Below are 72,089 nucleotides of genomic sequence, written 5' to 3' on the forward strand. Positions count from 1 at the left end.
AACTAGCCTATTACAAGGCATCTGACGGCCCAAAAGGACAAGTGTTTTTGCGATATAACATCAAAATGCTATGACTGGCGCCGACTCATGAATTCAGACTTTCAGTCTTGGCGGGTTGAAGCCTCCGGATCATCCTGCGCTTCTTCTTCTTCTTCTTCTTCTTCTTCAGCTCCTTGATTATCCATTGGCTGGAAGTCAGGTGTAGACCAGTTGATACCGGTCAAAGCTCTAAACACATCTTCATCGTCAATGAGGTTGGATGGATCAATATCAGGAGCGAAGGTGTGCTTACGCGTCGGTGGGATGAGATCCACCTCTTGATGAACTGGAGCCTTTATCTTCTTGTTCTCCGCATCATAAGCTGCTTGGTATTGGGATAGATTGGTCTCTTCAGCCAGCTTGCTTGCTAACGGACGCATTGCTCTTGCTATTTCTGCAAAGTCATCGGCGCTGAAGAGAGACCCGTCTTCTTTTACACTTGGGCAACCATTGGCCAAGTCTTCTGGGTCGAGATCTGCTTGCCACGCCTTGGCCTAGCTTAAGGCAGTCATGGCGCCGGCTCTGGCAGCTGCTCTTCTTAAATCATCGATCCTTTGGGGCAGCACCGATAACTTCTCGAATGTTTCCTTGATGAGGGTGGGCGGCTATTTCTTATGAATAGCAGCAGCACTGGTCCGTTGAGCACCAGTGTATAGCCGTTCTACAAGAGTATAGACAGCCTTAAGCTTGATGCGCATGTCTGAGCCCAACTTGACGCTTTGGGAGCCTGCATCAGTAAATTATTGATTAACCGGTAGATGATTATGATATGCCTGCTGGTATAAAGAAGTCATTTTTACTACTTACCAAAGATGGCTGATGTCATGCTATTGATCTGATGCTTTAAACCGGACAACTCGTCAGTCACCGGTTTAAGGGCTGCTTCAGCATCCTCTACTCTCTTTAATAAAGCCGCCTTCTCGGTCTCCCAGCCATTTCTATCAGTGCTGAAGTTTTGTTTCAACTGTTCCATATTTTCTAAGGTAGTCTTTAGCTCTGATTTGGCTTTTGAAGTCTCGGATTACTGAGTTTGAATATTGGCCCTCAGATCTTTGACCTGGGATTCTGTGTCATTTAGTTCAGCCCGTGACATGAACAAAGTGGAAAGCGTTATGGTCATGATTATTTTTAAAGTCCCAAGCAAAATACAAGTATTCTCCTTGGCACTTGGGGGCTAATGCCTATTGCTCTTTTTACGACCAATTTTTATAATGGCCCGGGCAAAATGATATGATCCGGCTTATAAAGGCTACATAATTGGATTTTATTCAGCCATGGTGATAAGTCCCGGCTTAACTTGATAGTTTAAGCCGGCCCTTGGGGGCTACTAGTGATGATGTTCATCTATTACTGACTATTTGAAAGTCTACAGTATATTCAATTCTATCATATTCTATAGACTTGGCGGCTGATAGAGATATATTTATGAGGAGGATTTTGTTGGATTACCTCATAGCGCTCCTTCATCAAGTTGACCAAGCCAGCTTCAAAATCACGGCTGGTATATAGACGGTTCAAATAACCGGAATGGATCTCTTGGGCGCCGAACTGGGAGTAGTTTTCTAAGTCTACCTTCCACTTGCCTTTATCAGCAGCAGAAAATTCTTTCTTGGCGCTGTGCTTGGATAAGGTAGTAGGATTACCTGGCGCTGTATAACCAATCCCGGTGATGATGACATCGTCAGCTTTCTCTTCAGTGGGCTTGATGGGACTTGGCGGCTTAGAGATGACCGGCTCAACGTCCATATGATCTATGGTGACGCCGTGCTTTTCTGGTGGTGGGTCATCAATGGTAGCCTCGGCGCTTGGATGAGAGGCCTTTGGCAATTGCTTTTTCGGCTCAGAAGGGTTGGAGTCTTCAGCCGGCTTGTTCAGTTTCGCCTTCTTGCTGGGCTTGGCCATGCCATTGAAAATAAGAAATACAAATATGTCAGTATATCAATCAAGCATGAAGTTTCGAATGACGGAATACACCCTTACCCAGGCACATTCTTGAAGGCTAGGATTTGAGTCCCCGTTGAGTCGCCGGAGGAGGAATGAGATGTTCCTTGATAGTTTGAATCGGACGGGTTAAGAGGTTGTCGAAAAAGACCCGCCTTTGGATAAGATAAATCAGAAATATTTGAAACCTCCGGTCGACGTTTGCGAGGTGCTGGGATGTTCGGTAATCCGGAGGATAAAACTCCACCACCGCTGTTCCGGGTTGTGCGGCGGGCTTCATGTTGCTGCTTCTTCAAAAGAAAGTTGGGATCCAAGTAAGCTAAAAGGTGAGAAAATCTTACTTTCCGGATTGCTTGTCGAGTTTTCTGTGTGGGTAGAGGTTCTGAGCCGGAGGAAAGAGTAATTAACTCTTCATCATCTGCACAACTAGCCTCTGCATCATCCTGATAATAGTCATTGTCAATAAGATGTACAAAAACCGAGCCAAGGGAATCAAGTTCTACCACCGACTCGTCATCATCATCTTAATCATCCAAATCGAATAATTCGGCTGGATTGGTCTTCTTCTTAGCAGGCTTTTTTGATAGCCTTGCTCTTCGTCCGGCAAGAACAGATCCGACAATCGAAGTGCCAATAAAATCATTGTTGTTGGTATATTAGAAATAGATCCGGCAACTCAAAAATAGATCCGGCAAGAAAACGGCAACGGAAAAAGAGGGGCGAATAAAACGACAAATTTTTGTGAAGTGGGGGAGAGGAAAACGAGAGGTAAATGGAAAATAATGTAAATTACGAGGAGATGAGATTTGTGATTAGGAACCTGGTATATGTTGAAGATCCTCCCCGGAAACGGCGCCAGAAATTGGCGTGTTGACGGGTGGCTATCTTGACTTGATTCTCCCCGGCAATAGCGCCAGAAATTCCTTTTGATGTCGCTTGAAGCTACGTCGGTATTTCCCCAAAGAGGAAGGGATGATGCAGCACAGCAGCGGTAGGTATTTTCCTCAGATATGAAACCAAGGTTATCGAACCAGTAGGAGAACCAAGCAACACAATGTAAACAGCCCCTGCACACAAATAACAACACCTCGCAACCCGATGTGTTAAAGGGGTTGTCAATCCCTTTCGGGTAACGGCACCAGAAATGACGTGTGGACGGGAGAAAGTTGTAATAGATTGAATAAATAGATCACAAATAAAATAAAACGAAGCAAGGTATTTTTGTATTTTTGGTTTAATAGATCTGAAAATAAATGCAAAGGAAAAATAGATCGCAAAGACAAATATATGGGAAAGAGACCTGGGGGCCGTAGATTTCACTAGTGGCTTCTCTCGAGAAAAATAGCAAACGGTGGGTAAAAAAATTACTGTTGTGCAATTGATAGAACATCAAATAATCATGACAATATCCAGGCAATGATCATTATATAGGCATCACGTCCAAGATTAGTAGACCGACTCCTGCCCGCATCTACTACTATTACTCCACACATCGACCGCTATCCAGCATGCATCTAGTGTATTAAGTTCATGGAGAAACGGAGTAATGCAATAAGAATGATGAAATGATGTAGACAAGATCTACCTATGTAGAGATAGACCCCATCGTTTTATCCTTAGTAGCAACGATACATACATGTCGTTTCCCCTTCTGTCACTGGGGTCAAGCACCGTAAGATCAAACCCACTACAAAGCACCTCTTCCCATTGCAAGATAAATATATCAAGTTGGCCAAACAAAACCCAAGTATCGGCGAAGAAATACGAGGCTATAAGAAATCATGCATATAAGAGATCAAAGAAACTCAAATAACTTTCATGGATATAAAAAGATATAATTGATCATAAACTCAAAGTTCATCAGATCCCAACAAACACACCGCAAATAGAGTTACATCATATGGAACTCCAAGAGACCATTGTATTGAGAATTCAGCGAGAGAGAGGAAGCCATCTAGCTACTAACTACGGACCCGTAGGTCTACAAAGAACTACTCACGCATCATCGGAGAGGCACCAATGGATGTGGTGAACCCCATCCGAGATGGTGTCTAGATTGGATCTAGTGGTTCTGGACTCTACGGCGGCTGGATCAATATTTCGTCGACTCCCCTAGGTTTTTGGGAATATCGGGGTATTTATAGAGTAAAGAGGTGGTCCGGGGGCACCCGAGGTGGGTACAACCCACCAGGGCGCGCCTGGGCCTCCTGCGCGCCCTGGTGGGTTGTGCCTCCCTCAGGGCACCCCCCAGGCGCAGCCAGGGCCCATTATGTTCCTTCTAGTCCATAAAAAATCTTCGTAAAGTTTCGTTGCATTTGGATTCCGTCTGATATTGATTTCCTGCGATGTAAAAAACATACAGAAAACAACAACTGGCACTTGGCACTATGTCAATAGGTTAGTACCAAAAAATGATATAAAATGATTATAAAACATCCAAGATTGATAATATAACAACATGAAACAATCAAAACTTATAGATATGTTGGAGACGTATCACTAATACGGTCTGGAAGATGATGTCTTTTACTGAGCCGGCTGGCGCGGTAACCCGGCAAGGGATTTTCCCCTTCTGGAGAAGTATCTTTGCAATAAAACCAAGTCTGGTTCCAGTCTTTGGGATGACTGGGAAGAGTGGCAGCTGGGAAGGTGGCTTCTTTCCGGCGTTGTATTGAAATGTTGCCTAGCTCTAGGCTGGGCCCGTCTGTGAACTCGTTCTGCCGGTTTAAGTAATAGAACTCTCTGAATAGTTCTACGGTGGGATCCTGTTGAAGGTACACCTTGTAGAATACTTGGAAGTTGCAGATGTTCGAAATAGAGTTGGGTCCGATATCTTGTGGATGGAGCTTGAAAAAATGCAGCACATCGCGGAAGAATTTTGAGCCGGGAGGGCTGAAGCTCTAGTTTATGTGATCAGTAAAAACAATTACTTCACCATCCTTGGGCTCAGGACGAGTTTCAATGCCTGGAACCCTCCAATGGATAACATATTTTTTGGCTAAGAGGCCAGTCTGAACATATTCGTTCAAGTCTTCCTTGGTGACCCGGGAAACGACCCAGTTGCAGGCGGTGACAGTCTTGACCATTTCTGAGGAAAAAGGCCTAAAAGAAAGAAATATTACCAGCTTAAGATCATCCTATTAAGCTGGAGAATTGATTCAAAGGTAAAATGCTATAAGCCGAAGAATGAACATTGAAGTACGTAGATATTCATATTGGCGGCTTAAAAGGGGACTAATGGTACCTACCGGGTTAAGGATTCTGCTGTGAAGCTGGACAGAGTTTAAAAGTCAAGTATATTATGTAGAACCAAATTATAAGCGAGCATGGTTAAACCAGAGAAGTATTGCTGGGTCATGCAAGTTATGAAGCGTATGATGGCAGTTTAAACAAGGCCTAGTGTTATATGGTGGATCACGGTTTATGGTATAGGCCGCCATAGCAGTTATGGTACTTCAAATATATCGATGAAATTTTTTGTGAAGCGTTGGACAAACAACTTTCTGTAAGCTGGAGTAATAATTTTGCATCTACCATAGTTCAGAAAAAGCAGCAAAATTCTAAACCTAAGGTGGTGGCAGTGGAAAAGTTGGGGTGCTCCGATGAGATCTTTGATGGAGAGATGCTATTCTGATGATAAAAATGAATGCTAAACTACTACCGCACAAGGTTCATGGCCTAATCAGGTTAAAAGCTGCTTGGGTTGAACGAAACAATGAAGAACGGTGAAGAACACTGATGAACAGAGGAAACCCTAATGCAGATCTGAGATAAAAAGAGAGGTGCACTTACAGGAGATGAGGAACAGCGGTGGCGCGCCGGAGTTCTCAGGTCTGGCCAGGTCGATGCAGCGGCATGAGTTGGTGCAGCAGTCGGAGGTCGCGGCGGCGGAGCTCAAGCAACATAGGAGACGCGCGAGGAAGACGAAGGCAAGGGGGGAAATGATAAAGTCCCCCGTCCCTATTTATAGGAGGGTGGATACAAGGCATGCGCGGGAATCGAGGAGGCCAAAATCATCATGTGGCTATATGGATGCCTCGATTTTCGAGATGGTCATTAAGATAAGGATTAGTTAAATATATTATCAACCTCGTGCGAAATTAATGCAAAATGATGTCATGGCGGTTTAAGAAGATTCTGTGAGCTGACGTCATGGCGGGTTACAACAAGGTTTATCAAATAGGTGATGCAAGATTTTGACAAGTCAGGTATTGAAGATTGATATGAACAAGCTCAAATCAACCCGAGGCCTAATGTTGGGGATATAACTATTGGGTATGAACCGCCCAGGTGAGGCCGGGTCATGCCATTAGCGACTTATCAATGAAGATGGCGGATCATAGCAAGCCCATTGACGGCCCAAGACCCAGAGGCGACTTGAGGCCCAAGGGGATGAACCACCACATGAATAACTTGTATTGTAAGGCAAGATTAGTTAGTTACCGAGCCGGACACGATGTGTATGAGCCGGCCGGGACTCTGTAAGCCGCCGGGCATCAACCTGTGTATATAAAGGGGTGACTCGGCGGCGAGTTGAGGGCAAGAAAGAAGAGATCGAGAACTAGGTCAAGCGTATTTGCTCCCCGGTAATCGAGACCCAAGCAATACAATCCCAAAACTGGAGTAAGCCTTTACCTCCACCGTGAGGGGCCGAACCAGTATAAACTCTTTGTGTCCTTTGTCCCGATTAACCCATTTAAGCTAACCTAGTTGCGATGGCTCCACGGTACTTACACTAGGACATCTACCATGGTAAGTCCACAACACATGGTAACACACGCTCGGAGTTGTATCCCGGTCTATTACAACTAGAACTGAATACTGGAGACACTAAATGGATATGATGGCTCTGAGACTACTTTCTCGCAGGGAGTTGAGGAAGGATCTCTGTGCGTTACTAAACTTACTTGTTACTTTATAATATGCTAAACTACACTCTTCTAATGCTGCAAGACGCTGCAAGATACTAGTCTTCAATAGGCTAGGATTTCCCTTCTATTTTGGCACTTCCACAGTTCAGTCGAAAGATATAGCCCCATTCCTTTAATACTGATGCATAGTTAGTATAGAGCTGATGTAAGTCTTGTGAGTACTTTCGATGAGTACTCACGGTTGCTTTAGTACCCCTTTTCTCCTCTACCCGATTGCTGCGATCAGATGACGAAGTTCAGGAGTCAGCTAATCTCGCTGCCGACTACTACTACCCCGACGGAGTCTACTACTACGTGGAGACCACCGACAACCAGGAGTAGTTAGGAGGCTCTCGGACAGGAGGCCCGTGCCTTTTCATTCCACATGTCTTTGTTTTTCTAGCCTTCTTAAGCAGACTTGATTACTTATGTCTGTACTTAGATATTGTTGCTTCCACTGACTCTTGTGTATTCGAGTTAATGTATTCGAGTTAATGTATTCGAGCCCTCGAGGCCCCTGGCTTGTAATATAAAGCTTTTATTATTTTAATTTGTGTCTAGAGTTGTGTTGTGATATCTTCCCGTGAGTCTCTGATCTTGATCGTGCACATTTGCGTGTATGATTAGTGCATGATTAAGCCGGGGGTGTCACACCTTCGTAATAGCACCATCGCTCGTACGCAATGGGCATCTTGTCACTAGTTTTTTTGTCCCTCCCCCGGCGCCAGCATCCGTCTGCCTCATCTCTGTGTCCTTAGGGCCATGGAAGCGCGGTGGATCTCGGCCCTTGCTAGCAGGAGGGCTCCATTTTTATATTTGTTTGAGTTTTGTTAGGGTTTGTGTTATATTAAAGAGATGAACCGGTGGCAGCTCTTTAAAAATGGAATAAGGTTCTACCTGCCTAGTCCACACCCCGACGGTGCTTCTGGTGTCGTCAGAGGGCATGTGGAGGTTTGTGTCCGCCGGATCTTGTGGGATTCAGTCGGCGTTTGTCTTTTGGTAGATCCATGTGGATCTAGTCTTCGTTCCTTTGTGTTCGTGTGTCTACAAGTTGGATCTTTCTATCTACGCTTGTCTTCATCGGTGGTGGCCTTGTTCATGTGTTATGGTCCTGTAGGGCCTTACCACGATGACTTCCTGACTGTATACTATAACAAAGTTTGTCCGCCTCTGGTGAGGGAGAGGCAATGATGGTGGCGCGCCTTGGGCTCATCCAGTGCTTGTAATCATCGCTAGGTGGTCTATGAACATGTATGTAATTTTTTACTTCTGATGTTCTTTGTACTACATTGACAGTTGATGAATAAATCAGAAGTTTTTCCCGCTAAAAAGAAGTAGCGGGTGCACTACACAACCCAAAAGGCATTCGTTAGTAGGCATACGTACCAAATGAACTTGTGAATGTTGTTTTCTTTTGGTCTTCAGGATGAACTGCTATTTGAGAGAATACAAAGTACCCATCAAGGTTAAAAAGTGACAATTCTTGGTAAATCTTTTAAGCATTTGATAATGAACGACAATGGATAATGTTCTTTATGAGGCTCTTTATTTAATTTTCTGTAATCAATACACATATGATATCACCAATAGTTCTAGTACGGATCAGTTCATCATCATCACTTGACTCGATAGTGAGTCTTCCTTTTGAGGAACACAATGAACTTAACTAACCCATTTAATATCAGAAATATGAAAGATAACACATGCGTTCAGTAGGTGTATTACCTCCTTTCTTACCACATCTTTTGCGGTAAGATTTAGTATTCATTCACTTTTGATCACAGGTTTAACTCCTTCTTCTATAAGTATCTGAGATGCATAGAAATCGAAGGGTTTGTACCTTTTATATCATTCATAGAATATCCGAAAGCCTTACGGTGTCCACTTAATATCATTGTAAGTTCTTTTTTCTTCTGTCCCTTAAAGGTTAGAATTTATAATGTCATGGAATCATTTTCTTCTAGTATTGGTTTGAGTACGGAAGGTGGGAGTTCTTCGTCTCCTTTTCACTCAGGCACTTCCTAAACTTCAGTAATAAGAAGATCTACACCATGGCCGGAATTGTATTTAAACATTGATAAAGTTCTTCCTTTCTTGATAGACCTTGATCCTGCTCTGTCAGGCTTCTTTCTAGTTGATCCTTCGCTGTCCCGAGATAAATTGCAGCTAATCATGCTATAGTATTTTTTCAATCTCCACATGTTCCTTGTGATAAGGCTGGTTCTTGAACATTCAGAAATGGAATTCCACCTCTTCTTGCCCGAATTCCAGAAACTATTTTCCAGTTGCAATCTATATTTGCTCCTGCTGTGTTCAAAAAGGGTGTCCCAAATATAGTTATGATAAGGCAAAAAATCTTCAGGTATTCCAATATGAGAAGATCAATAGGGTAAGAAAGGTACCGTGAAAGATATGAACATTATGAAGAATACCATAAGGTTTTCTAAAAGTTATAACGGCAAGTCTCGTAGTCATCTCGATGCGCTGACATTCTAAAAGACGTACATCGCCATGGATCTTTGCATAAAGAGTGTAAGGTATAAAGTTTATTGATGATCCAAGATCGCACAAACCATAATATGGCGTACCTCCAAACGAACATGACAACACTGATTTTCATGCATACTTACCTATGATGCATCCTTTAATGAGAGAAGTTACTTTTTTCCAATTGAATGGCATTGTTGCTTTACTTCTCATGTGTAACTAGTTATTTAACAACGTCCTATGAAATTTGTTGGTGCATTGGTTGATCTCTACCTTCTTCTTTTGCTTTCTCTCAAGACTCAGTCTTTCCAACTATGCTACTTGCTGAGGGAAGGGAAGTTTCAAACATAAGCAGGTTCACTTTCTACAAGCATATTGCAAGATTTATTAATGGATGACATAAGCAGGGATCTATCGTAGTCCTTTCGATAAGTAAGAGTGTCGAACCCAACGAGGAGCAGAAGGAAATGACAAGCGGTTTTCAGTAAGGTATTCTCTACAAGCACTAAAATTATCGGTAACAGATAGTTTTGTGATAAGGTAATTTGTAACGAGTAACAAGTAACAAAAGTAAACAAGGTGCAGCAATGTGGCCCAATCCTTTTTGTAGCAAAGGACAAGCCTGGACAAACTCTTATATAAAGGAAAACGCTCCTGAGGACACATGGGAATTATCGTCAAGCTAGTTTTCATCATGCTCATATGATTCACGTTCGTTACTTCGATAATTTGATATGTGGGTGGACCGGTGCTTGGGTGCTGCCCTTCCTTGGACAAGCATCCCACTTATGATTAACCCCTATTGCAAGCATCCGCAACTACAAAAGAAGTATTAAGGTAAACCTAACCATAGCATGAACCATATGGATCCAAATCAGCCCCTTACGAAGCAACGCATAAACTAGGGTTTAAGCTTCTGTCACTCTAGCAACCCATCATCTACTTATTACATCCCAATGCCTTCCTCTAGGCCCTTACAATGGTGAAGTGTCATGTAGTCGACGTTCACATAACACCACTAGAGGAAAGACAACATACATCTCATCAAAATATCGAACGAGTACCAAATTCACATGACTACTTATAGCAAGACTTCTCCCATGTCCTCAGGAACAAACGTAATCATATTCATGTTCATAATCAGAGGGGTATTAATATGCATAAAGGATCTGAACATATGATCTTCCACCAAATAAACCAACTAGCATCAACTACAAGGAGTAATCAACACTACTAGCAACCCACACGTACCAATCTGAGGTTTTGAGACAAAGATTGGATACAAGAGATGAACTAGGGTTTGAGATGAGATGGTGCTGGTGAAGATGTTGATGGAGATTGTCCCTCTCCCGATGAGAGGATCAATGGTGATGATTTCCCCCTCCCGGAGGGATGTTTCCCCGGCAGAACAGCTCCGCCGGAGCCCTAGATTGGTTTCGCCAGGTTCCGCCTCGAGACGGCGGCACTTCGTCCCAAAAACTTCCTTCTGATTTTTTCCAGGGCGAAAGACTTCATATAGCCGAAGATGGGCACCGGAGGCCTGCCAGGGGGCCCACGAGGCAGGGCGCGCGCCCCCACCGTCGTGGACGGTGGGTGGCCCCCCTCTGGTGCTTTCTTCGCCCAATATTTTTTATATATTGTAAAACTGACTTCTGTGGAGTTTCAGAACTTTTGGAGTTGTGCAGAATAGGTCTCTAATATTTGCTCCTTTTCCAGCCCAAAATTCCAGCTGCCGGCATTCTTCCTCTTCGTGTAAACCTTGTAAAATAAGAGAGAATAGGCATAAGTATTGTGACATAATGTGTAATAACAACCCATAATACAATAAATATCGATATAAAAGCATGATGCAAAATGGACGTATCAACTCCCCCAAGCTTAGACCTCACTTGTCCTCAAGCGGAAGCCGATAACGAAAAATATGCCCACATGTTTAGAGATAGAGGTGTCGATAAAATAAAATACGGACATGAGGGCATCATGATCATTCTTATAACAGCAACATATATATATTGTCATATAATTTCTTATGCTAAAGTAACAATCTATTCACAATGTCAAGTATGAATCAGAAACTTCATTGGAAACTAACAAACTATGATCTTGGTCATTGAAGCAATTGCAATTTATCATAACATCGGAAAGAGTCAATATAAGAGCTTTTCAGCAAGTCCACATACTCAACTATCATTTAGTCTTTCACAATTGCTAACACTCACGCAATACTTATGGGTATAGAGTTTTAATCGGACACACAGAAAGATAGGGGCTTATAGTGTTGCCTCCCAACCTTTTACCTCAAGGATAATGTCAACAATAATAGTTCATGATAACTTACATCCAATTGGATATATATATATATATATATATATATATATATATATATATATATATATATCAGGATCTTTCCAACACAATGTGCTTGCCAAAGGATAAAGTGTAAAAAAGGAAAGGTGAAGATCACCGCGACTCTTGCATAAGGTATAAAGAAAATAAAAGATAGGCCCTTCGCAGAGGGAAGCAGAGGTTGTTATGTGATTTTATGGTTGGATGCACAAAATCTTAATGCGAAAGAACGTCACTTTATATTGCCACTTGTGATAGGGACCTTTATTATGCGGTCCATCGCTTTTATTTCTTCCATATCACAAGATCGTATAAAGCTTATTTTCTCCACACTAATAAATCATACATATTTAGAGAGCAATTTTTATTGCATGCAACAATGACAACTTACTTGAAGGATCTTACTCAATCCATAGGTAGATATGGTGGACTCTCATGGCAAAACCGGGTTTAAGGATATTTGGAAGCACAAGTAGTATCTCTACTTGGTGCAAAGAATTTGGCTAGCATGAGGGGGAAAGGCAAGCTTACCATGTTGGATGATCCATGATAATATACATTATTTCGGATATAAGAAAACATAACCCATTACGTTGTCTTCCTTGTCCAACATCAACTTTTTAGCATGTCATATTTTAATGAGTGGTCACAATCATAAAAGATGTCCAAGATAGTATATTTATATGTGAAAACCTCTCTTTCTTTATTACTTCCTATTAATTGCAACGATGACCAAAACTATGTTTATCAACTCTCAACAACTTTTATTCATCATACTCTTTTATATGTGAAATCACTACTCTCCATAAGATCAATATGATATCTTTAATTCTTTTTATTCTTTCTTTTATTCCCTCAAGATCATAGCAAGATAATCAAGCCCTTGAATCAAAACTAATCTTTATTATATATAGCTCACGGACTCGATTACATAGAAGGATCATAAAGCATAACTCAAAACTAGATCATACTAAAACTTTATTCTACTAGATCAAGATTTTACCAAAAGGATCAAACTAAGAAAAACGGTAAAGATAGAAGTGTGATGGTGATACGATACCGGGGCACCTCCCCCAAGCTTGGCAGTTGCCAAGGGGAGTGCCCATACCCATGTGTTTATGTCTCCTTCTTCGGAGGTGGTGATGTGATATTCTTGGCGATGATGCCCCTCAGGATACGATTCTCTTCCTCGAGCTTATTGACTTGCTGCTTGAGGTCCATTATTTCCTTACAGAGCTTGCCCGTGACGGCTAAAGCTCCTTTCACCCATGGATGTTGCATAGCTGCGGGAGAACAAGTAACACTCTTTTTCATATTTTCATAAGAAAGAAATCTAACATTGGAAGGGATGACCGAGTTTGGAATAGCTGAGCTTTGTAGTTCCCCCATCGTGAATCCGGCTCGAAACGAGAAGTAACTTCTTGATCCTCTTCCATGGCATCTATCCTTTTCTAGTCGGCATCCATCTCTTCCTCCGTTGATGGCCCAAAGTGGTCAGGATCACTGTTTGCTCCTGGTCCCGGTGTTGGATGAGACACCCGACTCTCCCCAACTGACTCTTGAGAAGACATCTTGCTCTAATCTGCGGTAGAAATAGCTTGAAACAAAAATAGAGCATATTTGCGTGGTACGATGGTCAAACCCTTCGGGAGATTATATAATGAATTTTTACCGACCAAAAGAAGTATCGTGCAAGAAAACGGAGTCCGGAGAGCACACGAGGTGCCCACGAGGCAGGGGGCGCCCAGGGGGTAGGGCGCGCCCTCCACCCTCGTGGATGCCTCGTGTCCCTTTCGGACTATTTCTTATTTTCCTATTTTCTTAAATATTCCAAAACGGAGAAAAAAATGTTATTAGGACTGTTTTGGAGTCGGTTTACTTACCGTACCACATACCTATTCCTTTTTGGAGTCAGAAATGTTCTGGAAAGTGTCCCTTATGTATTCCTCCGGGGTTACGGTTTCAATAACATTGGTTTCAACATTTATGGGATTACCTGAGATATAATGTTTGATTCTTTGACCGTTCACCACCTTCGGATTTGTGCCTTCGAAGTTGTTAATTTTTATGGCACCGGAACGATAGACCTCATCGATAACGTAAGGACCTTCCCATTTAGAGAGGAGTTTTCCTGCAAAAAATCTTAAACGAGAGTTGTATAGCAAAACATAATCACCTACATTAAACTCACGCTTTTGTATCCTTTTGTTATGCCATCTTTAACTTTCTCTTTAAACAGTTTGGCATTCTCATAGGCCTGAGTTCTCCACTCATCAAGTGAGCTAATGTCAAATAGTCTCTTCTCACCGGCAAGTTTGAAATCATAATTGAGCTCTTTAATGGCCCAATATGCCTTATGTTCTAGTTCGAGAGGTAAGTGACATGCTTTTCCATAAACCATTTTATATGGAGACATACCCATAGGATTTTTATATGCAGTTCTATAGGCCCATAATGCATCATCAAGTTTTTTGGACCAATTCTTTCTAGATCTATTAACAGTCTTTTGCGAAATTAATTTAATCTCTCTATTACTCGGTTCTACTTGACCACTAGGCTGTGGATGGTATGGAGATGCAATTCTATGATTAACGTCATACTTAGCAAGCATTTTACGAAAAGCACCATGAATAAAATGTGAACCACCAACAGTCATTAAGTATCCAGGGACTCCAAACCTTGGAAATATAACTTCTTTAAGCATCTTAATAGAGGTGTTATGATCAGCACTACTAGTTGGAATAGCTTCTACCCACTTAGTAACGTAATCAACAACAACTAAAATATGTGTATACCCATTAGAGGAAGGAAACGGTCCCATATATCAAAGCCCCAAACATCAAATGGTTCAATAACAAGTGAATAGTTCATAGGCATTTCTTCACGTCTACTAATATTACCAATTCTTTGACATTCATCACAAGACAAGACAAACTTACGGGCATCCTTGAAAAGAGTAGGCCAATAAAAACCGGATTGCAATACCTTATGTGCAGTCCTATCTCCAGCGTGGTATCCTCCATAAGCCTCGGAGTGACACTTGCGTAGGATCTGTTCCTGTTCATGCTCAGGTACACAACGTCTAATGACACCATCTACTCCTTCTTTATAAAGGTGTGGGTCATCCCAGAAGTAATGTCTTAAATCATAGAAAAACTTTTTCTTTTGCTGGTATGTGAAGCTAGGTGGTATAAATTTAGCAACAATGTAATTAGCATATTCAGCATACCATGGAGCAGTACGAGAAGCATTTATGGCAACTAATTGTTCATCAGGAAAGCTATCATCAATAGGTAGTGGGTCATCAAGAACATTCTCTAACCTAGATAAGTTGTCTACAACGGGGTTCTCAGCTCCCTTTCTATCAATAATATGTAAGTCAAATCCTTGTAGCAAGAGGACCCATCTAACAAGTCTAGGTTTAGCATCTTTCTTTTCCATAAATACAACTGCTAAAAATTCTTTTTCAGTAGTAGCATAATTCCTCTGGGAACTGTCTAGAGTTTTACTAGTATATTGGATAACATTTAATTTCTTATCAACTCTTTGTCCTAGAACATCACCTGCAACATTATCACTAGCATCACACATAATTTCAAAGGGTAAATTCCAATCAGGTGGCTGAACAATAGGTGCAGAAATCAAAGCTTTCTTAAGTATTTCAAATGCTTCTACACAATCATCATCAAAGATAAAAGGAACATCTTTTTGTAAGAGATTAGTCAGAGGCCTAGAAATTTTTGAGAAGTCTTTAATGAACCTCATATAAAAACCGGCAAGACCAAGGAAACTTCTTATACCTTTAATGTCCTTAGGACACGACATCTTTTCAATAGCATTAACTTTAGCTTTATCAACTTCAATACCTCTTTCAGAAATTTTATGCCCCAAGACAATACCTTCATTAACCATAAAGTGGCACTTCTCCCAATTCAAGACAAGATTAGTTTCTTCACATCTCTGCAAAACTCGATCAAGGTTGATTAAGCAATCATCAAAAGAAGTTCCATATACGGAGAAATCATCCATGAAAACCTCAACAATCTTTTCACAGAAGTCAGAGAATATAGGAGTCACACATCTTTGAAAGGTAGCAGGTGCATTACATAAACCAAAAGGCATACGTCTATAAGCAAAGGTACCGAAAGGACAAGTAAACGTGGTCTTTTCTTGATCCTCTTTTGACACAGGTATTTGAGAGAAACCAGAATAACCGTCTAGAAAGCAAAAATGTGTATGTTTGGATAATCTTTCTAGCATTTGATCAATAAATGGTAAAGGGTAATGATCCTTTTTAGTAGCTTTATTTAGTTTGCGGAAATCAATTACCATTCTATAACCTGTAACAATTCTTTGTGGGATCAATTCATCTTTATCATTAGGAACAACAGTAATACCTCCCTTCTTAGGGACACAATGGACAAGACTTACCCACTGATTATCAGCAACGAGATAAATTATACCTGCCTCCAGAAGCTTTAGTATTTCATTTCTTACCACTTCTTTCATCTTAGGATTTAACTGTCGTTGGTGATCAACAACCGGTTTAGCGTCTTTCCCCAATTTTATTTTGTGCTGGCATAGAGTGGGAACTAATGGCCTTAAGATCATCAAGAGTATATCCAATAGCAGCACGGTGCTTCTTTAGAGTTTTCAATAATTTCTCTTCTTCTTGCTCTGAAAGGTTAGCACTAATAATAACAACATATATCTTCTTTTCATCAAGATAAGCATATTTAAGAGTATCAGGTAATGATTTAAGCTCAAACACGGGATCACCCTTGGGTGGAGGAGGATCCCCTAGAATTTCAACAGGCAAGTAGTGTTTCAAAATAGGTCCCTGTTTAAAGAATACTTCATCTATTTCCCTTCTTTCATTCATAAACATATCATTTTCATGGTCTAGCAAATATTGTTCTAAAGGATCATTAGGAGGCACGACAATAGAAGCAAGACCAATAATTTCATCTTTACTAGGCAACTCTTTATCATGGGGTTGTCTATGAAATTTAGCAAAATTGAAATCATGAGACATATCCCCTAAACCAATAGTAACAACATCATTTTTGCAATCTATCTTAGCATTAACAGTATTCAGGAAGGGTCTACCAAATATAATGGGACAAAAGTTATCTTGTGGGGAAGCAAGAACAAGAAAATCAGTAGGATATTTAATTTTTCCACACAAGATTTCAGCATCTCTAACAATCCCAACCGGTGAGATAGTATCTCTATTGGCAAGCTTAACAGTAACATTAATATCTTCTACCTCGGCAGGTGCAATATCATGCATAATTTCTTCATATAAGGTATAAGGTATTGCACTGACACTAGCACCCATATCACATAAGCCATGATAACAGTGATCTCCTATTCTAACCGAAACAACATGCATGCCAAAAATAGGTCTATGTTTATCATTAGAGGGTGTTTGTTTTCAGGGACTTATTGGTTTAGGGACTTAAAAAGTCCCTATAAGTCCCATCTAAACCAAACTGGAGGGACTTATAGGGACTTAAAGTGGGCATTTGAGACTTATGAAATAAGACTCTCTAGGAGAGTCTTATAGGGACTTATAGTTGTAATATGGTCTTATAGGGATTTATAAGTCCCAGGAACCAAACAGGTAGGGACTTTTTAGGGACTTGGGACTTATAAGTTGGGACTAAAAAAAGTCCTAGGACTTATGAACCAAACAGGGCCTTAGTATCAGGTTTAGCAATTCTAGCAGCTTCATCACAGAAGTAAATAACATGCCCATCAATATTATCAACCAAGAGATCTTTAACCATAGCAATATTAGGTTCAACTTTAATTTTCTCAGGGGGTGTAGGTGTTATAGTATTACTCTTACGAACCACGGTTGAAGCTTTAGCATGATCCTTTATTCTAACAGGGAAAGGTGGTTTCTCAATAAGGGGTAGAAACAATAGGATCAACATTATAAGTGATAGTCTTTTCTTCAACTTTAATAGGTTCAACTACTTTTACTTCAATGGGAGGATGATATTTAAACCACTTCTCCTTAGTAAGATCAACATGAGTAGCAAATGATTCACAGAAAGAAGCTACTATCTCAGAGTCAAGTCCATATTTAGTGCTAAATTCACGGAAAACATCAGTATCCATAAAAGATTTAACACAATCAAACTTAGGTGCTATACCTGACTCCTTACCTTCGTCGAGTTCCCAATCTTCAGAGCTGCGTTTAATTCTTTCCAATAAATCCCATCTGAATTCAATAGTCTTCATCATAAAAGAACCAGTACAGGAAGTATCGAGCATGCAGCGATTATTGAGAGAAAGCCGAGCATAAATTTTTTGAATAATAATTTCTCTTAAGAGCTCATGATTGGGGCATGAATATAACATTGACTTAAGCCTCCCCAAGCTTGAGTGATGCTTTCTCCTTCGCGGGGCCAAAAATTATATATATAATTACGATCACGATGAACCAGATGCATAGGATAAAACTTCTGATGAAATTCCAATTTCAATCGGTTGTAGTTCCATGATCCAATATCATCACATAGCCTAAACCATGTCAATGCCTTTCCCTTCAAAGATAAAGGGAAGACCTTCTTCTTGATAACATCCTCGGGCATACCTGCAAGATTAAATAATCCAAAAACTTCATCCACATAGATTAGGTGCAAATCGGGATGCAATGTTCCATCTCTTGTAAAACGATTAGCTAGCAGTTTCTCTATCATACCCGAAGGAATTTCAAAGTAGACATTTTCAGTAGGTTCAGTAGGTTGAGGAGCAACTCTTTGCTCTACTGGTCGGGGTGAAGATACCCCGAACAAGCCCCTCAAAGGATTACTTTCCATAGTAACAAGAGACAGTAAATTTCAGCACACTATATAAATTCTTCCTTGCCAAATTCCACTTACCAAAGGCGCTTCACTCCCCGGCAAAGGCGCCAGAAAAGAGTCTTGATGACCCACAAGTATAGGGGATCTATCTAGTCCTTTCGATAAGTAAGAGTGTCGAACCCAACGAGGAGCAGAAGGAAATGACAAGCGGTTTTCAGTAAGGTATTCTGTGCAAGCACTAAAATTATCGATAACAGATACTTTTATGATAAGGTAATTTGTAACGAGTAACAAGTAACAAAAGTAAACAAGGTGCAGCAAGGTGGCCCAATCCTTTTTGTTGCAAAGGACAAGCCTGGACAAACTCTTATATAAAGGAAAACGCTCTCGAGGACACATGGGAATTATCGTCAAGCTAGTTTTCATCATGCTCATATGATTCGCGTTCGTTACTTCAATAATTTGATATGTGGGTGGACTGGTGCTTGGGTGCCGCCCTTCCTTGGACAAGCATACCACTTATGATTAACCCCTATTGCAAGCATCCACAACTACAAAAGAAGTATTAAGGTAAACCTAACCATAGCATGAAACATATGGATCCAAATGAGCCCCTTACGAAGCAACGCATCAACTAGGGTTTAAGCTTCTGTCACTCTAGCAACCCATCATCTACTTATTACTTCCCAATGCCTTCTTCTAGGCCAAAACAATGGTGAAGTGTCATGTAGTCGACGTTCACATAACACCACTAGAGGAAAGACAACATACATCTCATCAAAATATTGAACGAATACCAAATTCACATGACTACTTATAGCAAGACTTCTCCCATGTCCTCAGGAACAAACGTAACTACTCACAAATCATATTCATGTTCATAATCAGAGGGGTATTAATATGCATAAAGGATCTGAACATATGATCTTCCACCAAATAAACCAACTAGCATCAACTACAAGGAGTAATCAACACTACTAGCAACCCACAGGTACCAATCTGAGGTTTTGAGACAAAGATTGGATACAAGAGATGAACTAGGGTTTGAAATGAGATGGTGCTGGTGAAGATGTTGATGGAGATTGACCCCCTCCTGATGAGAGGATCGATGGTGATGATTTCCCCCTCCCGGAGGGATGTTTCCCCGGCAGAACAGCTCCGCCGGAGCCCTAGATTGGTTTCGCCAGGTTCCGCCTTGAGACGGCGGCGCTTCGTCCCGAAAACTTCCTTCTGATTTTTTCCAGGGCGAAAGACTTCATATAGCCAAAGATGGGCACCGGAGGCCTGCCAGGGGGCCCACGAGGCAGGGGGCGCGCCCCCACCCTCGTGGATGGTGGGTGGCCCCCTCTGGTGCTTTCTTCGCCCAATATTTTTTATATATTCTAAAACTGACTTCCGTGGAGTTTCATGACTTTTGGAGTTGTGCAGAATAGGTCTCTAATATTGCTCCTTTTCCAGCCCAGAATTCCAGCTGTCGGCATTCTCCCTCTTTGTGTAAACCTTGTAAATAAGAGAGAATAGGCATAAGTATTTTGACATAATGTGTAATAACAACCCATAATGCAATAAATATCGATATAAAAGCATGATGCAAAATGGACGTATCAGTGCCCAGTGCCAGTTCCTATTTTTCGTTGTTTTTATGTTTCAGAAAATTAAAATACCAATAATCCTCGAAAAATTCTGAGAAGGAGACAAGTGTTATGCTAGAAGAAGACCAGGGGACAAGGCCCAGGGGCCGTAGATTGCTAGTGTAGGCACCCTAGGCTAGTTTTATATTTTAGGAAAATAAAATACCAATAGTCCTCAAAAAATTCTAAGGAGACAAGTGTTATGCTAGAAGAAGACCAGGGGAGAAGGCCCAACACCTAGGGAGGCCCAGGGGCCGTAGATGCCTAGTGTAGGCGTCCTCAGCCCTAGGGCGCCTAGGGGTGTATGACCCTTGGTGCTCCTCTCTGGTGCCTCGGCTGCTCGATGGCTTATGCCCCTTTTTTTTTACGGATTTTCTACATCGCCACCACTCCTTGTTCCGAGGCAATTTTAGTTTTTAGCCCTAATACGGTACTCTGCCAGGGGGGAATCTCCGTCTTTGACCTCTACATCAACACTTAATGCTCCCATGGTGATGTGGGAGTAGTGCACGGTGGAGGTTGAGGGTTTGTGCTAGTAGCTATGTGTCATGTACCTCCCTCTTTTTATGGTAGTATCTCTCTTTTTTGATCATATGAATTGCCACCATAAATGTAAACTAGGGCTTTGACGGTTAGTAATATTGTATGATGTACCTCTTGTGATGAGTATATTTATGGATTAGATCTTATTCATGTTATGTTCTAGAACTTTGGGAGTTAATGAGATTACACGATGTATCTAATATAATTTTTGGAAAGACCCGTGGCACATTGGGGTGACTCAATAGATAAAGTACGTTTACGTAGTATAATACGTGTGGCTACCCGTGGTGACATTGGTGCGGCTTAATATATTAAAATTAAACCATTCAAGGTTTGTGGAGTGGTCCTGGAACCGCGAGAAGAAGGGTAGAAGAGTATGTTTGACTTTGCGCCAGTATCTGCGAAAGAATGCAGATTCAAATTTGTGAGGACATGGTGTTGGTGAACGTAGTATTTCAAAATTTGCCTACGATCACGAAAGATCTATCTAGGAAAATCATTATAACGAGCGGGGAGAGTGTGTCCACGTACCCTCGTAGACCGAAAGCGGAAGCGTTTAGTAACGCGGTTGATGTAGTCGAACATCTTCGCGATCCAACCGAACAAGTACCGAACACACGGCACCTCCGCGATCTGCACACATTCAGCTCGGTGACGTCCCTCGAACTCTAGATCCAGCTGAGGCCGAGGAAGAGTTTCGTCAGCACGACGTCGTGGAGACGGTGATGATGAAGTTACCGACGCAGGGCTTCGCGTAAGCACTATGACAATATGACCGAGGTGGAAAACTGTGGAGGGGGGCACCGCACACGGCTAAGAAATCAACTTGTGTGTCTATGGGGTGCCCCCCTCCCACGTATATAAAGGAGGGGAGGAGGAGGATGGCCGGCCACAAGGGGCGCGCCCTAAGGGGGGGGATTCCTCCTCCTAGTAGGAGTAGGTTTCCCCCTTTCCTAGTACAAGTAGGAGAGAAAGGAAGGAGAGGAAGAAGAGAAGGAAAGGGGGACCGGCCCCCCTAGTCCAATTCGGTTTGGGCAAGGGGGGGGCGCCCCACCTTGGCCTGCCTCCTCTCTTCCACTACTAGGCCCATGAAGGCCCAATACTTCCCCCGACGAATACCCGTAACTCTCCGGTACTCCGAAAAATACCCGAACCACTCAGAACCTTTCCGATGTCCGAATATAGCCTTCCAATATATCGGTCTTTACGTCTCGACCATTTCGAGACTCCTAGTCATGTCCGTGATCTTATCCGGGACTCCGAACAAACTTCGGTCATCAAATCACATAACTCATAATAGAAATCATCATCAAACGTTAAGCGTGTGGACCCTACAGGTTCGAGAACTATGTAGACATGACCGAGGAACATCTCCGGTCAATAACCAATAGCGGAACCTGGATGCTCATATTGGCTCCTACATATTCTACAAAGATCTTTATCGGTCAAACCGCACAACAATATACGTTGTTCCCATTGTCATCAGTATGTTACTTGCCCGAGATTCGATCATCGGTATCACCATACCTAGTTCAATCTCGTTACCGGCAAGTCTCTTTACTCGTTCCATAATGCATCATCCCGCAACTAACTCATTAGTCACATTGCTTGCAAGGCTTATAGTGATGTGCATTACCGAGAGGGCCCAGAGATACCTCTCCGACAATCGGAGTGACAAATCCTAATCTCGATCTATGCCAACTCAACAAACACCATCGGAGACACCTGTAGAGCATCTTTATAATCACCCAGTTACGTTGTGACGTTTGATAGCACACTAAGTTTTCCTCCGGTATTCGGAAGTTGCACAATATCATAGTCATAGGAACATGTATAAGTCATGAAGAAAGCAATAGCAATAAAAAAACGATCATAGTGCTAAGCTAACGGATGGGTCTTGTCCATCACATCATTCTCTAATGATGTGATCTCGTTCATCAAATGACAACACATGTCTATGGCTAGGAAACTTAACCATCTTTGATTAACGAGCTAGTCTAGTAGAGGCATACCAGGGACACTCTGTTTGTCTATGTATTCACACATGTACTAAGTTTCCGGTTAATACAATTCTAGCATGAATAATAAACATTTATCATGATATAAGGAAATATAAATAACAACTTTATTATTGCCTCCAGGGCATATTCCCTTCAAGCTCCCACTTGCACTAGAGTCAATAATCTAGTGCACATTGCCATGTGATTTAACACCAATAGTTCACATCACCATGTGATTAACACCCATAGTTCACATCGGCATGTGACCAACACTCAAAGGGTTTACTAGAGTCAATAATCTAGTTCACATCGCTATGTGATTAACACCCAAGAACATTAAGGTGTGATCATGTTTTTCTTGTGAGATAAGTTTTAGCCTACGGGTCTGCAACATTCAGATCTGTATGTATTTTCCAAATTTCTATGTCTACAATACTGTGCATGGAGCTACTCTAGCTAATTGCTCCCACTTTCAATATGTATCTAGATCGAGACTTAGAGTCATCCAGATCAGTGTCAAAGCTTGCATCGACGTAACTCTTTACGACGAACTCTTTGTCACCTCCATAACCGACAAACATATCCTTATTCTACTAAGGATAATTTTGACCGCTATCCAGTGATCCACTCCTGGATCACTATTGTACCCTCTTGCCAAACTCATGGTGAGGTACACAATAGGTCTGGTACACAGCATAGCATACTTTATAGAACCTATGACTGAGGCATAGGGAATGACTTTTCATTCTCTTTCTATTTTCTGCCGTGGTCGGGTTTTGAGTCTTTACTCAACTTCACACCTTACAACTCAGGCAAGAACTCCTTCTTTGATTGATTCATTTTGAACTCCTTCAAAACTTATCAAGGTATGTACCCATCGAAAGTCTTATCAAGTGTCTTGATCTATCTTTATAGACCTTGATGCCCAATATGTAAGCAGCTTCACCGAGGCCTTCCTTTGAAAAACTCCTTTATGCTTTCCAGAAAATTCTACATTATTTCTGATCAACAATATGTCATTCACATATACTTATCAGAAATGTTGTAGTGCTCCCACTCACTTTCTTGTAAATACAGGCTTCACCGCAAGTCTGTATAAAACTATATGCTTTGATCAACTCATCAAAGCGTATATTCCAACTCCGAGATGCTTGCACCAGTCCATAGATGGATCGCTGGAGCTTGCACACTTTGTTAGCACCTTTAGGATTGACAAAACCTTCTTGTTGCATCATATACAACACTTCTTTAAGAAATCCATTAAGGAATGTAGTTTTTGACATCCATTTGCCCGATTTCATGAAATGTGGCAATTGCTAACATGATTTGGACAGACTTTAAGCATCGATACGAGTGAGAACATCTCATCGTAGTCAACATCTTGAACTTGTCAAAAACTCTTTTCGACAAGTCGAGCTTTGTAGATAGTAACGCTACTACCAGCATCCGTCTTCCTCTTGAAGATCCATTTATTCTCAATGGCTTGCCGATCATCGGGCAAGTCAACCAAAGTCCATACTTTGTTCTCATACACGGATCCTATCACAGATTTCATGGCCTCAAGCCATTTTGCGGAATCTGGGCTCATCATCGCTTCCTCATAGTTCGTACGTTCGTCATGGTCAAGTAACATGACCTCCAGAACAGGATTGTCGTACCACTCTGGTGCGGACCTTACTCTGGTTGACCTACGAGGTTCGGTAGTAACTTGATCTGAAGTTTGATGATCATCATCATTAGCTTCCTCACTAATTGGTGTAGGCATCACCGGAACTGATTTCTGTGATCAACTACTTTCCAACTCGAGAGAAGGTACAATTACCTCATCAAGTTCTACTTTCCTCCCACTCACTTTTTTCGAGAGAAACTCCTTCTCTAGAAAGGATCCATTCTTAGCAACGAATATCTTGCCTTCGGATCTGTGATAGAAGGTGTACCCAACAGTCTCCTTTGGGTATCCTATGAAGACACATTTCTCCGATTTGGGTTTGACCTTATCAGGTTGAAGCTTTTTCACATAAGCATCGCAACCCCAAACTTTAAGAAATGACAGCTTAGGTTTCTTTCCAAACCACAGTTCATATGGTGTCGTCTCAACGGATTTAGATGGTGCCCTATTTAACGTGAATGCAGCTGTCTCTAATGCATAACCCCAAAACGATAGAGACATCATAGATCGCACCATATCTAATAAAGTACAGTTATGATGTTCGGACACACCATTACGCTGTGGTGTTCCAGGTGGCGTGAGTTGCGAAACTATTCCACATCGTTTCAAATGAAGACCAAACTCGTAACTCAAATATTCGTCTCCGCGATCAGATCGTAGAAACTTTATTTTCTTATTACGATGATTTTCCACTTCACTCTGAAATTCTTTGAACTTTTCAAATGTTTCAGACTTATGTTTCATCAAGTAGATATACCCATATCTGCTCAAATCATCTGTGAAGGTCAGAAAAAAACGATACCCGCCGTGAGCCTCAACACTCATCGGATTGCATACATCAGTATATATTATTTCCAATAAGTCAGTGGTTCGCTCCATTGTTCCGGAGAACGGAGTCTTAGTCATCTTGCCCATGAGGCATGGTTCGCAAGCATCAAATGATTCATAATCAAGTGATTCCAAAATTCCATTCGCATGGAGTTTCTTCATGTGCTTTACACCAATATGACCTAAACGGCAGTGCCACAAATATGCCGCACTATCATTATCAACTTTGCATCCTTTGGCATCAATATTATGAATATGTGTATGACCATGATCGAGATTCAACAAACCATTCACATTGGGTGTGTGACCATTGAAGGTTTTATTCGTGTTAACAGAACAACAATTATTCTCTGACTTACATGAATAACCGTATCGCAATAAACATGATCCAATCATGTTCATGCTCAACGCAAACACCAAATAACATTTATTTTAGTTTCAACACTAATCCCGAAGGTAAAGGGAGTGTGCGATGGTGTTCTTATCAACCTTGGAATCACTTCCAACACACATCGTCACCTCGACCTCACTAGTCTCTGTTCATTTTGTAACTCCTGTTTCAAGTTACTAATCATAGCAACTGAACCAGTATCAAATACCCAGGGGCTACTATGAACACTAGTAAAGTACACATCAATAACATGTATATCATATATACTTTTGTTCACTTTGCCATCCTTCTTATCCGCCAAGTATTTGGGGCAGTTCTGCTTCCGGTGACCATTTCCTTTGAAGTAGAAGCACTCAGTTTCAGGCTTGGGTCTAGCTTTGGGATTTTTCATGGGAGTGGCAACTTGTTTGTCATTCTTCTTGAAGTTCCCTTTCTTTCCCTTGCCCTTTTACTTGAAACTAGTGGTCTTGTCAACCATCAACACTTGATGCTTTTCTTGATTTCTACCTTCGCCGATTTCAGCATCGCGAAGAGCTCGGGGAATCGTTTTCGTCATCCCTTGCATATTATAGTTCATCACGAAGTTCCAGTAACTTGGTGATAGTGACTAGAGAACTCTGTCAATCACTATCTTATCTAGAAGATTAACTCCCACTCGATTCAAGCGATTGTAGTACTCAGACATTCTGAGCACATGCTCGCTGGTTGAGCTATTCTCCTCCATCTTGTAGGCAAAGTATTTGTCAGATGTCTCATACCTCTCGACTCGGGCATGAGTCTGAAATACTAATTTCAACTCTTGGAACATCTCCTATGCTCTGTGGTGTTTCAAAAGATTTTTGAAGTCCCGGTTCTAAGCCGTAAAGCATGGTGCACTAAACTATCAAGTAGTCATCATACCGAGCTTGTAAAACATTCATAACGTCTGCATCTGCTCCTGCAATAGTTCTGTCACCTAGCGGTGCATCAAGGACATAATTCTTCTGTGGAGCAATGAGGATAATCCTCAGATCACAGACCTAGTCCGCATCATTGCTACTATCATCTTTCGACTTAGTTTTCTCTAGGAACATATCATAAATAAAACGGGGAAGCTACATCGCGAGCTATTGATCTACAACATAGTTATGCAAATACTATCAGGACTAAGTTCATGATAAATTAAGTTCAATTAATCATATTACTTAAGAACTCCCACTTAGATAGACATCCCTCTAGTCATCTAAATGATCACGTGATCCCTATCAACTAAACCATGTCTGATCATCACGTGAGATGGAGTAGTTTTCAATGGTGAACATCACTATGTTGATCATATCTAGTATATGATTCACGCTCGACCTTTCAGTCTCTGTATTCCGAGGCCATATCTGCATATGCTAGGCTCGTCAAGTTTAACCTGAGTATTATGCGTGTGCAAAACTGGCTTGCACCCGTTGTATGTGAACGTAGAGTTTATCACACCCGATCATCACGTGGTGTCTCAGCACGAAGAACTGTCGCAACGGTGCATACTCAGGGAGAACACTTATACCTTGAAATTTAGCGAGGGATCATCTTATAATGCTACCGATGTACTAAGCAAAATAAGATGCATAAAAGATAAACATCACATCCAATCAAAATATGTGACATGATATGGCCATCATCATCTTGTGCCTTTGATCTCCATCTCCAAAGTACCGTCATGATCTCTATCGTCACCGGCATGACACTATGATCTCCATCATCTTGATCTCTATCAATGTGTCGTCACATGGTCGTCTCGCCAACTATTACTTTTGCAACTATTGCTATCGTATAGCGATAAAGTAAAGCAATTATATGGCGCCTGCATCTTATGCAATAAAGAGACAACCATAAGGCTCCTGCCAGTTGCCGATAACTTCAACAAAACATGATCTTCTCATACAACAAATTATATCTCATCACGTCTTGACCATATCACATCACAACATGCCCTGCAAAAACAAGTTAGACGTCCTCTACTTTGTTGTTGCATGTTTTACATGGCTACTACGGGCTTAGCAAGAACCGTTCTTACCTATGCATCAAAACCACAACGATTTTTCGTCAAGCTTGCTGTTTTAACCTTCAACAAGGACCGGGCGTAGTCACACTCGATTCAACTAAAGTTGGAGAAACAGACACCCACTAGCCACCTGTGTGCGAAGCACATCGGTAGAACCAGTCTCGCGTAAGCGTACGCGTAATGTCATTCTGAGCCGCTTCATCCAACAATACCGCCGAATCAAAGTATGACATGCTGGTAAGCAGTATAACTATTATCGCCCACAACTCTTTGTGTTCTACTCGTGCATATAACATCTACGCATAGACCTGGCTCGGATGCCACTGTTGGGGAACGTAGTATTTCAAAATTTGTCTACGATCACGCAAGATCTATCTAGGAGAAGCATAGCAACGAGCGGGGAGAGTGTGTCCACGTACCCTCGTAGACCGAAAGCGGAAGCGTTTAGTAACGCAGTTGATGTAGTCGAACGTCTTCGCGATCCAACCGATCAAGTACCGAACGCACGACACCTCCGTGATCTGCACACATTCAGCTCGGTGACGTCCCTCGAACTCTAGATCCAGCTGAGGCCGAGGGAGAGTTTCATCAGCACGACGGCGTGGTGACGGTGATGATGAAGTTACCGACGCAGGGCTTCGCCTAAGCACTATGACAATATGACCAAGGTGGAAAACTGTGGAGGGGGGCACCGCACATGGCTAAGAAATCAACTTGTGTGTCTATGGGGTGCCCCCTCCCCCGTATATAAAGGAGGGGAGGAGGAGGAGGAGGGCCGGCCAAAAGGGGCGCGCCCTAAGGGGTGATTCCTACTCCTAGTAGGAGTAGGTTTCCCCCTTTCCTAGTCCAAGTAGGAGAGAAAGGAAGGAGAGGAAGAAGAGAAGGAAAGGGGGGCCAGCCCCCCTAGTCCAATTCGGTTTGGGCTAGGGGGCGCGCGCCCCACCTTGGTCTGCCTCCTCTCTTCCACTACTAGGCCCATGAAGGCCCAATATTTCCCCCGGCGAATACCCGTACTCTTCGGTACTCCAAAAAATACCCAAACCACTCAGAACCTTTCCGATGTCCGAATATAGCATTCCAATATATTGATCTTTACGCCTCGACCATTTCGAGACTCCTCGTCATGTCCGTGATCTCATCCGAGACTCCGAACAAACTTCGGTCATGAAATCACATAACTCATAATACAAATCATCATCGAACGTTAAGTGTGTGGACCCTATAGGTTCGAGAACTATGTAGACATGACCGAGACATGTCTCCGGTCAATAACCAATAGTGGAACCTGGATGCTCATATTGGCTCCTACATATTCTACGAAGATCTTTATCGGTCAAACCGCACAACAATATACGTTGTTCCCTTTGTCATCAGTATGTTACTTGCCCGAGATTCGATCATCGGCATCACCATACCTAGTTCAATCTCGTTACCGGCAAGTCTTTTTACTCGTTCCGTAATGCATCATCTTGCAACTAACTCATTAGTCACATTGCTTGCAAGGCTTATAGTGATGTGCATTACCGAGAGGGCCTAGAGATACCTCTCCGACAATCGGAGTGACAAATCCTAATCTCGATCTATGCCAACTCAACAAACACCATCGGAGACACCTGTAGAGCATTTTTATAATCACCCAGTTACGTTGTGATGTTTGGCACACTAAGTGTTCCTCCGGTATTCGGGAGTTGCATAATCTCATAGTCATAGGAACATGTATAAGCCATGAAGAAAGCAATAGCAATAAACTAAACGATCATAGTGCTAAGTTAACGGATGGGTCTTGTCCATCACATCATTCTCTAATGATGTGATCTCGTTCATCAAATGACAACACATGTCTATGGCTAGGAAACTTAACCATCTTTGATTAACGAGCTAGTCTAGTAGAGGCATACTAGGGACACTCTGTTTGTCTATGTATTCACACATGTACTAAGTTTCCGGTTAATACAATTCTAGCATGAATAATAAACATTTATTATGATATAAGGGAATATAAATAACAACTTTATTATTGCCTCTAGGGCATATTCCCTTCACATGGACTTGCATCAAGGTTCATGTAAAAGAAAGCGTTGTCTGTTTATTGTTCGGTGAAAGCTAGGACCAGGGTCTGGAGTTGAGGCAGAGGGCATAGAGTGAGAGTAGATCAAAATTGCATTGAACATTTTTTACATCCCCAACTAGATTTTGAAAGAGGTTTTTGAGGATCTTTTTTGTTCATGTAAGAAAATTTCAATGCCTTGGTCGAGGAGGATGGGAATTTTGTTGTTCGTAAAGCAATGAGTGGTAGAAGCATGAAATAATCATTTGTTTTCGTTGCCATCAATGGCGGTATGAACTTTGCCCCTTTGTTTCCATATGGCAATTTTCTGTTGGATTGTTCTTTGGAGTGTGTTTGTGGGCAATCCCTAAACGGCGCCTTAAGCACCAGTTTTAGTTTTAGGTATTTATGCAATCGAGTGCACACCCTCCCACCGCACTGGGCCAGCCCATTTTCTCTTTTTTCTTTCTATTTTTAAAACACAAAAAACTAACGAGGACGCGATTCGAACTGGCAATCTCGCAACTATAGGCGCGCTGCACTAACCATTCTGCCAACTCACCTGTTCATGTTTACTTAGAGGTTTTCCACCCTTTTCTTCTTTCTTTTTTCTTGGAAAAGTTTTTGTTTGATTTTTTTTCCTTTTTTCTTCGTTTCTTCTTTTCTGCTAAGTGTGCGAACTTTTTTAAAAAATTGTGAACTTTTTTCAAAATCTTGAATTTTATTTCAAAATAGATGTTTTTTATATCGATGAAATTTGTCAAATCCAATAATTTATTTTTTCAAATTCGATAAACTTTTTTTTCAAAATCAATGCACTATTTTCAATTTCAATGAACTTCTTCCAATACGATGAACTATCTGTCCAAAGATGAATTTGTTTTCTAATGATGAACTTTATTTAAAATTCGATGGTGTCTTTAAATGGATGATTTACTTTACAAATTGATGAACTTTTTTTCTAAAGTTTGCGAACTCTCTTTCAGAATTCATGAACACTTTTGAATTCATGATTTTTTTTTCATTTTCCCCATTTTTCCCGGATGTTTTTTTTAATTTTTGTTATTTTTTCAATGGTCAACCGTCGACCATTTGACTGCGATCGAGCGAACCAGACCATGTGGGACAACAAACCAGGCAATCTGGGCCGCCCAGTTCGCGGGCGCGTGGGCGCCGGTCTCTCTAGCCAAGGCTGAAGACGCCCTATAGGAGCACCCGTGTTTGAGGTGATGGTTCTAAGTTTGCTTTCCAAGTCCACCAGGGGACATAATTCTTCTAAAATACTCCTATCAAGAATATGTATTACTAATTTACAATTTGTTTGTGCCGATAAATAGGCCGTAGTGTTTTGGCCCATGTTTTGACTCCTGTTCAGTTTCTTTTTTCATTTTTCTACAAGGCAACCACCTGGGTCTGGGCTGAGGATGCAGGACAGGAACGAGGTCCAGGAAAAAGGCGGGAATACAACATTTGGAAGGAAATGGTGACAGGCGGCACATGATCTGAGGCGAAACGAGTAAGTGATTAGAGGTTAGTATTAGGGAAAAGCTCACCCAAGAGTGATTATGGAAGACTCTGTCCAGCCATTCGAGAGTGGGATTGACCTTCTTTTCAAAAAAAAAATCGAGAGTGGGATTAGCCCGTGACCCCCGAGCCGCTCCCGCGAGCGTCCTCGGGGGAAACCCTAGCGCGCCGCCCCTCGTCCTCCCTCGTCGATCTCTCCCCCCGCCGCCACCGCGCAGCGCCGCCGGGCAAAGTCCGGCCAGCATTGGTGGCGGCGGGGATCTTGCCCCTCTCCTTGCGGTTGGCGTCCGGCGCGGGACGACGCGGCGCGAGACGGCGCTGGGCTGGGCGGGGCCCAGCGGCGCGGAGGAGGGCATGCTGGGTGGCGGCGCTCCTGCCTGGCAGCGGTGCAGCTGCGGCTTGGGGCCCCTTCGACGCGCGGCGGCTGCGGCTTCTCTGGCGGTGGCGCGAGTTATCCCGGCGGCGGCTTGGCGGCGTGGTGCGTGGAGCTCCGGCGATGATTCGGTCATACGGCGGGCTGGAGGGCTGGGCACTGTCCAGTGGTGTTGCCTCCGCGGCGGTTGCGGCTTGGGGCCCTCGACCCCGATCCGATCTAGATCTGGTGGTGCTTGGGTCTGGGCCATGGCTGCTGGCGAGGCGTGGTGTTCGTCGGGGCTTGTCGGCCTCTAGGCACCATGGGGGTGCCGGCGGCGACGCGTGCCCGACGTGGTGACTCTGGTGGACGTGGTGGTCATCTTCTCCAGAGATGGCCGGCCAGAGTCTTGGTGATCGGATCTCGAGATCCATCATCTTGTCCCGGCTGCGAGTAGGGGAGACATGGTTGCCGGTGAAAACCGAGCCAACGGCAGGCGATGGCGGCGTTCTCGCCGTTACCTTGATGGAGGCATCGTCGTGTAACTACTGTCGACCCACTCGTGCTGCTCCGAGGGAAACCCTAGGATCTGGTGTTCCAGATCATACGATGGCGGCACTGCGGTGTCGTTTCTCTCTTGTGAGCATCGTTTGCGGAGCAGCGCTGGAAGTCAGAGGCAGGAGGTGGAGCGGCTTCGTCTTGCACGGAGCTTCGGTGGTGATGTCAAGTCATGCCTGACCGACAGGTGCTACGCTTTGTCATGCCTGGTCGGCGGGTGCTACGCACGACAGATCTTCCAAGGACTTCAAACTGTGTCGGCTGGTGATACCTGGCAGCATGGCGCTCAGGTGTATCAGTGGCGACCGCGACGTGCTCAGCTGTTTGCGCGCAGGGAGGAGGTGCCGTTTGGCGCCGTGGTGGCGTCGACGATAGCTAGACCGAGCAAGGTTGATGCATCAGTACAGTTCTGAAGATGGAGCGGTGGCAGTTGGCGGCGGCGGCCTCTGAGAGCACGCCGGACCAGTGTGTGCCCCAGACCCGGCAAGAGGCTAGGTTGGGGTCTCAGGCCTTAGATGTTAGGCTTGGCTGCGATGTCTGTTTGGTATTAGGCCCAGGCTATCTGCACCCCTTCATCAACTGGATAGGTATAGCGACAGTTTGTTGCTTAGACGACGGCTTTAGTCTTATTTTTGTATGACTTTGTAAGGTCTTGTGAGAATAATCAATAGAGTGGCCGTATGCATTGTTCAGATGCAGAGACCGGGGTCATCCTCCTTTTCTAAAAGAAAATAATAATAATAATAAAGTAAATTGTCAGTCTAGAAAGAGGGAGTTCATTGAGAGCCAAATGATCTGCATGACAGTGCCTGAAGGGCCAACCTACGCGTGCTACTGGTTCTAGCCATTCCGGCTCACACAGATTGAAGAACAAGCAGAAACTAATCCTACTACTGCTACTAGCGCTGATCACTCGGGTTTTGGTGGTCACCGTCCGAAAGAGAGGAGCTGGGGCAACCGTGCTGAGTCCAACATGGGATTGGATTGAGCAACAAAAACACCCGTCCGCGTCAGTAGATGGTGTGTCGCAGGCAGCCAGGCACTGGCAATGTCTGCGAAGGCTGTGGGGAAGGAAGGACCGGGGTGGTCGACGTCGTGGAAGCCATTATTGTCGCAGAGCCGAGCGTGAACGATGGCCTCCGGCAGGTCCTTGACGCCGATGAGATGTCGAGTTTCTTGGATTTGGCCTGCATGAGCATGACCCTCGTGGTCACGGCGGCGCAGAACTCTGCTCACGCTCGGAATGCGCACACTTCTCCTGGCCTTGACGCGCCGGCTGTTGCGGCGCAGGATGCACTCATGGGGAGCTTCATCCGGATCAAGCTCCGGGGCAGGATTAGAGCAACTCTAGCAGACCCCGTATCCGTCCCCGACCCGCAAAATAACCGCCAAAATGCGGGTACGGGCCGGAAAGCCTGCCCGACCAAACCCCGCATCCCGCCTCGGCCCGCAAAAAAATTTAGGGGGCGCGGCAAATTTCCGGCCCCAACTCGGGAAAACGCGGGTTTCCTCCTCGCGGCTACGGTGCCCTGCATCACAGAGAAGCAGTTGGCGGGAGGGACATTTCAGCCCGCGCTCTTTTCCCCCTTCCTTCTGCCGCCGCCCGCCCGCCGGCGGCGATTCCGGCCATATCTGCGGGCGGAATCGCTCCGCGGGGCCGCCCCACACCCTCCCGCGCCGAGCCGCTGCACCGCCCCTCCGGATCCGGCGAGAAGAGCCGCCCCCCAGTCGCCGCCGCCGCCGGGATCGACCACCGCCGAGCGCACCACCCTCGTCGCCGCCCGGGATCACTCGCCACCGGTTAGTCCATTTTTTGTGATTTTCGCGAGCTGTGTAGTAGATTGACGCGCCGGCGTGCGTGTAGATGGAGTTGACCCCTGCGAGAAGTTCTTGCTATCCGATTCGTCCGATTCGGACGACTCGGATGTGGAGACCATGCTTGCGACCTTTCGGCAGCAAACATTGGTCATGGCGCTTGCCGTGAAGGAGCATGAAGACGAGTACCGAAAGAGGAGGCGAGGATCTATTATCGGGCGTCTATGCATTCCGCAGAATCGCCATCTTGGAAACGAGATGTTGATGCAAGATTATTTTTCGGAGAATCCTACATATCCTGCACACCTCTTTCGCAGAAGGTACCGAATGCGTCGATCCCTTTTTGTGAAAATTGTTGAAGCTTGCGAGGCAAATTGCCGGTATTTCACTAAGAGAAGGAATGTCGCGGGCTTAAAGGGATTTAGTGCATATCAAAAAATCTCCGCAGCTATGCGGGTGATTGCATATGGCGTTCCGGCTGAGTATGCCGATGAGTATCTTCGCATTGGTGAAGATAGCACAATTGAGTCTGTGCGTAGATTTGCGTAAGTGATCGTCCGTGTCTCTGGTCCCGAGTATCTTCGGGCATCAAATGAAGATGACACAAAAAAATTGATGGCAGCTAATGAGAGGAGAGGTTAGCCTGGGATGCTAGGTAGCATTGATTGTATGCATTGGAATTGGAAAAATTGCCCCAAGGCTTGGCAAGGAATGTATTATGGCAAGTCTCGTGATGCAACAATTGTGCTAGAGGCCGTAGCATCCGAGGATTTATGGATTTGGCATTGCTTTTTTGGTATGCCCGGCACACTCAATGATATCAATGTGTTGCAACGCTCTCATTTGTTTGCTAGGCTTGCTAGTGGTGATGCTCCTGCTTGTAACTACACTATCAATGGGCATGAATACACAAAGGGGTACTATCTTGCAGATAGTATATATCCTCCTTGATGCACATCTGTCAAGAGCATCAAAGAACCCAAAACAAAAAACAATGTGAATTTGCAAGGGTGCAAGAGGCAGCCCGAAAAGACATTGAAAGAGCATTCGGTGTTTTGCAATCTAGGTTTGCCATTGTCCGAGGTCCTGCTCGTTTTTGGGATAAGAAAACCCTGAAGAACATCATGACTTGCTGTGTTATCCTGCACAATATGATTCTTGAAGATGAGAGAGGAATGGACTTAGAATTCTTTTACGATAATGTGGGTAGCCGTGTCAAACCAGCTAGAGACCCAAACCGCATTAAAGCTTTTCTTCAGACATACAAAGGAGATTGAAAATGCAGACACACACTTTCAACTTCAGAAAGATCTCATTGAGCACCATTGACAAAGGGCTGGACAATGACTAATTTTTGTATTCATTTGTATTTGTATTCATGACAAGTTTTGTATTGTATTATTTTAAGTTTGCTACGATGATTTGAATAATTATTTGTAATGCGGATGATTATTGTTTTATGTTTGATTTGAATAATTCAGTTTGTTTTCGATTGTTGAAATTATGTTGGATTTGAGATTTGCGGGCTGATGATTTGCGGGGATGCAGCGACGCAAAGAGCAGAACCCGCATAGCCGACCCGTAAAAAAGCATATTCCGCGAATATACTTTTTTACGGATCTGTTTGGGGGTCTACATCTGTGCCAGCCCACGCCGGCCCGCAAAAGCTGTTTTACGCGAACTGCATACGCATTTTGCGGGCCGGTGTTTTACGGGGTCTGCTAGAGTTGCTCTTAGCCAGCGGGATGGCATCTTGCGCAGGAGGAGCAAGAGCCGGCGCAACACATAAATGTTCTCTGGCTGGCCTCCAAACCTGAATGAATGACATGAGTGTGGCTACACGGTCGAGGTAGTCATCGAGAATGCCCCTCGGCTACATTTCTTTTGGCGATAGATTAGAGCATCTCCAGCCGTTGGCCTCTCCATGACGCATAAAAATTGCCCCCTGAGGACGAGCCGGCGATTCGTTCGGCGCTGGGGCGGTTTTGCGCCCAGTCGTCGCCCCCAGTCGCCGATTTTGGCCCACTTTCGAAGCCCCATTTCAGCGAAAAAGGCCCATATGGGCGAGAATAGGCCCATATTCGGCGTGGTTCGTCATGGCTCGGCGTTCAATTATCAACATAAATATTTTTATCACATATTTTATCATAGAAAATTCAAATACTTCAACAAAATAGTTCAACAAGAAATAGTTCAATACAAATTATATAGTTCCACAAATAAAAACTCATATTTCATCACACGTCGCGCCCGGTGTCGCCCTTGAGCCTCCATAGGTGCTCTATCAGATCTTGCTGCAGTTGATGATGCACCTGTGGGTCTCGGATCTCCTGACGCATACTGAGGTAGGCAGTCCAGGTTGCCGGTAGCTGGTGATCAACTTGGGCAAGAGGACCCTGCCTGTGGTATGGTTCAGTGTCAAACACTGGCTCTTCCTGCTCGCTCTCAGTGATCATGTTGTGCAAGATGACACAGCAGGTCATGATCTCCCACATTTGATCTTTCGACCAGGTCTGAGCGGGGTACCGGACAACAGCAAATCGAGATTGGGGCACACCAAATGCCCGCTCGACATCCTTCCTGCAAGCCTCCTGAATCTTCGCAAACCAGGCGTTCTTGCCTCCAGGCACAGGGTTTTTGATGGTCTTCACAAATGTCGACCATCTCGGATAGATGCCATCAGCTAGATAGTACCCCTTGTTGTAGTGCCGCCCATTGATCTCGAAGTTCACCGGAGGAGAATGACCTTCAACAAGCTTGGCAAAGACAGGAGAGCACTGCAGCACGTTGATGTCATTGTGAGTTCCTGGCATACCAAAAAGGAGTGCCAAATCCAGAGGTCCTGTGTGGCCACCGCCTCAAGTACCACACTGCAACCGTCTTTGGCGTCGTTGTACATCCCCTGCCAAGCAAATGGGCAATTCTTCCATTTCCAATGCATGCAGTCGGTGCTTCTAAGCATCCCAGGAAACGGCGGCCGGAAACGCCCAGCTGGTGTCGGAGGGGCTGCCGCGGCGAACCTCTGCTATTTTTCCGGCGGGGAATGGCTATCTACCGGTGAAGGGCGGCGGGGCGGCGCCGGGATATACCTAGTGGCGGCCGAGAGCGCGGGGGTGGGAGGCAAGTCGGGGAAGAAAATCTTGACTTTTCACCTGACGGCGTGGGCCAGCCGCGCTTTTCCCTTGCGCCGGAGCCCCCAAGCGCCCCCCAGCGCGCCGGGTTCAGCCTGCGGCCGCCGGGCGGAAAAAAGGGCCGAACCGGCGCTTTTCGTCGTCTTGGGGGCGTGACTGGCCCGTTGTTTTACGCCGGCGCCGAAACAGTCGCCTCGGGAGGGCCTGTTGGGGGCGCGGCTGGAGATGCTCTTAGAGTTTTTCTGGGATGGGACTCGGAGGCGGCCGACCCGAGCGATGGATGAACCAGCTGGCGATGCAGCGTGTGGTCACGTGTGCGAGTGCGCGCGTAGGGCGCAGTCTGTGCGATGGAGTCACACACACACATATGCGCGCATGTTTCCGCCAGCGTGCTCTGTCGCGTCACGCATCGAAACACTTTGATGACACATACAGTACGTATCTAGGATCGGCCTATTTGTCACACGATATGGAGCACCAACATAGCCAGCCGGAGATGCGAAATTTAATAGGCACGAGCCCGGAGTGTGCCCTTGTTGGCATCACACATGATGACGTCGTTTGCATCCTTGCGCCCATGTTTTTTCTTTGCGATGTTCTTGCGCTGAATCTTTTCTTGGGCCAGCCAGATATAGGATATCTCCTCTGTTTAACTTCTCTAGCTACGGCAACCACTGCAATGATCGGTGGGTGGAAGATCTTGGTAACAGAGGCGACACGTAGCACTCACTACCTTACGCCCAAAAATGTTGGTTTCCCTTGGCATGAAGCAACCAATCGGTTGTACTCCAGTGTGCTCTTGTCCAAGCCGCACATGACAACCATTCATGTGCAAGTGCTTGGCTAATTACCCGAGTTAGCTAGATAGTTACTTTTGTGCATGCTTGCAAGTTTTCCATTGCTTGACAATTTAACACCGTACGCCGTGCGAAGCCACACATGCACCCGTCTGTTGATCCATGGATTATCAACCGTTCCGTCCATCGATCTGTCTGTCCTCTCCTTCCCCATGTTGCAAACGATTCAGGAAATAGATGCAGTCCAACCACGTCTGGAATCTAGGTGGCCGGAATTAAATTTAGGTCTCCATCAGTCGACGTGACTCATGCGTGAAGCTTGTTTTTCTCGGTGCACGTACGCACTGCTCGTTTTTGGCTCTCTTTCCTCTTTTCACTCACAAAAGAGTTCCATGTACCAGGAAAGAAACTGCTAAACTGCTTCTGAGAAATCTAGTTGCTTGCGACATCTATACATCCCGGACAGACGGGTCGATGACATGCGTAAAGCTTAGCGTTGCACCGTACAGACGGGTCGATGACACACGACACGTGTCGAAAAAATAATTGGAAACCTAGCTAGTCGATCCATCGATCGATCGCCATCGACTAATCAAAATCACGCGGGCAGGGGTGCAACACGCTTGCGTGTGCTCCCTCACTGTTACCACTACATGTTTAATTACTCTGGTACGTCATTGTTTAATACTTGCACAACTAATGTTCATCAGTTATATTAATAAAGAAGCAAGGCAACCGGTCCACGCTGCGATGATTGTGGTCTTCTGCCTGTTGACGCAATTCACATCTTTCCGGTGAAATACGAGAGATGATGCGACGGACGGGAAGCTGGTTCCTAGAAACAAGGGTACGGTGAAAGAGGGTGCCGCATAAACGCACAATGCATGTGTCAATTTGTAGATGGCCTTAGCGTAAACGCCCCGCTACTTCTTCATCTGTTTATGCATCGTCTCGTCGTCCCACTCCCACTCGCTGCGTACGTACGATCGAGCGCGCGCCACATTAATCTCACAACCTAACTAAGAAGACTGCGTGCGAATTGACGGCATCCACAACTAGTATGATGCGTATTACTACTAGTACGATGGAGCATCAATGAATTAACCACCATTTTGATGTACTACGTACGTGGCCACCGATGAGAATGCATGAGCAGTAGGCAGTAAGTTGTTGCCGGCAAGCAACGTGCACCTGCAATTGATTCTTGCATGGAACATATCCATCTTGCCAGTGTGATCACTCCTGCTCGCCACCGCTATATAAGAACCAGCCGATATCGCCATGGCTACCACCACCACACCACGGCCAGCCATCTCACAACATAAGCTAGCCAGCATACACGAGTCCAGACTACCTAGCTAGCGTTGCCAAGGTTCCAATCATCAATGGCGAGAGCGATCGTGCATGCGGCCGTCATGGCCGCGGCCGCACTGTTCGTGCTGCTGGCCGCTGCGCCGGCGCCGGCGAGCGCCATTGACTTCGGCGACCACGACCTGGCGTCGGAGGACTCCCTGTGGGCGCTGTACGAGCGCTGGAGGGAGCAGCACACGGTGGCGCGAGACCTCGGCGAGAAAGCCCGCCGCTTCAACGTCTTCAGGGAGAACGTCCGCCTCATCCACGAGTTCAACCGCGGCGACGCCCCCTACAAGCTCCGCCTCAACCGCTTCGGCGACATGACCGCGGACGAGTTCCGCCGCGCCTACGCCTCCTCCCGCGTCTCTCACCACCGCATGTTCAGCCGTAAGGAGGGCGATGGCGGCTTCATGCACGGGAGCGCTCGGGACGTGCCGCCTTCGGTGGACTGGCGGCAGAAGGGCGCGGTGACCGCCGTCAAGGACCAGGGGCAGTGCGGCAGCTGCTGGGCTTTCTCCACGATCGCGGCCGTGGAGGGCGTCAACGCGATCCGCACCAAGAACCTCACGTCTCTGTCCGAGCAGCAGCTCGTGGACTGCGACACCAAGTCCAACGCCGGCTGCAACGGCGGCCTCATGGACTACGCCTTCCAGTACATCGCCAAGCACGGCGGGGTCGCCGCCGAGGACGCGTACCCCTACAAGGCCCGGCAGGCCTCCTCCTGCAACAAGAAGCCGTCCGCCGTGGTCACCATCGACGGGTACGAGGACGTGCCGGCCAACGACGAGACGGCGCTGAAGAAGGCGGTGGCCGCGCAGCCGGTGGCCGTGGCCATCGAGGCTAGCGGGTCGCACTTCCAGTTCTACTCGGAGGGGGTGTTTGCGGGCAAGTGCGGGACGGAGCTGGACCATGGCGTGACGGCGGTGGGGTACGGCGCCACCGTGGACGGCACCAAGTACTGGATCGTGAAGAACTCGTGGGGGCCGGAGTGGGGCGAAAAGGGGTACATCCGCATGAAGCGCGATGTGAAAGACAAGGAGGGGCTCTGCGGCATCGCCATGGAGGCGTCCTACCCCGTCAAGACCTCAGCCAACCCGAAGCATGCCAGTGCCAATGACGAGCTCTGAATCTCTCATCGATTGTCTTACAAATTATTGGCCCCAATATGCATGATCAGGGCATTATCGCTAGGGAAAAAAATAAGTAGTCAATCGTTATGCACCCATCACATATAGTGCACTACTACTTAATTGTTTGTACTAGTAAAACGCCCATGCGTTGCCACGGGCTTTTGAAAAAAATTTAAGATGCTACTCATGAAGCTAAAATAACCAAGAATAAGGCCGTCTCAACTAACTCACATCTTTTTCTTGACAATCAGCTAACAAACATCATACTATCATACTATTGAAGCCTTCCCCACCTTCGGCCATCAGTTGGCCATTCACAAGAGGGCGGCGGGCGCGGGCACGGGCGCTAGACTTGGTCATCTACGGCGTTGCGGCAGCCGAAGATCGAGTTGGACGTGGGGGTGTAAGGAGGGAAACAAGCACGCAAGGAGCAGCGGCATTGCGACGGGCAGTCGTGCCATGGCCTTTGCCTTTTCCAGGGCAACAGCCAGAGGCCACCACGCTCCTCAGCTCTTCCTCCTCTCTTCCATGCCAGGCAACAAAATGGGCGAGATAGAGAAGAGGCAACCAAGATGTTTTTCTATATGGCGACCAAGATGGTTTTGTTTACTCATGCCACAGATTCCTTACAGCCCCACCCTCGAGCGAAAAATTATCCCTTCTTTCCAAATTTATCTTCTTTTGCTGCTTCGTTTTTCATTATTCTCGTCAAACAAGAATTGCCTTGCTATATAACCTCGTCAAACTAATATCATACACTTTTATGGATCCACTAATATGAGTTCGTCATTATTTTGTTACTAAAAAGGATGGAACTCTAAAATGTTAAACAGCATGCTACACCAAATAATGTGAACTGATTGTATAATCAAACAATTTAATTCAAAATTATAAGATCTTAGGCATTTAATTACAAAACCAATGTGTTTGTGTTGAATGTTATGTTTGATCACTTTTGCAACCAAGTTCTTCTTGATATATGTACACCAATTTTAAAGCAAATGTAGAGTAGCAGAAACAACCATTTCTCCCTTTTTCCTTCTTCTAGAAATCCAGTAATAGACTAATGATATAGACTGCTCTGTTTCCTTTAGATGTAGGGTCCTCCTTGATTATGATGTAGGGTCTCGTCGGGCCATCGAAGCCCCTCCGTCATCACTCCCTCCCCCATAACTACATCCTCCTCCTTGACTCACCGCGCCAACCCCATCCCGCGTCAATCTGAGCGCCCGGCAGTTCCCGAGCGTTACTCACCCGGCCTCATGATGCGCGACTCCGTCACCAGCATGCCCTTGCACCACCTCATGCATGCCTCCTTCACCAACCAACAGCGGCCACGGACGAGGTCAACAGGCACTAAGCCCTTGACCACCGCTGCGTGCACTGCTCTCCCTGCAACAGTGTATCAATTTTCAAAATGGTGTATCAATTAGCTCTGGTGTTCTACTTATGGCTGAAAAAAATTGTCTATGATTTTTTTTATTTTGACCCGATTGAAATTAAGTGGTTGCAATGAAAAAGGAAATTGAATTAGATTACTTCACTATATCATACCACTAATCTATTCTAAGTAGATTCAAAGATAATATAATAGAAAACTCTAAAGTACCAAATTCTTCGAAAACACACATAAGAGAAACTTAGATAACTGTGAACTCCAAATGCCTGAACAACGAATCAAAATTATAGAATATGCACAAGCATGAGCACAAAAACACAATTTATGGAGCCCAGGAAAGGTTTCATGGAGCAAAAATATTCTATTCTACATAATGATCTTTGCTCCTTGGGACTCATTTATACGGTTTTTGCTTTGCTCTGACCTAGCATGTTGACCAGTCCCCCATATTTTTGTTTTAGCTCTTTATCTAGTTGTTTTTATCAGTTCGATGAAAATATATCGTCCTGCGAGTAATATTACAAACCGGTGGGGTGCTACCCCCCAGTTATTCTTCAACAAAAATGGCTTTATTAATTCTTTTCCAAAAAAAATCGTTGACAACAACAACTAACAGTCATGGATACATTTCCACTTCAAACATCAAAGGGTATAGATGTTTTCTACTTCAGAAACCATATGAGCAATGAGCTTGTTATTATACTTCTGAAACCATATGTAATGTAGTATTTATACTTTCCAATACTCATTGCCAGTTGGAACGGTCCTTTCTTAGTTCTACGGATACTGCAATTGCAAATGCCATGTCGAACTGGACATATCCAATTAGGATTGCCCTTAGTTTCTAACACACTCTCAACATACTTGCAATAATTTATAAAGTCTCAGCCCAAAGATGGTAATCAAGTGAAAAGGAAAAAAACTTCACACACATATAATAACCCAGTTGTAGGGTACATGCATAAAAAACATATTCATGGATAATATGAAACAAAATGTATATGAAAATTAGTCACCATGTACAGGACAGCAAACACAAAAGTACATGGATGGTATTAATATTACCTTGTATTAAAAGAAAGACTGCAACATGATATACAAAATGACCAAGCAGTAGAACTGATGGCCAAACTTCTCAAAATTCTAGTAAGAAAATTTTGGGCAATCATAAAACAAATAAACAAGGCAGTAGCTAGTCCTTTGCAATGCTTGATTGTATACATGATACCTTGCCCTCTTACAATATTATTCTTATCTGAATCCACGAAGACGCTATCCTCTGTAGTCCCCAGCTCTGAGGTAAACCATGTCTTCTTCTCATCGTGTGCTGTCAATCCTGCAAAAGATACATATAAATCTCTCTTTTACGGTGTGTGTGTGGTGTGGACCTGATATTTAAAGGTAACAAATTAGCCTTGTTCAAAAGAGTATTGTTCTCTTGTCAAGTTCCTTTGCATGTACCTACTATGGATAAGTTCATGCCATCAGACATGAAAAGGTTAAAGAATCCGCAATAGTACCATCTGTTCACATACTAAACTTTTCTGCTAAATGTGAAATATATAAAGATCTATCCAAACGAAATAGTATGCACTTGTTATGGATCAGTAGAAGTTAGAAGCAGCAACACCACTGACATTACGGATCACCAGAAGCAAACCATGCATGAACAGAGAGAAGAAGAAAACCCATAATTTGAGAAAAAACTATATGTTGAGGCCAGCCAAGATGTATACTGCAAAAAGGGTCCAACAGTTAAGTGATACTTCCAAATAGTGCCAATTCTAATATCTATATATAAAAAGCCTGTAACAAAAAAGTATATCAATGGATTTAAGATGGAGGAGGTATTTTAGATGGTTGGCCTCACCGGAAATAGAGGCGTCGGCTTGTGCTTGACACGGATATGACAGTAAGATCAAGATCTAGCTATAGCTTCAGCTCCATAGATTACATCGTACTATTTGACATAGCAAGATCAAAATACCAACATCCATCAGTTCAGCCTGTGAGGTAGGTACTCGTGACATGGTGTCTAGGAAAATATGGGCATCGAGGTCAGCAGAGCACATGGTCGAGTGTAGTGGCCAAACCGCTGTCAGCCCGATCACGACCTAAGATACGGTGTGGACCTGCTGGAGGGAAGCCCAAGCGCAACTTGGACGATGGCGTACTTGGAGCCGGCGCCGGCTCTCCCGTCCCTGCGGCAGCGCACGACCTGCTCCTCGGCAAACTTACACAAAAAAGAGCATCACGCCTTATCAAAGTACAACCTTGTGGAGCAAAGATCATATGCTTGTGGTCAAATCGGACACCAATTTATCCTTTCTGGACAGAAGACGTACTTGCATCTCCTGTGAACCTTATCATCACAATCTGGAATGTTGAGGAACCGGTTCATTAAGTTTGCAACCAAACTATAGAAAATCCGTTCATGATCTTAGGAAGAATTTGATTTCCTATTGACTATTAAACTGGCAAGCTAATGATGTATGCAATCAAAAGAAAAATCAGGCTCTTCTAGGATGAAGGCATGTACCTTTAGCAATGGCAAAATATAAAGATCTGTGGAGGGTAGGAGGAGCCACCAATAGATCTGCACATGAAGAAGCAGAAGGAGGAGCCACCACCAGATGTGCACAGGGAGGACCCGAGTAGGTTGCTGGCAACATACTTCTTTAATATAGGAAATTAAGAATAATAATACCATTCTCTTCTACTCCCTCCGTTCCGATTTACTCGTCGTGGTTACGAGTAAATCGGAACGGAGGGAGTAGTTAGCTAACTGAAAATAGATTGCTAGATGGACCCTTACTTCTACAAACCATGCATGTAAGATGTAACCACAAAACAAGAAACAATTCGAGCGAACTGAAGATAGATTGCTAGATCGGTTAAACGATGAACACAACTGCCATAAATCACATCAGAGCATGTAACATACTATGAGAAATCATTCATAGATTGGCTGCTGGTACTTCATTCAGACTTCACAAGCACCAAGAGTCAAATCACGGGCGTTGGTAAGGTTCAAAGCTTCAGACTAATCTAAAATATCAGCTCCATATCTTTTGTGAATGTGTGATGCGTGCCTTAGGACTTCCTGCTGTCCTGTAGGTATGCCCTTGGTCAGAAAGTTCGTGTTTCTGTCAGAGAGGTAGAACTGTCATCTGCATCATCTACTTACTCTACTAAAAAATGAAGCTCATGTGTCAGCAGTTGTCACTGAATTTTCAGATGACTGGCAATAAAGTTTGCTGCTTAATTTTGGACTGCTAAGTTTAAGTTTTCCATGTGTGTAGGTGTAGCAGGTAATAGCTCTGAACCCTGAAAAAAAGATTCAAAAATCGAATCCTTTCTCCATGCCCTCACAATGCCTATGAATTTCACATGTGATCGTTTAAACAGCACACACGTTGTCCATTCAAAATGAGGTGGAATAAAATTAAATCTAAACTGAACATTACAAAATTTTAAAATCAGAACCTTTGTATAACTGACAATGGATCATCGTATACAACAAGATCTATTAAGTAATGCAAGAGCACACACGTACATAAGAGTCAAAAGACTGATCAGAAGGCATGACCTACATGGATAGACTAAGGTCTCTGTAGTGCAAGAATTAGAAAAATGGCAGCAACACACCAAAGACAACGACAGTCAAGGATGGCATCTCCTTCTTCCATACGGTGGTCCATGCTCTCTGCAATCCCTGAAGAAGAACATACCTTAAAAGGCTGAAATCAAGAGTAAGGAACATATCAAAAGGGTTCGGAAATAGAAAGCAGAAAATTCAAGAGTCAGTACAAAAACAAAATAGGTCTAAATAGATCTGAGACTTGAGGAGAGAAGAACTATCATACTGACTATTTTAAATTTATTTACTTACCAATTAGTACACCGTAACTTTTTTTATGTAACGAAGATATCCGTATATAGAAGTAAATAATTGCGTATACACATCAATAGTTAAATACACAGTAGGTTATTTAAGTCGTACATGGACCAAAACAATTTTGCGACTGGTTTTAAGGTTGCAATTGAGCACTTGCAGAAGACGGCTCAAGTCAACCTAGCTCATCAATAAACAGCCAATTTGAAGATATGGAGAAGAATCTAACTTTCTTGTGAGGCTTCATGAAGAAACATGTGGCACCACTTAGATCACAAACACATGAGCTAGACTATCCACGAAACTTGATTAAACGGTCTACCACATCAGATGCTAAAGAATGAAATCGCAGAGACTAATAACAAATGAAGAGAGACAAACACTGCAATTTGGGACCCCAGATAAATGGCGGGTTTACCTTGTGGGGGCAGTATGACGCCGGTAGCTGATCTATGAAGGTTGATCCCTCATAGTGGGACTCAGATCCTGCTGCCCCACAGTATGGAAACAAACCCTTAAAGGATCTGAGTCCATACTTCCTCAACTTCCTCAACTTTGCAGAATCACATCTTCCAAGCAGTATTCAGTCACACGTCTGGTTCCAATCCCTAGAACAATTGGACTGCAATGCCTGCGGATTTTCACTTGATGAGATTCTGTTTTCTAAGATTAAATACAAGCAAGAAAACAGACATTCACCTCCAATTACATCGATCGGGCTTTGCGTTGGTCTTCAAATTTAAAATGCAGAACTGTAATATGTATGTATGCTGTTGGTATGGTTCTTCCTATTCTGGAAATTGAACATACATGAGGAATCTGCAGACTTTATATTTCAGCTTGCATTCTCTTTTTACAAGAAGAAAAATGAAGTAAATACTTGTAAGCAATAAGTGTTACCTTGGATTCCTACTCGTAGATCTGGGCGTATTTCGTGTAGCTAGCAATTTGAATGCATGAGATTATGTGGCTGTGCCAGCGAGCCTGTCAGCCAGAATGCAGAAGTCTGGGTCGTGAAAATGCATTGTTGATTAGTTGTGTACTTACTGCTGGAGCTAAAATGGTCGTAGTTCTTGTGCCTTAACTCATCACATGCAGTCCTCCTGCATAGTTCGAAAAAAGAAATAATTCACAAATCAATACTGAGGAAGACATATAATAGTAAGATAAGAACAGCTAGCTAGCCAGCGGCCGAAGGACTCTTTCGGTTACCTGGCTTGTAATCATCATCACCCAGTCGCTCACAAAATTATTCAGTACAGGGCCAAAATCACAATCGTCAGTCTCATGAAAATCTTTAATCTCCCATGCCGTTGGATACACATCAGGCCTAAAAAAATTATGCAAAAAAAATTCAAGTATGAGATGTAAGATTCAGAGTACAGTCTTTAGAAAGATAAGTTTTCTTTCACAACAAAAGCCATCTAAACCAAGTCTGACGCCCACTAAAAACCATCTAAAGAGGCAATGTAATTGACCAATGGATTGTTATCTTACTTCATTCATGGAGTCCACAAGTGGGATCAGATGAGAAACTGAAGGTGGTGTTCCACTCTCTGTCCGTGCAAGAATGCAATCTTGCATTCAATACATTAATTACTCAGTAAAAAAACTTGCTGGTGCTTTCCGAACGGTTTGAGGCATTAGACATGGGAAGGGGATCTCACCAGATGAGGAGGTCCTGCCGAAGGAGGGGATCCCACGGGTCTCCGCGCCTTGATCCGGCCAGAAGGAGCCGCCGTTGCCGCCGATGGATCAGGACGTCGGTGACAAGGCGGCGGCAGCGCGCTCACCGTGCGTCGGAGCGGACAGATCGCGCGCGATGGGGAAGGTGCTGCCGCGCGGAGGGCCCTGGCTCGAGGAGATCCAGGTGACGCTGCCGGCGCTTGACGCCGCCGCCATACAGAGCAACCCCTCCTCTGAATCCAGATCAAGCGAGGGTGGGAAAAGGAAAGGAAGATACAGATACCTACGAACGAAAAATCTGGACGTGGGTAGGCCTCACCGGTGGAGGAAGGTCGGGCGAAGGGGCGCAGCAGGCGGGCGAAGACGGTGGGCGGCAGGCGGGCAAAGACGGTGGGCTGCAGATCCGCGACGTATCCGAAGCGCCGGCGGGGGCGGCGTCCTGGTGATCCGCGACGGCGGCGGCGGCGGTTGCCGGCGTCGCGGAGGCGTGTCCCCGGATCGGCGGCGGCGTCTGCGGCTGCGCCTCGTCCGCATGGTGGCCGACGCGAGAGCCGGATGGCGTTGGCCAGAATCAGAGGAGGGGCGGCGGAGATTTAGACGAGAGAGAGAGAGTGGAGACGAGGAGCGACGAGAGGAAGGATGCGAACAACTGCGGGTCGGGTTTTTTTCGGGTGAAACAGGTGGTGAAAGCAGACGAAAAAAAACCTATGAAAAAAAAATGGACGAAAAAAAACCGGACGAAAGTGGTGGGACGAAAATAAACCCGGAACGCGGACTACCAACTGAGACATTAGGAGTAGAGATCTAAACAGTTCACTATCTCTTATCTATGCCCTTCCTGAAAGAAAACTTCATACACAGGGAGGGCCATGCCCCCCAGTATGGTGGACTTGGGGTGCTCAAAACGGACAAGTTTGCGCAGACATTAAGACTTCGTTGGCCTTGTTATGAGTGGAAAGAACCGACCAAATTGTGGGTGGGGTTAGAAAACCCATGTGATGAACAGGATCTTGATTTTTCTATGCTTCCACCACCATCACGGTTCAAGATGGGGCAGAAACACCCTTTTGGGGCTCCCCCTGGCAGCTTGGATGAAAGCCTAAGGACACCGCCCCTCTAATTTTTGAGGCCTCGACGAGAAAATGTTTGGAAGGTACGTGAGGCCCTTAAGGACAACACTTGGATTTCGAAGATCAATCCCTCCATAGTTGTCACCGCTGACCACATCCGGGAGTTCTTCACTCTTTGGATGCTCGTTCATGACTTCCACCTAGATGTGCACACCGAGGACGAAATAGTGTGGAAGCACTCCAACGATGATGTTTACTCGGCAGCCACAGTATACAAGGCCCAATTCTTGGGCATGGTCATATCTCCTTTGGACCGCATGATTTGGAAGGCTTGGGCACCTCCAAAAGTCAAGTTCTTCGCTTGGTTGCCTTGCCTTTGCAAGACCGGATTTGGACCGCCGATACGTTGGAAAAGAGGGGTTGAGAAAATTGTGGTCTTTGCCCCTTTGCAAGAGGGTGCAAGAATCTAGGGCACACCTTTTCTACAAATGCTGGTACACCCTGAGGCTTTGCAAATTTGTGATAGAAAATCTTGGGCTGTCACAGATGGATACTTTCGCATGGCATCTTGAGGAATTCGTCAAAAAATAGTGGTCAAAGAGTTAAGCACGAACAACCACAATAGAAAGGCCTTGGCCTCCCTCACCATGCTCGTCTCTTGGACTCTTATAGAATGAGAGAAACTCGTATTTTCCGCTACAAGAGTGCTCCACCATCAATCTTGCGCGACATCATCTTGAACGAGGCAGGGTTATGGTCCACCGTAGGAAAAAAACCTAGGAAAAATTGTATCGCGAGAGTAATTTTCATGTGGCGTTTATGGGATATTTGTAGAACTCTTCTTACCTTAATTAAGGACCATGATAAGCGTCACACGTGTGGGCTGAAGGAGCTCGGGCCACATGGCCTTCTAGCCACCCATTATGACACGTCAGTCTTTTTATTTTTTTCGGCATGCGTGCAAACAGGGAAGACAACAAATGATGTCAGCAGGGATCTTTTGGGTTTTTCAAACTTTCAAATGTTTTATCTCTTAAATGACAAATCTGATTGAAAATCCATTTTCACCACTAAATCCGTCGTGACGAGAACTTCAAAATCAGATCCCATATCGATATGTTTCGACAATATTTTTTGGCGGTCCAAAGTTGCCATGTCTATTGCGTATAAATTGCAATGGTGTTTATACTGAAGTTGCCATGATATCTTTCAACTACTTTTTCTTCTACGTTTAAAGGATATTTTGACATGTTAAAAAAACAAATTAAGAAACTAAACTTTTCATGGTGAATTACTAAAATTTGCCATGATCCATGAAATAATTTTGACATGGTTCATAATTAAAAAGAATCCGTCGTCGGTTATTTTTAAAATGCATGGTCAATGGCTCAAATTTGCCATGAACCAGAAACTTAAATTGCCATGGTGAATTACTTAAATTTGTCATGATACATGCACAAAAAATTGCCATGGTTCATACAAAAAATATTTTCCATGGTCAAAATACTAGAATTCTCATGGTCAAAATACTAAATTTGCCATCATGAATTACTAAAAGTTGCCATGATCCATGAGTTAAATTTGCAGTGGTTAATTACTAAAATTGCCATGATCAATTAATAAAACTTGTCGTGAAAAGTAGTTGAAATACAATAATAGTTTTAAATCTAGAAGAAAAAAATAAATGGGACATATCATGGCAACTTTAGTGTAAACACTATGGCAACTTCAGTGTAAAATCATGGCAACTTTTGGCCCAAGAAAAAGTCAAAACATGTTAATATTGTATTTAGTTTTGAAGATCTTGTCGAGACGGATTTAATGTTGAAAATGGATTTTTAATCGTATTTTTTATTTAAAAGATAAAATATTTTTAAGTCCGAAAAACCAAAAAAAATTCGCTGTGTCATCTGTTTGATGTGGTAAAATAGATAATAATGAGGGCGTTTGAATCATATTGCTTTGTGCCACACATGTGGCACTTATCATTTGGGCTAATTAATATACGAGGCAAATCTTTTGTCTCCATTTAAAAGTAGAAGAAGAAGGGGATAGTCGATGACATGCTAGATAGTCATGAGTTAAGCTCCCACAAAATGCTGGCATGTGGTGGCCCAAGGCTTTGGGCAACTTTGGTGGCCCCACATGTAAGTGGGTGCCTCGTAGGTGCAGCGTTTTAGGCCCACTAGCAGCCAATTCTGGTGGTCGTAACCCAGTCTTATCTTTCTGCCCCCTTTCTTCCGTTGTTTCCTTCTTTCGCGTTTGCTTTCCTGGTCCACTACTCAATCTGCTTTAGAGCATCTATAGCCGAACCAAATTCGACCCCTTAAACGTCCGCGGACGCGTGAGACGTGACCTTGAAGAGCGATGGACGGCCCCTCAAATGTCCTATTGAACAATCACACTCCTTACCCCTCAAGTTCATGTACGTTGATCATATAGTGCAAATTCATCACAATTAAGTCCATACAAAAAACGAGTCAAAAGCTAGCCAAATTTAGTGGTCTATATCCGCAACACTATTAAGGACCGTTCATCTGCGCGGCAAAGCGCGCCTTTCCATCTAGAATTCTCGAGGAATATGATACCCGTCTCTCGTCGGCTCATCTGTTGAGTTCGTGCGCGGAGCATCTCATCTGACGGAAAGCGAAGATGTAGCGAAATGCGTCCCCATCTCTTTCCCTTCACCGGGAAGCTGAGTATATGTCATTTGCCTATATATGAAGCACAGTTCTTTCTCCACTTCGCTGCATCCGAAGTTTGTCCTGTCCTTCGTACAGCAGTGATGCAGATGAACAACAAGGAGCCGGCCGCCGACGGCAAGTCGCCGACTACCATCTGTAGCAGGCTTCAGAGAGCCTTCCACGCCCGGCCGGTCTTCGGGCCTCTTCGCCGCCTCACGGGCCAACCCCACGACGGCGGAGCTGCCGCTACCGGCGTACCCGGGGGAGCGCCTGCCACGACGCACGGTGGTGCACCGCCACCGGTTGTATTGCCGGCACGTGCACCGGCGCCGTCTCCAGCAGGCAAAGCTCCCGCACCTACGGCGACACCGGCGATCGTGCCAGCGGCGCCCCAGAAACCGGCTGCTGCCAAGGGAGGTGGCAAGCCTGGGCAGGTCCTCGGGAGCACTCCTACCGTCGCTGCAACCAGGAGCAAGGTTGCCGAGAAGGCGGCAGGGGGGATCCCGGTACCGGTGCCACCGCCGGCAGTCATGGCTGGAAGGCCGGCAGCGGACGCGAAGGCTGGGGACAAGGCGCAGCAGACAAAGGGGAAGATCAGGGTGAGCTCCAGGGTCCGCAAGGCCTTGGCCTCATCCAAGTAGAGGGATGATCACCTGAATCGCCAGGGTGCGCGCCAAGAACGGAGCTAGCTGAATTACGCCTCTCCAAAGCCATTCTCTGCTACCAGTGTGCTGTTTTTTATTTACCGATTTTTGAGCTAGGCTCTCCGTTCTGCTGTAACTTCAGATTTTCTTTCTTGTTGATGAATTATCACTTGGGGGATCACCAGGAGGGAAAGTCACAGAAACTGGGCCGGATTGTACCGGCAATAATATTCTTGGCTCAAGTTTCGTTGATGCTACACATCATATAAAAAAGCTTTGTCTCAAAAAAAAATCACATAAAAAAGCTCACTCAAGAACGAATAACAGATCTATTTATTGTGACTTTATTATACCATCCTTCGCCGAACTGCAATGTCCTCCAAATTGACGCAGCTCTTGGAGGCTTACAGGGTGTTGGTTCTGAACTTTTGATAGGTTTGTTCTGAACTTCTGATATGCCAAACAAGTCAGAACTTCTGATAGGTGATCAGCATTACAACTTCTCGATTCGGTGAATGATCAGGTCTCTCTCCTCGTCAAGTTCATCTTCGCCTGTAAAATGGAACAAAAAAAAATTACATACGCGAGTTTTTGTGGTGGTTGACATCATGGCTTCAAGTTTAAACTCAGAACAACCAGAAGCGGGTTTCCTGACTACTCCATCCTTCTTTTGCAATTTTAAGCTGGTGTGTAATGGGCTCTAAGATGGAAACTTCACAGCACTACCTTTACTTGCAGGAAGATTGTGGAGTAGTTTCAACAATTCCTTGCGATTGTCTCGCAAAGCTTCAATAATACCAGGAGGCTTGTTTGGATTGGCAACGAACACCTAATTCCGCACAGGAAAATGGACCAACAGAAATTGTTAGAAGGAATTTGTTTGACGAGGAAATACAACGTACGTGCACTTATATAACGATGGTACCTTAAAAACGTGGAAGGCGCATATTTTGATATTTTTGCTTGAATCCTAAAAAAATGCCGGTTAGTAGTAACACTCCTACAAATAGATAGGATCTGTACACACATAATATTAGTAATATTTTTTAGAATCTTTTCACGCAAAAAATATGTATTTAATCAACGTCAAAAAAAGCTGCAAGCTTGTGTTTCTCATAAATGAAGCCTTTCAGATGTATATTCACGTCTCAACTTCCAGAGAACTGCTGGAACCTTTGCATAAGAGATAAGAGTGTTTAAGACAGTTTTTTTTTTGACAGAACCTTTTTTTTTACAGAACCTCGTAAAGAGGGCAGGGAGCTCTTGCGCACTCATATAGAAGATATGCCCAGTTCAAAAGAGTAACATAGTGCTTGAGATTTACAATGATGGACCTTAACTTAGCAGCCTATAAATACTGTTATCAAGTAGTTACTCTCTGTAGTCCAATCTACGTAGCTACCAAAAAAGCTTGTACATATGCCCCCCTTGCTGTTTTACGCTCAAAATGTATAGTTTCATACAGGTTAAGAGTCATTTATGCGCGTCTTCGAGCATTCTACACTGCTAGGTCCTGGAGTTCTTCCCCTGATCAAGCAGGACCTTCTCTGACTGTGAGAATGAACCACCCCCTGGGTCTGATTAGTGTATGTTTACTTATGCTTCAGGGTGCGTTGTGGGCGGCCATTGGCCTTTCGCCTTGTAATGCTAACTCTGTAAAACTCATTTTTTTTAATATAGGCAGATCACTGCCAGTTCCTCATTAGAAAAACGCTGACTACCTTTTATGTCTTATTAAGTTCAAGGTGGAAAAACAACTACTGAAATGGAATCTAAATAATATTACAATCTATTAATTTCCATAATATCCATAGAAAAATCATATTAGTGAGGCATTTAGATACAAACTTAACAAGAAACAGAGTACTGAATAACCAACATAAGCTATCTCATAGTCGCGTAATTCCCAGATGAACGGTAAAGTATATACTATAACTGATACCTTCAGTAGACCAATCATAATATTTAGGAAACGAACTTCCTGAATGTATCGCTTCATTATTTTAGAGTTTGAAGGCTCCAATAGAAATTCTGAAAGGAACTGAAAATACAGACACCAATTTTAGTTTCTTTTCCATGTGAATGAGATGATTAGCTAGAGCATCTGAACATAGTCTGACCTTCACCGACTGACGCCTTGTTACATAGTTAGTTGATGTTAAGATCCTTGTGTACCGTTCAAAGAACTGAACAAAATATTCTACAGTGTTAGTTACAAGAGGAATGGAACTATCCACTATGTTAAACTGTTTAGTGATCTGGTTGGCGGAGCTACGTTCGGTTCACAGGCTGCCGCCCCCCAGCTGTGCAAAACTTTGCGAGGGAAAAAAATTGCATGGGGAGGTTCTTGCGTGCCTCTGCCACTGGATAGTGACCTGGCTCAGATTTTGCTGAGTAGTAAAAGTATTTATGTAGGCATCAGGGCAAGCAACAATGAAAGTGCAACTCTTTAAGTGTATCACAAAATCAGAAAGCAGAGTCAGAGAGGTAATAATCCGACAATGATGGCATACAAAAATATGAACTCAACAATAAGAGATGTTGTTTCATGTTGATCGCATGAACACAGAATTTTTTCAGAAAAAGAGAGTGACCTGTTCGTAGTGGGAGCTCAAGTACACAGAGACAACAGTTTCATGTTTGGTAAGCAAATCCTGCAAACATCTTGTCAAGAGCGACCATTCAATATTTGATAAAGAGTAAATTTACACAAAGATAAATCTGAAAATATGGATTTACCTTGAAGGTGTTTAGAGCATCAGAAGCAATGTCGAAGTTCGGCAGCTCAACATACTCGAAAAACAGCTCAAAGCTATTGGATTCCAAGATATATCTGAAAGGGCGCTACAAAATCATATATGTGCAAAATTAATTAAACTAAGTTAAATGAACTAGTTATCTAACTATTTTCTATGTCAGAATATGTTGTGCTATTATGGTTAATAACCACTTCATCGGAGATGAACAAAACGATTCACCGAGATACTTTTGTGGTAAGGTAAATGTGAGGGACAAAGCTGTTTCGAAGGCTAACTGGATAACAACATAATAATTGTGGTGAAGAAAGAAGGACGTGTCTGGTAGATATTGAATTTGAATTAGTAAATTTAAAGTATTTTACAATTTTTTCAGAAGAAAGGAGCAATAATGCATCTAAGGCAAACAGCTTTATGGTTGTTAAATCTTTTTTTCGTAGTTAATGCTATCGACTGCAATCGATTTTTATGCACATAATCATACATAGCCAAAGATTCCTAGCATGGGAAAATTAAAATGCATCAACTTGTTCTTCATGTTATATTATTTTAAGCGTATGTCTTGTGCTACATTTATTAGCTCAGCACTTATTTACCAAGAAAAAGTTAGGTGCATATATCATGTAGTCCCAAACAAAATAATGTCCCAACTAGATGAAAATTTTGAAGCCTTACTTGGCAAGGGTTGGATGTTTTATGCATTCTCTCACCATAATCCCACAGTTTAGTGCAAGGTCCGACTTCTTGTAGCTGTTGCAAGAGTTTACCAATCAAGCTTACAAAGATACCAAGCAATTATTATTAGAAAACTGTCACAGAAGATTTAAATCATGGACTGCAAGGCTTCAAGTGCAAGACCCTTTGGAAAGTGGCAATTACAGAAGTCCATATTAATGATACAGGAAATCAAGTAAAATAAATAATGGTAAGGAAAAGCAATTTGATATACATGCAAACAGAGGATATCTTGTAAACTATCTCTGCATTCATGTTCACTGTTCCAACTGGAATTAACTGGAGAAGTAGATGACTTGCCAAACAACTAGGAAATCTAAAAGCTCCACGTGATCTTCAATATACTTCACACAGCAATAATTCTCATCAACTTTCTGCCCAAGCAAAATGCACCAGCAAATAACCAAATCTTTTCTTACCTGCAATTCAGAGCTAGTGAGTTCAGTACCTGAGTAATGCTCGCTCTGCCCCATCTAGATACATCCGTTTGAGCGTCAATTAATATGGGACGGAGGTAGTAATAGATAAAAAAGCAGAGATGAACACATTTAGTTGATAAACGACATACTCCCCAACCCAAGGAAGGCAGATTCTGAACAAAGAGGGAAAGCACGCCCTCCTTGCAAATTTCAAGTGCTATTTGCAGGACTTGCTCTTGATTCGCTCCTGCTTCTCCATCACCAGAGAGCACTTGCCGCAACGAGGAGATGTTTTTCTCAACCTCTTCGAGAGCCTGAGAAGATACACAAATTAGGAGTCATTTGTACATCACAACTGCGTTGAACAACTTACCAGAAATATATATGACTTCTTCTCTACAACATGACCAAATTGCAAACATCATCATCATCATCATGCATTATTATGATCTAGATTCTAGAGCTTGCAGCTTTCCAGAGCAGTGAAGAATACAAGCTGAGAGAAGAAAACAATATGATCATGCACACAGAATCACACAAACCCCTGAAGACTCACCCTGAAACAGGCTTTTCCTACCGATCGACCAATTTCACCAATTTATGCAAACCTTCTTTTGATCGTAACCTTTTTTACTCTCAGTTGTGCGATCCATGAATAACTGGAGCAGGCACGCACGAATGGACTCCGGCCTCATCTTCTAGCATAGGATGGGCGAGATTATATGAGGCGGCGGAGATGGGAAAGGCGATTATTACCCTGTCGCCGGTCTTGGTGGGGAGGGCGAGGAAGGAGTCCTTGATGGAGAGGACCACCCCGGCCGTCGACGCCATCCGGAAGAGGAATGACAGCTCTGTCGCTCTGTCGTCGCCTCGCCGGCACCGGAACGGAATGGTCTGTCGCGGGATCGGGCGGTCGCGGTCCTTCCTTGGCAGCGTGTAGCTTTTGCGTTTTAAACCTTCGCTTTCTTTCTTACACTTCGTATGCTTTTTTTAAGGGCTAAAGTGGAGTCGATCATCTACACAGGGCTTTTTGAGAGAGAGAGAGGGGGGGGGGGGGGGGGGGAGAGAAAAACTAGGAGTTGATCACTCTAAATAACTCTTACAACAACAACAAAAATCGTGAACCAACTTATGGTTGGATGGTTAGATGGATAATGGTATCCTCAGTCCACTAGGGTTCAAGTCCTGGTGCTCGCATTTATCCTGAATTTATTTTAGAATTTCCGGCGATATGCAAATACTGATGGAGCTAAATCTGGTAGATTGAGTTTTTGACGAATCTGATACGTCACAATTCTCAAATGTATATGTAACTTTTTATTGTTAAATGCAATTATGCTATCACTTTCATATACTTTTTATATCAATTCATATTATTTTTCCGGACTAACCTATTAATTTAAGGCCCAGTGTCAGTTCCTCTTTTCTTCTTGTTTTTGGTTTAGCGGGAAAACAATATCTACCGAGATCAAAATACGTTGTTGATTTAACACGTTTTTCTTTGGGCAACAAGAAACACTGAAAGCTTCGGGAAGCAACGGGAGGAGCCACGAGGCTCCCACATGAACACATGGCGCGACCAAAGAGTGGCCGCGCCACCTGACCCTGTGGGGCCCCTGGATACCACCTTAGTCCAATTTTGCCGTCGTAATTTTCTATAAATACGTAAACCATCTGTCGTACGTCTAGAAGAATTTTATCGTCGCCGCAAGTCTTTGTTCTGAAGAGATCCCATCTGAGCCCTGTTTTGGAGTTCTGCCGGAGGGGGAAGCCATTATCGGGTGGTTCTCCATCAACCTTGTCCCTTTCATGACCATGTGTGAGTAGCAGGGGCGGAGCCAGCTTATTGTTGTTGGGTTCAGCTGAACCCAACGACTTTTGTCTACTACGTACAGTACACAAGTACAAGAATTTAGTGGCGTGAACCCAGTAGAAAATCGTAGCTGAACCAACTTATGGTTGGATGGTTAGATGGATAATGGTATCCTCAGTCCACTAGGGTTCAAGTCCTGGTGCTCGCATTTATCCTGAATTTATTTTAGAATTTCCGGCGATATGCAAATACTGATGGAGCTAAATCTGGTAGATTGAGTTTTTGACGAATCTGATACGTCACAATTCTCAAATGTATATGTAACTTTTTATTGTTAAATGCAATTATGCTATCACTTTCATATACTTTTTATATCAATTCATATTATTTTTCCGGACTAACCTATTAATTTAAGGCCCAGTGTCAGTTCCTCTTTTCTTCTTGTTTTTGGTTTAGCGGGAAAACAATATCTACCGAGATCAAAATACGTTGTTGATTTAACACGTTTTTCTTTGGGCAACAAGAAACACTGAAAGCTTCGGGAAGCAACGGGAGGAGCCACGAGGCTCCCACATGAACACATGGCGCGACCAAAGAGTGGCCGCGCCACCTGACCCTGTGGGGCCCCTGGATACCACCTTAGTCCAATTTTGCCGTCGTAATTTTCTATAAATACGTAAACCATCTGTCGTACGTCTAGAAGAATTTTATCGCCGCCGCAAGTCTTTGTTCTGAAGAGATCCCATCTGAGCCCTGTTTTGGAGTTCTGCCGGAGGGGGAAGCCATTATCGGGTGGTTCTCCATCAACCTTGTCCCTTTCATGACCATGTGTGAGTAGCAGGGGCGGAGCCAGCTTATTGTTGTTGGGTTCAGCTGAACCCAACGACTTTTGTCTACTACGTACAGTACACAAGTACAAGAATTTAGTGGCGTGAACCCAGTAGAAAATCGTAGCTGACCCCATCAAAAGGCTACAAGCCCACAAGCTAATTGTCTCGCGCCCTTGATTGTTAGTGACCTGTTCTCATACGAGATGTATTATACACGGCAGCTGCTCACCCTTGATCTTTCCTATTCGATTCTCAACTCGGCTCTCTCTCATCTCTCCTGTTCCGATCGCTTCGTCGCACAATGGCAAGTAGATAATTTCAGACCACAGTGGCAAGCCAACAATTGTAACTTAAATTTGAGGTAGTGAGATTACATTGCCACATCTTGGAGTACTCCCTTGCACATTTTTCTATCTATCCAGCATAAGACGGTAATGGTTTTTATTTCTTTTCCCTAATTTTTTAATTGTTTTTTCTATAAGATCTTTGATTGATCTAGATTATAGATCAATATTTTCCAAAGTGACTAAGTTGACATTTTTCAATGTTTTCAAGAAGATGAGAAGCTACACCTCAAGCTACGAAGTAATTTGAGTACTACTCTATTATGTAAACATGTGATTTTACAATTTAATCCAATAAGTATGTCCCGCCATGCTCTGTCTTTAATGTAAGACAATAGATGTCATCTATCATATTTCTATTCGTTATGATGGTTTTGAGTGACACATTTCTATTCGTTATGTTGGTTTTGAGTGTTGTACTCGCGTTGTAAGATGTTGTAAAATTAGACTTTACATTATTTAATGAGTGAACCCAATGGCTAAATTTTCTGGCTCCGCCCCTGGTGAGTAGTTCCTTTAGGACCTACGAGTCCATAGTAGTAGCTAGATGGTTCTCTCTCTCTCTCTCTCTCTCTCTCTCTCTCTATATATATATATATATATATATATATATATATATCTTTTGGATCTTCCATACCATGTTCCCCTTATTTCTTGTTTAATTGGGATTAATCCGATGTAATGATGAATTGTGAGTTTACGATCAGATTGTTCATTGAATCTATTTCTTTGAATCTCTTGAGATTTATTTGATGTGTAATTAAGTAGCTACGTATTCTTTCCGGTCATTCTCTGTCCAAGATTGATTTGTAGATCTTCAGAGGGAGTGGTGCATAGTAGTAGATCCAATCTTGCGGTGATTTCTATATCCCAGTGGCAGAATGGGGACAAGACACGTTTTTATATTGTTGGCACTGAGGAGAAAATGATGGGGTTTTATCTTATTGCTAGGTTTCTTCCTCTCTACATTATGTCATCTTGTTTAAAGTGTTACTCCGTTTATTTTAAACTTAAAACTTTAAGATGCATACAGGATAGCGGTCTTGGGATGGAGTAATAGTAGTATATGCTGTTGGATTAACAGTCTACTTGTCTCGGACGTAATGCATATATGAGATTATGCCCTGAATGATCATAGTCATACTCGTTGCTATTCTGTCAATTGTCCAACTATAATTTGTGACCATGTCGTTTGCCTTCTTTTCAAGAGGTATACCTCTAGTGAACCTATGGCCCTGCTACGTCTCTGTCGTGCGGACGACTATCTATGGGGCCATCTTGCCCCTTTGCGATTCGACTAGGGAAATGCACAAGCACAGAGAGCAGAATCAGCAGAGAACGCAAAAGCTTTTACCCAGATTCGGGCCACCGTGAGGTGTAAAACCCTACTCCTACTTTGTTTATTGAATGTATATGAGCACAAGTACAAGGAGAACTTCCCCCGACAAGGTACAGAGAGAGCAGCCACACATGCAAGTTTTGCAAAGGGTCAGTCGCAACATGGGTCGCGGCGGAGGCGAAGCAACGTCGGTCGCCACGGCCCGCGAGCTCCATCTGAGCGACGCGCGCCGCCCAGCGCTCGGCCCGAGCACGGCGAGCGGCGGCCGTGGAAGCGATGAAACAGGAACCAGAGCGAAGCGGAAGGACTGTGGCACACCCCTACCTGGCGCGCCAAATGTCGGAATCGGGGCTTCAGGGACCCAAGAAAGGTTTGAACATTGGGGTGTGCGCACGAATCTCCCGCAAACCCTTTCTAGCTGCACGCTATCTCACGGCGATGCTCCGGCATGCTCGAGAGAGGAAGAAGAAAAACGGCTGACACACCAGTTTACCCAAGTTCGGGCCACCTTGCGGTGTAAAACCATACTCCTGCTTTGGTGGGTGGATTGCCTCGCGAGGGAGGAAGAACATCAGAGTACAAGAGAGAGAATGACTCCTGGATCCGTCCCTCCTCTATGGTGGAGCGTTACCTATACTTATAATGCCCCTGGTCCTCTTCCCCCGAAAACTCTAGGCGCGAAGGGTTGCCACAATGGCCAATTTTGAAGGGGGGCAAGAGTATAGCTTATCCTAACTAAAGGTGGTCTTCACCTGCCAAAGCTTCCTACCGTGACGTATGGGTGGGCTCGGTGATGGCCTCCATCCTGGCGAGCCCGTCGTCTTGGTATTCTTGCACCAAAGAGGCAACATCTGGGGATGCCTTGGGAACCGGTGCGCTGTCCTTGCTCCCTTAGCACAAAAGAGGTAATCCTCCTCATCTGCGCCCATTGGCGCCCTTCTGGCTCCATTCGTCGCCACGCGTGTCACCCACGTGAAGGCGCGGGGCAGGGCGACTCCTCCGCTCGCTCCTTGGAATATACGCCTCCCTAGGGGACCTCAGGAGATGGCCTCTGGTGAGGGAGTCCTGGACTAAGGGGTCCTCGGGCGTCCGGCCTGTTAGCCATGGGCCGGACTGATGGGCTGTGAAGATACGAAGACCGAAGGCTGCACCCGTGTTCGGATAGGACTCTCCTTGGCATGGAAGGCAAGCTTGGCGACCGAATATGTAGATTCTTTTCCTTTGTAACCGACCTTGTGTAACCCTAGATCCTCCCGGTGCCTATATAAACCGGAGGACTTAGTCCGGAAAGGACAGATACTCATTACCATAGTCCTACAGGCTAGACTTCTAGGGTTTAGCCATTACGATCTCGTGGTAGATCAACTCTTGTAATACTCATATTCATCAAGATCAATCAAGCAGGAAGTAGGGTATTACCTCCATAGAGAGGGCCCGAACCTGGGTAAACATCGTGTTCCCTGTCTCCTGTTACCATCGACCTTAGACGCACAGTTCGGGACCCCCTACCCGAGATCCGCCGGTTTTGACACCGACATTGGTGCTTTCATTGAGAGTTCCACTGTGCCGTCGACGAAAGGTTCGATGGCCCCTTCAATTGTCAACAATGACGGTATCCAGGGACAAACCTTTCTCCCCGGACAGATCTTCGTGTTCGGCGGCTTCACACTGCGGGCCAACTCGCTTGGCCACCTGGAGCAGATCGACAGCTACGCCCCTGGCCATCAGGTCATATTTGGGAGCTTGAATTACGTCGCGGACATCCGTGGAGATTTGATCTTCGCCGGATTCAAGACCACGGCGACCGCTCCCGGTCACCTTGACGAACATGACCTAAATCTGTCGTCGGACCGCATCCAGGAGATAGCTCCTGTGACCACTCCGGCCTTAGATCCAGATAGGGCTGGACCAAAAGCTCGTAGCTCGCGAGCTTAATGAACGCTCGATAGTTCGGCTCGTTTAGCTCGTAGCTCGCTTCTTAATGAACAAAGCCAATCATTGATTTCAGCTCGTTAAGCTTAACGAGCTTAACAAGCGAGCTAATGAGTTTCACAAGTAGCTCGTTAAGCTCGTTAGTAACAACATAACACATATTTTCATCTTGCATGACAAACTTTTTATAGCACCTCAGCGCATCTATTCAATCTAATCGACATATGAGGCAACAAACTACTGCAATTTTTTTATAGTCACCATATTTCATCTTGAAAACCACACCTACACATTCATCATGTATATCATAACACATTATGATCTGTTAACGAGCGCTCGCGAGCTTAACGAGCTTCAAACGAGCCGAGCCGAGCAGGGTTTTCTGCTCGTTAATCTTAACGAGCTTAACGAGCCGAGCCTTAACGAGCACGAGCTTAACGAGCCGAGCTGCTCGTTAGTCCACCCCTAGATCCAGAGCACACTGGGCATCCAAGGATTGGAGGTTCAACCCCACCACGGAGGCTACAGATTCTCCGGCGTTGGAGCCGCACATGGACTTAACCTCATGCAATACTCGTGTCACCGGAACTCCGGACTCTTCTCTGGGTATAAGTTCCGAACCATGTGAGTCCGCGGATACCGAACTTGATCGCTTATCGATCTTCGAGTTCAGCACCGCAGACATCTTCCAGCACTCGCCTTTGGGCGATGTGTTGAACTCATTAAAGAACTTGTCCCTGGCGGGGGACTCACAGCCGACTATGTACGGTTCGAACTAGGGGCTGATGATGGGGAATTTTGCTTCCCACCCGCCACCCACTCCATAGCCACTGTCGAGGACTTAACCGACATGCTTGATTACGGCTCTGAAGACATCGTCAGTACGGACGACGATGCCGACGAGGAGCAGGGCCAAAACCCGCCATTCATTGGGCGATGGACGGCCAATTCTTCCCACGACGTATACATGGTGGATACGCCTAAAGAAACTAACAACGATGACAAAGAGGATCCAGTTGAAGACAAACCTCCTAAGTCAAAGCTCAGTCGCGGGCGTCAGCGGCGCCGCTCTAAGTCACGTCGTACAAAAGACAACAACACCGGCACCGGAGAAAACAATACTCCGGACGATGCCGAAGACAATGAAGACCCTGTTGGAGCAACCTCCGAACAGGATGAACAGACCATACAAGAAGACTTGGAGGACAGTAACTATCTTCCGCTCTCCGAGGAAGAGGAAAGCCTCGGCAACGAGGATTTCATCGTGCCCGAGTGACCTCTCGAGCAGGAGCGCTTCAAACGCCGGCAAATAGCCACTGAAAGAAGCCTGAAAAAGAAGCAGCTGCAGCTTCAAGTGGACCAAGATATGCTCAATGATAGATGGACCGAAGTCCTGGCCGCCGTAGAATACGGCCTTAGTGGCCCAGCCAAAAGCTACCCGAAGCGTAGATTGCTACCTTAGTTCGATGACGAGGCACTAGAGCCCGTACCATCATCGCACAATGCGGCAGGCCGACCACAACTTGGTCCGGATAAAGCGGCAACTCAGGCCGAACACCAGACCGCCCCACCTCGCTGTAAAGGCAAGAATAAAACAGCTCAGGGTTGTACATACGACCTTCGACAGGACTTGGACAGTAGAGCAGGACACGCAAGATCGATCTACGGATCGCGAGGACGTGCCTCGACACACGACGACGGCTACCTATTCGGACGTGACAAACCTAGCCACGCCCGGGCAGAAAACCGCAAATGGACTCCATCGGAGGTACACCGCAGTGTGGCCCAGCATAGAGGCGCCGCACACCCTCTTTGCTTCACAGACGAAGTAATGGAGCATGAATTCCCAGACGGGTTCAAACCCATGAATATCGAATCATACGACAGGACAACGGATCCCGCGGTATGGATCGAGGACTTCCTCCTCCATATCCACATGGCCCACGGAGATGACCTTCATGCCATCAAATACCTACCACTAAAACTCAAAGGACCAGCTCGGTACTGGTTAAACAGAATGCCGGAAAATTCTATTGGCAGCTGGGAAGATTTGGAAGACGCCTTCCGCGACAACTTCCAAGGAACATATGTCTGGCCACCGGACGCCGATGACTTAAGTCACATTGTCCAACAGCCCGGAGAGTCAGCCAGGAAGCTCTGGACTAGGTTCTTAGTTAAAAAGAACCAAATCATTGACTGTCCGGACGCGGAAGCCCTTGCGGCCTTCAAACACAGCGTCCAGGATGAATGGCTAGCACGCCACCTCGGTCAAGAAGGACCTAAATCCATGATAGCCCTTACCGCTCTAATGACCCACTTTTGCGCGGGAGAAGACAGCTGGATCGCTCGTAGAAGCAACAGCGCCGGCGACTCGGGCACTTCCGAAATCTGAGACGGCAACGGCAAGCCACGACGAAGCAAACACAACAGTCGCAATGATAATGAAAAATCACGCGACACAGCGGTCTACGCCAGATTTAGCAATCCCAAACCCGGTCAACGGAAAAAGCCATTCAAGGCGAACCGATACAAACCATCCAACCTAGACATGATATTGGACCGACCCTGCCAGATTCACGGCCACCCCGATAAATCAGCTAATCATACCAACAGAAACTGTTGGGTCTTCAAGCAGGCCGGCAAGCTCAACGCCGAACACAAGGGGAGGAGGCCGCCAGGAGATAGGGACGACGGACAGGTTCACCAACCAAATACCGGAGGTCAGGAGCAATTTTCCCCCGAGGATCGACCAATCCCAGAGCGGAAATAGCAGTTCGGCTTCCGCCGCCCACCTCACATGCCCGCAAAATTTGTACCGCGCATACATCACTACGCACTCAAGATACCATGGGCATTGGCAGAAGCACAATACGGATAAGCCTGCAAGCATTCCCGTAACATTTTTTATCTACTTTCTTTTTTACTTCTTTCTTCATTATCTCTTAAAAACAGGTGACGCAAAGGGCAAACATCTAAAACTGACTCTATCAGAGTTCGGATCCATACACTCACCTAAGGGGCTACTTCCGTCAAGGATCCCCCCTCGCCGAGGACAGGCGGCGCAGACGTGCGACAGGAGGTCCAAAATAACTTTTTGTAGACCGCACTCTTTATTTCGAGCCTGTAATATGCCTTTTTCCTCCGCCTTCGACCCCGAGCATGTCAAATAGCCGGGGTTGTGGCCTTTATATATATAAAGTAATCATTGGCATATCGCTCAGGTCCCAGTAAACATTATCCGAATTAATCATTCGTGTCTTTTCGCCAATGAATATGGCTCCTATGGTTGTTTCACAGATATACCTCAGCATATCCTACAGGGGCTCGGTATGTGAACAAATGAGTTGCCAACAAAGTCCGAACAGCTTTACAGCGTACTTCGGCGTCGCGAGTTTGGCCTTATATGCATCAGCTCCGAATCATGTCTTGGGTCAATGGTTGGGTTGCCCGGCTCCTGTGCTTGCTACTTTACGTTCTGCTCTATCGGCTAGGGTAGTAAAGGGAGAACTACTACGATTGTGCTTCCGGTTCATCTGGTCAAGCACCTCAGTAGAGAAAGCCGAAAACCGACTGTCATGATGCTGCGAGAGCTGGTCAACCACTCGATGACTTATCAGAATCTGTCGCGATTCCCTCCGTATCACACGAAGGACCTTTTTTTCCAGGTCATATATGTAACGCACCATATTGGAATAAGCCGTACACATACCAGGGGCTATATCGTAGTCCCCCCTATAAAACTTCTATGGCTAAGTGAAAGTGTTAACGCCCTATAGTCTGATTGCCTGGTTCGCCGTATTATAACCTCCTTCATGGACCGAGACGTTGGATCAAGAGTGATTAAATGCTTTTCCGAACACCCCCGTACTTCCTATGAGGGGGCTGAAGCCGACGACTGGAAAACTTTCAGATTATATTAAAACGGCCGCACAGGAGGAACATAAGCTTTCGAGCAAAACATAAAATTAGATTAACTATAAAATTATCTTTTACAATTCTCATACACCTCACTCGAATATTATGTCTTTCGAGCATTGACCCTCTATCAAGCGGGCGGCCTCTAGGACGTCTTAAAAATAAAGCTCCAGTGTGTGACGGTCCTTGCCCTTGGGTGGACTCTTCGCCGCAACATCGATGGCCTTCATCTTCCCCCAGAATGTCTTGACACGGGCAAAGGCCATCCGTGCACCCTCAATGCACGCCGACCGCTTCACAGCGTCGATGTGTGGCACCGCCTCAACGAGCCGCTGCACTAGGCCGAAGTAGCTATTCGGAACAGGCTCAGTCGGCCACAGCCGGATTATGACGTTCTTCATGGCAGAGCCGGATATCCTATGAAGCTCGGCCCATTGGGACATCTATTCATTCAGCTCGGCCCATTGGGACATCTGAGCATAGTTCGGATCGCCGAACTTAGTCTGTAGCAAAAAGGGCTTACTGGTCGCAATCCCCCCCCCAGCTTGCCGGATCTCCTCACAGGCTGCTCTGGATTCAGACCGCGCTTCTCTCGCCTCCTGTAAGGCCTTGTCAAGTCCAACCGTTTTGGCTTCATTTTCCTTCTCAAGTAATTCACAGCGGCTAGCAGCATTTTTTAATTCGAGCGCCATCGTGGATATCTTCTCCTCGTCTTGGCGCCGAGCAGCTTGTTCGGCTTTTAACTCAGCCGATGCCTTTTCGGCAGCCGCATTACTAAACCGGGCCTGCTCCTTGGCCCGGGCCAGCTCCGCCCGAAGAATTTCAACGGCGGCAGCACCATCTGCAGCCATGCATATTCCAGTATATAACCTTCAGCATCATGCTTATATCACAAAAATGTATGTGAAGGGACTGCCCTAAATACATACCTTGCGACTCGTCAAGACGCATATTGATTAACGCAATGTCATCCCCTGCCGCATCAAGCTTCCGCTGCAGCTCGGCAATATCCGTAGTCTGGGAAGTAGCCAGGGGGGAAGCAGCCTGTGTTCTAGTTAATCAGATTAGTCCTTGAGTATTTGTTGTTGATCCTCCGTTCGCCTCCCATGGGAAGCCAACCCGAGTCTCAGGGGCTACTACCTATACACAGGTGCATCTTTGCAAATAAAATATAGTCGAAAACATTACATTACAAACCTCGAAGCCTCTTAGCGGGCTCATGAAGGCTTCATTCAATCCGCTCTTCGCGGACAGAATCTTCTCAACCATCGTACCCATCAAGGTATGCTGTTCCCCCGAGACAGATGCTTTTCGCAGCATATCCCTCAAGATATCCGGCGCCGCCGGATCTCCGGAAGCCGCTGAAGGAGCACGACCATCCTTTGAAGGAACCCGTTCACCCGTCTCCAGAATCATCGTTGGCTGAAAACCGTACAGTCCGGGGCCTTCATTATCGGCCCCTGAATCTCGAACAATTGGAGGTCCACCTTCGGGTACTGCCTCCTTCATCCTCTGCACCGCTTGTTCAAGAAGAACCCTCCGAGATGACACTTCGGAGTCGTTCGCCTTATTGGGCGAGGAGGTCGGGGGAGGCATCTCGCTTTCCATCATCTCTGGGAGGAGATCTCCCGAAGAAGAGGATTGCCCAGAAAAACTCTGTGCCGGACTGTAAAAATACACAGGCACGTTACGTATCTCTTCGGTAATAGGAAAGAAGCGGGATGCTATTAAAGTACCCCGAATTCACTTACGGTTGGGTTGAGGGCTTGTCCGAAGCTATTCACTGGCGTCGCCTTCCAATCCCGAGCTGCTCGACGGTGGCATCTTGCCTCTCTTAGGAGACCGCCCCTCCCAACCTTCGGAGGCGTCCCTTTTCCTCCTGAATGGAGAAGGGATACTGGCTTCTCTTTTGCCTTCATCTTCGGGCGAGGAAATGTCGATTTCTCCGGACTCAGTATCTAATTTACCTCCGGAACGAAGGTCACCCCGGGTCTTCTCACTCTCCACCTTGCCCTCCCCTGCTGGCGCCTCGTACGGTGCCGGTGCCAGCATCCTTGTTAACACGGGGTCCGCTGAGTCTTCGAGAAGAGGGGCCGGACACCTAATCCGTTCCGCTTTCTTTATCCAGCCCCGGAAGAAGATGGTTTGCTCAGTGTCTTACCACAGAATATCTGATTATGAGGTGTTCGGCGGGCGAGTAATTACCGGGGTGTCTGGATGGTTACAGTCTAGGCCAGTATCTTCGGTGGTGTCCGGCCATTGTTTTCGTCTCCCGAAGAATAATTTCCACATTCCTTCGTGCGTAGTGCCGAAGAAGTGCTAAAGAGTCCGCGACCATTCTGGGTTAAACTCCCACAAGCAGAGAGGCTGTCGCTGGCACGGCAGGGTCCGGCGGACTAGCATTACCTGAATAACGTTGACAATATTGATATCCTTTTCAATGAGGCTTCGGATGCGACTTTGCAGAGTCCGCACCTCGTCAACTGACCCCCAGTACAACCCCTTATTGATCCACGATGCAAGCTGAATTGGGGGGCTGGATCGAAACGCAGGCGCAGCTACCCACTTGGAACCACGGGGCTCGGTGATATAGAACCACTCCTACTGCCATAAGTCGGAAGATTCTTTGAAAGATCCTTTTAGCCAGACAGCATTGGTAAGCTTGCTCACTGAGCCACCACCGCACTCCGCCTGCTCCCCTTCTATCATTTGCGGTTTCATAGTGAAGGTCTTGAGCCACAAGCCGAAGTGTGGAGGAGTTCGGAGGAAGGCCTCGCACATGACGATAAACGTCGAGATGAAAAGAACAGAGTTTGGGGCGAGATCATGAAAATCTAACCCGTAATAGAACATGAGCCCCGGACGAAGGGATTGAGGGTGAACCCTAATCCTTGGAGGAAGTGGGAAACGAACACGACCCTCTCGCCGGATCTGGGGGTAGGGATAACCTGCCCCTCCACGGGAAGCCGATGGAGGATTTCTGCGGTCAGATATCTTGCCGCCCGAAGCTTTGCGATATCCTCCTCTATGACAGAAGAAGCCACCCACCGGCCTTGACGGCTGGATCCGGACATGACTGAGGCTTACGGAGGGTGAAACCTGGGTGTTGGAACTCGAGGTAGTAAGAGTCGAGGAAGAAGCAAGCATGGAGAGGAAAGGCGGGTCTATGCCCCTTTATAAAGGCCGAGAATATCGAACGCCTCCTCCCGGTGTCGTGGTTCTAAGTCTGACAGTAGAATGGGGGGTAGGGATGTAGAGGCAAGATCCTAGCTATGGAGAAGCTGTACGCACGAGTTTTACGAGTTCAGGCCCTTCTCGGAGGAAGTAACAACCCTACGTCTCGGAGCCCGGAGGCGGTCGACTGGATTATATGCGTGTGGGTTACAGGGGGTGCGAACCCTTGTGCATGTGGAGGGGGTGGCTTATATAGAGTGCGCCAGGACCCCGGCCAGCCCACGTTACAAGGGATTTAAGGTACATCAAGAGGGGGGCGTTACTGGTAACGTCCGTAATAAAGTGTTATAAATGGCTATTAAGTCTAGGAGTTAATGCTCGACCGTTGCTGTGTAGAGTGACTTTAGGTCTTCTGTCCGTCGAGTGTTTCTTGTTACGGTCGAGTGATCTTGATTCCTCCGAGTGGAAATGTTTCTGGTCGAGTGGGGGATGGTACCCCTCGAATGCTTCTGGCTTTAGAGTGATGTCCTTGGGGAAGGTATTTAGGTCAGGCCTGTGACCCTACCCTAGGTACATGTCCTCATCATTAGCCCCTGAATGGATCAGGGTTTGAGTGGAGAAGGAGTTGAAAATACTTCCGACTCATTTTTCGCGCTTCGGGTGTGTCTTGTTTTGGATCAACGAACCGAGGTGGTGACACCAACTTCTTTTTCAGTCGCCTTGATCCATTCCTGGTTTTGTCGAGTGAACTTTTGCTGGAAGAGGTCCGAGTGCTAATGTGGTGGAGATCTTCCGTCTGACAAGTTGTTCTGCTGCCCGCGGATCTCGCGGGATTCGAATTTCGGGAAGCGCGCGGGGCGGAGGAGGCCGCAGTAATCGGGCTGGATAAGGCAAGGCCACCTCGATTCCCGTGCCGCCTTTTTTGCCACGTATCACGTGCGTGACTGTTGTGGGATTTGATAAGATTGCCCGGGCCTACAGGTCAGTCACTCGGAAGCAACCCCATATAAGGCACCGGACTGGGGTTTTTGAACAGTGCATCCTCATTCTTCTTCTCTCTTCTCAGTTTTCCCCACTGTGCCTGCTCCTCCTCCAGGGCCGCCGCTCCGCTCGAGCTCCGTCCGCGGCGATGGGGAAGGAAAAGACGGTGGCTCTAGAGCGCGCGAAGAAGGCGACGGCGAAGGCGAAGGGGAAAAAGTCCAGCCGGGGCGGATCCTCGTCGCGGTCCGGCTTGCCGCGCGGCTGGATCCAGGGCGACTGGATCTAGTCGACGATCAGTCAGGATGACCTCGACGATCTGGCGGAGGAGGGGCTGATTCCTCACGGATCGGCGTGGCTCCTGGAGGATGAGACCGAACCTCGACCGCGGGAGGGTGAGTGCGTCCTCCTCGCCACTCACGTTGACCGTGGATTTCTCTGCCTCCGCATCCTTTTTTCCGGGCTTTCTTGAATTTCTTTGGAGCACAACTTCATCACTTTTCCCCCAACACCATCATATATCTTACTGCTTTTGTGTCTCTGTGCGAAAACTTCTTGGGTTGTCGACCACACTGGGGTCTCTTCAAGCACATTTTCACGTGTCGCTCCCAGTCGGTCAAAAAGGCCAACCCGAGTGACGAGAGGACTCAAGTGATCCAGATGTGTGGGGGTCTTGGGATTCAGATGAGGGGTAAGAGCTCTTTCCCAGCCATAATTCTTCCTGAGTCAGTACGAGGGTGGCAGTCGACCTGGTTTTACTGCAAAGACCAGCCGACTCCAGGTCAGTCGACTGGACTTCCTCCTTTTTCTATGGCTCGCGTAGAGAAGCCCTCCGCCTTGAAAGTGACTTCAGGGGAGAAAGCGGAGGTGAAAGTGCTGGTTGAGCGAGTGGTCTATCTCATCCGTGAGGGTGTAACTGGAATGGATCTGCTGGAAGTCTTCCTCAGACGACGCATTCAGCCACTTCAAGCCCGCGACCATCCGATGTGGATGTATTCGGGCATTGAAGATTCCACTCGGGTGCACCCAGAAGAAGTCGACGAGGATACGGTGGAGAAGTGGTTGAGGAGTATCACTGGCAACAAGGATAACCCCAGAGGAGCCAGGAGAATCCCTCCACTTGACCAATCCTACGAACCAGACAAGGTCCGATTCTGAATTACCGAGTGTCATCTTGATTTAACATGCAACTGTTTATGCTTCACCGACTGACTTTGTCTTGCTTGTTTTCTTCTAGGCCCTTACTGAAATGTATTCGATGCCCAACGGAGAGCAGGAGCAGGACCCGGAGGGGGAGGCAAGCGGAGGTGAAAGCGGCGAGTGGCATTCCGACGGAGAGGGGGACGAGGAGAGCGACGACCCGAGTGACGAAGAAGAGGTCGACTCTCCTCCCCGCAGGGAAAGGCGATCCAAACTTACTCACGACCCGGCGAGCGCCCGTGACAAGGCGACCGTTCAGACCGGGCAGTCGTCAAAGCGTCCTCGGACGTCCTCTCCGGCACCAACTGAAAAAGCTCCAAAGCAGTCCAAGGTTGTAGTGCAGAAGACTCGGAAGGCGCTGCCGAGAATCAAAATTGACGTTCCTGTTGCTTCTGCGTGAGTGTTCTTCTTTCGCTTTTACTCGACGTTCTGTGCTGTTTATTTTTCCCTTGGTTTGACCGAATGAATCTTGAAACTGGCAGTGCCGCTACCTCTGGGACCTCTGCTTATAAGAACGAGGATGAGGAAATGGAAGATGCGGTGACCTCCAATCCGGGTACAATCCTCGTGATTTTGTCTTCGATTTGTCGATTGAACTGCGATATATCCAATCGGGTGATGAAACTTTGGCGACTGATCTTTTTACAGCCCTCAACGTCATTGACCTCCCCGACGACGACGAGGACGAGCCACAGAGGCCCTTGGGGAGAAGAAACAGGAAAACGTCCGCTGGCAAGACGCTTCAATCGACACCGGTGGCGGAACCGGTAATTCAGGACGCCGGCGATGCCAATCGGACTTCCGTCTCCTTCGCCATACCGCTGTCGAGTGCTCGGCCTTCCTCGTCAGCTGCACAGACTCCCACCGATCCACCTTCACTTTTTGCTACACATCACGTCCCAGAGGACCAAGTGGGTGCTGCAAAAGAGGCTAT

General features: G+C 45.3%; 3 protein-coding genes across 4 annotated transcripts; 2 read left to right on the forward strand and 1 right to left on the reverse strand.

Moving 5' to 3' along the window:
• The first annotated feature begins 39,156 nt into the window (after positions 1-39,156).
• LOC123079604 (thiol protease SEN102) lies at positions 39,157-40,572 on the forward strand. The gene has a single exon (XM_044502396.1). It carries the CDS (start codon positions 39,245-39,247, stop codon positions 40,337-40,339), a length of 1,095 nt encoding a protein of 364 aa, XP_044358331.1. The 5' UTR covers positions 39,157-39,244; the 3' UTR covers positions 40,340-40,572.
• Positions 40,573-51,100: 10,528 nt separating this feature from the next.
• On the forward strand, positions 51,101-51,900 carry LOC123079606 (skin secretory protein xP2). Its single transcript, XM_044502399.1, has one exon. It carries the CDS (start codon positions 51,178-51,180, stop codon positions 51,715-51,717), a length of 540 nt encoding a protein of 179 aa, XP_044358334.1. The 5' UTR covers positions 51,101-51,177; the 3' UTR covers positions 51,718-51,900.
• Positions 51,901-51,909: 9 nt separating this feature from the next.
• Positions 51,910-56,600, reverse strand: LOC123079605 (putative MO25-like protein At4g17270). 2 transcript variants are annotated; one of them, XM_044502397.1, is made up of 11 exons: positions 56,387-56,600; positions 55,780-55,944; positions 55,512-55,630; positions 55,152-55,226; positions 54,460-54,553; positions 54,315-54,374; positions 53,841-53,906; positions 53,663-53,761; positions 52,646-52,690; positions 52,447-52,549; positions 51,910-52,272 (listed from the first exon to the last, which is right to left on the reverse strand). In XM_044502397.1, exons 1-11 carry the CDS (start codon positions 56,459-56,461, stop codon positions 52,214-52,216), a joined length of 960 nt encoding a protein of 319 aa, XP_044358332.1. In that variant the 5' UTR covers positions 56,462-56,600; the 3' UTR covers positions 51,910-52,213. The 2 variants fall into 2 exon arrangements, with proteins under 2 accessions (XP_044358332.1, XP_044358333.1); XM_044502398.1 differs by having other exon boundaries at positions 55,512-55,684; positions 56,187-56,405.
• Between the last annotated feature and the right edge of the window lie 15,489 nt (positions 56,601-72,089).

Source organism: Triticum aestivum, chromosome 3D, assembly GCF_018294505.1.
Source record: "Triticum aestivum cultivar Chinese Spring chromosome 3D, IWGSC CS RefSeq v2.1, whole genome shotgun sequence".
In the NCBI taxonomy this organism is placed as follows: Eukaryota; Viridiplantae; Streptophyta; class Magnoliopsida; order Poales; family Poaceae; genus Triticum; species Triticum aestivum.

Excerpts from the sequence above, each read along its gene's own strand:
- LOC123079604 (XM_044502396.1), top strand. The coding sequence starts at position 39,245 with ATGGCGAGAGCGATCGTGCATGCGGCCGTCATGGCCGCGGCCGCACTG.
- LOC123079606 (XM_044502399.1), top strand. The coding sequence starts at position 51,178 with ATGCAGATGAACAACAAGGAGCCGGCCGCCGACGGCAAGTCGCCGACT.
- LOC123079605 (XM_044502397.1), bottom strand. The coding sequence starts at position 56,461 with ATGGCGTCGACGGCCGGGGTGGTCCTCTCCATCAAGGACTCCTTCCTC. Across the intron at positions 52,691-53,662 it reads TTATGATTGGTCTACTGAAG|GATTCAAGCAAAAATATCAA; the intron begins GTATCAGTTATA and ends GCATTTTTTTAG. Across the intron at positions 52,273-52,446 it reads CAATCTTCCTGCAAGTAAAG|GCGAAGATGAACTTGACGAG; the intron begins GTAGTGCTGTGA and ends TCCATTTTACAG.